Source organism: Photinus pyralis, unplaced genomic scaffold (genome assembly GCF_008802855.1).
Source record: "Photinus pyralis isolate 1611_PpyrPB1 unplaced genomic scaffold, Ppyr1.3 Ppyr1.4_LG5, whole genome shotgun sequence".
In the NCBI taxonomy this organism is placed as follows: domain Eukaryota; kingdom Metazoa; phylum Arthropoda; class Insecta; order Coleoptera; family Lampyridae; genus Photinus; species Photinus pyralis.
This window is the reverse complement of record NW_022170596.1, coordinates 49,089,411-49,161,499: the sequence shown is the minus strand read 5'-3', so window position 1 is coordinate 49,161,499 and position 72,089 is coordinate 49,089,411. Positions and strand designations below refer to the sequence as shown.

Sequence of the window (72,089 nt, the reverse complement as noted above, 5' to 3'; positions counted from 1 at the left end):
TAGCAAGTAATTTGTGGTAAGCAAAACCTGCAATCAGGTTTCGCCACAATTGTCATTTAGCCACGGACATATTTAGTTGGTAGAGGGCTGACGAAGTTACGCAAATAATCTGGATAAGCTACACCTTTTCTTCGAATGAAGAGAGAAATATTTCTTTATGCTTAACTTTCTACACTCGAATTGTGAACAGCACGAGTGCTTGAAAGTATAAACATAAACATGTCCAAGTAATTTGTTACACTAACAACGTCAAGGGCCCTTGGACAGCAACAACAATTTTAAATTTCAAATAAATAGGAGGTATCTGGTTAGGTCTTATTTTAATTGTCTTTTTAAACTTTGAAGGAAGCGGAATCATCTATAATTGAAATTGTAGATTATTTTATTTGGAGAAGTATTACGTTTCATAGCGCTAATAGAAGGCAAGCCATGAAAAGTAACTTCTCATCCAAATAAAGTATGCAGTTTGCACTTCCGCAAACTTACCCAAAACATTTATTTTAATGATAGGTTTTCAAGTGATATTAATAGCGTTCGTTAAATTAACGCCATTTTCAAGTAGGTAAGTTATTGTAGGTTCTAAAAATTGTACACCATTGAGCTGTTGGCAGTTGATAATATTTCATAGCACAAATTTTCCCGTATAAACCAAAAATTCCTTACCTTGTACTTACAAAACAATTGAAACGTTATACAAAGGAGTCGTCAAACATAAAAATTAGCTTTGAAACTCTGGTCGTAACGGCCTTTTGAGCTCTGAAGGGCGCTTTCCTGCCTTATCTGCAACAGATAACAACACAAAGCAAACAAACAAGAGGGACAGTGAAAAACGCGGCACATAAATATTGCGGTAGCAATATCTAACGTCTGACACTACGGTCAGTTGAATACTAAAACCGCAATTACTACTGAATACGAATCAATAATTCAATTTACGTAAACTAAACAAAAGCAAAATTTTGACTCGACAACGAATCGTCCGTACAAATCGGTAAAATAAAAGCATAAACGTAACGTTAATTTCAAGAAAACTACTATACGATGCACAAATAACTAAATTCCTATACAACAGCAATGTATTATTACAAAATGCAAATAAGATAGTATGAACAAATTCTTCGGTGTGACACAAATAACGTAACTAAAAATCGTAGGTATCTGTTTTGGAATAAGTCTCGGTAATTTTAAAAATTAATTTATAAAAAAAGCGATAACTAATATCTTCTTATGACAAACTAATCTGAAGGATACAGCGTAATCAAACCAGTATGAATGAATTATGTACGTAGATCACCAGATAACTTAGGTATAATCACGTGATTGATTTCAACCAACATGGCTGCTGAATTTTCGAATGTGTAGGTAGTCAAATTCACACTTATTTCATAACGGATGTTGTCATAAGTATTCAGATAGATAGTAACGAAACAGTAATCCAGAAGAGAACAGAAGAAACAATGAGAGAAGCTTGAGGAAAAACAAAGCTCTAAAAAAATAGGTATTAAAAATAATGCTGATTCATAATCTTCACATACCTTACAGTAATTACTTGCAAATATAAATCCGCTAAGCGTCTTCAATAGAGCAGCGACAACACATCAGGAATAGAGAGAAAGATTTCAAAGGAACATGGTGATGTTCAATACCAAGAGGCAGACAATATGTCAAAATAAAAGTATTGGCCTATCGAGATTGCGCTTAACCACTGTGAAGGCCATACGTTCTCTACGCGGAACAAGTACAACTGTACGCAAGCCGAAGTTAAAGAAGGGATAGAATTGTGCAGTAAGGTACAAAGCGTGAACTCTAGCGACAAGAGAATGAAGTACCTGAGGCTAATGAAAGCTATAACACTCGGATGGCCTCTAGCGGCGAAAATAAATAACTATTGAATATAAATTTAAAAAATGTGCAATTGCGTGCGTTTTTCCGTCCGTTCAAATCCACTTCTGCGGTTTTGAACAACAATTTTTAAGGGAAGTATCCTAGAATCGTGGAATTGTTCTATTGAAAAGACTCATCGAAACGAATTGGTTTCTACAAACCATCACCGATTCGTTTTTTAGATTAGAGAGTGACGGGGTGTGGGGGAGGGTGGTAGTAATTGGTTTTATCTTTGGTATTATTCTCGGCAAAAGGAATTGTTTTCTAACAACTTTCGCCCTTGTTTCTTACTCTTTATCAAAATAAGGGCGGAGGTGGGTGAACTGGTTTTATCCTCCATGGTACTCTAATTTATTAAATCTGAACGAAAGGGATTAATTTCTACTAACCATAGTCCTCCTCGTCGATCTATTATCGTGATCGATTTTAATTCCTTGTACCTCAAAAGCGGATTGCCGTAGGAGAGTACTTACAAAGGGCGAAACACGACGCACATCTACTGGAGAATTTCTCTATAAAGGCTTGATCCTTCTTGCATTTTAGAGCGTAGATTTTGAATGTAGGCCAGACGGTTTTTTAACTATAATGTATAATTTACAATTTTTGAGCTCTTTTTGGTATTTCTCCAGTTAAAGTTAAAAATGTCTTACTACCTTCACGGGAACTCGACAAAGTTCAGAAATTGGAAACAGAGGCATATATGGGCATGTTTGAGCGTACCAATGTTACCATCTTCAAATGTTTTATCCCCAAAACTTGAAAATATTTGCTTTTCTGATATTTTGAAAGCACCAATTGCCCAATTTGGGTCCTTTGTGCTTATTTTACGAGCAATATATTCGTTAATTTAAAGTTTTTATGTTGATTTTTAAACTTTGAATTTTGATGTGCGGTTTTTTTATGGAGCTTTCAAGCTATTAGATTACGAAAGTCGAAGGACGTGAAAAGTGAAAAGTATAAGAAATAGCAGCTCATTGCTCAAAAATAAAGTGGGAGATTTGGCGGAAAAAAGAGAAGTGAGGTCATTTCTACCCCTTCCTACTCAGTAGTTTAATAAAACACCTCAAACTATCTCCCATCAAGCCCCGTCACCTATGGCTTACTAAACAACACATGTTCCCATCTATGTCGACTAGGGGGTATCGCAAGTCGTACTCACAAATAGGAACTGTAGGGCCTAGACGAAACTTCCGATTTTCATGATCTTTGATTTGTTGGACTCATCTGCGACCCGAATAGCATAATAACTATTAAAATATCGAAAACAATACACACGAAAAATATAACGAAAATAATTATAAAATTAAATAAAAGAACTAATGACAACTACCCCCAAATCAAATGTTTTCAATCTCAGCAACCGTCAAAATAAAAACTATCAAATTAAAAAGATTTAGTGTACAAATTGTAGTTTTGCAACAAACCTTCAGCATATTCTGAAACGACATCTCTTAAGAAAGTCTTCAAAGGATTTAAAATGTGCACGGTGTAATTACACAACGAAGTACAAAGCAACATTAAATAGGCATCGGTTAACTCATAATACTTTCAAATATTTAAAATGTGCACAGTGTGATTTTGCAACACATCACCACCGCGTCCTGAAACGACATCTTTTAACTCAAAAAACCTTAGAGGATTTAAAATGTGCGTAATACAACATTTGTCGCGTCTGCCATTATCTATCAATAAAAATGAATATTTGTCTGGCTGTTTCTCTCTTATGCCTGTATAAAACCGTTTATCCGATTGCCATGAAATTAGGGGAATGGTTTAACGCATGCGAAAGTCTCTAAGTTAGTAAAACATTTTCCGAAATTCCCCCCTCCCCCCGAGAACCAGAAAATAAGATTTTATGTACCTATTACAGTTGGAAGAACACCTGACGTTTAGAACGTAATTCTTTGAAGGCGTTAAGCTGTACTCCGAAAGAACTTTCCGAAGATCCCACGGGAACGGAAACGGAGTATTGGAAAAAAGGCGATACTAAGTTCGCCGGGACTGATAGTTATTTATAAAAAAAAAAGGCACTTTAGACGTTACAGTGATCACTTAGGGACTTTGAGTAATGCAACCGATTCAACAGATCTTTAATTGCATCGTGACTTAGAATCACAAACATAAACAAAGTTCAGTTTTGTTGTAACGAAGGCCTGTTACAGTTGACAGTTTGGCATCACAAATACCGGATGTAACATTTAAGATACCGTTGTCATGTTGCTAAAATATTTCTGGTCGCCAGTTACGTGATGTATTCCAATGGATGCATCAAACTTGCTTTTTTTTTAGTGGAACACCATACGCCTCACATCGCCCAAATATCCCCTCTCGGATGCATATGGTAATTAGCAGACGCGTTATCCATTCGGAAAGCCCGGCGCCATTTTTGTACAAATTTGCTTTTTAAAAAAATTGAAGAAGAAAATCTCAAACCTAATGTGCAACTCCTATGAATTGGGATACGCATTTTTGTGACAAAAAATAATTTTTAAAAAATGTCATGGGAAGAATCGAACCCGAGCCGCCCGGTTGCAAACCGAATCTCCTTTCCAGACCATTATGGCACACATTCAATCGTGATTAAGCTGAGTTCGCATTCAGAAGTAGTTGTGGGGAAGGGTCAATTTTCGCACGCATGCGGACGCGTCTGCCGTTTACATCAAATATGTCTCCTGGATGGGACACATCAAGTGCGGTTAAATTTTGAATTAAGGCACAGACTAAACGACTTTCGCCAGGTGTCATATTTTTTCAAAATTCATTTCAAAAAATAGTATTTTAGTATTTTATGTTGTACAGTTGTTTTTACTTTCAGCTTAGTTTAAATTTGCTACTTTCTCAATATTGCGTAAAGTTCTTGAAATTCCAAACTTGTGTTTTTTCATAGGTGACAACATTGGAAGTTGCTTGTAGGGCGTTTTTGGTTAACAGTAAAAGACTTTTTCTGTCAATGTTTTGTAATAACTGAGACCAATGGTGGATATCGAAATATGGACGCATTGTATGTTTTCGATGGTACTTAATGAACAACTGATTTTGAAAGTGAAAACATTTTAACAATTACTAATTTAAAAATCTTTGTCCGTTTACACGGAAACACTGACGGTTTGTTAGAATTATAGGTGCTTATTTAATCTAGTGCCTACCATTAAAGCTAACTGAATGATCATTAACGCCTATGGAAATTTATATAATCAATGTACTTACTAATTACCTTGTCGATAGTAGTTCTAATGAGCTCTATTCAACATCATATGCGATGTATAGGTAGTTAGATAGAACCATAAACGTCTCATGGGAGTGGTGCGCCATTTTGTGCAAGCAATCAGACCTTCAATAATCTCACCACAAAGTAATTAAAAGAGCAGAAAAAATTAGCGTTAATTAAACTATTTCATTCCCTGAGCTGAGTACTTATTTATATGCACCTATACCGTCAGTAGACCTTGTTAGATTATTATATAACGCGTATATAAATTTCGCGATGGATTTTTAAAAAGAAATATCATTCCTTTCACTTTCATATCTAAACGTTTGCAATTATCGATGTCATAACAGAGACTGGCACTTTTTTCAACTCTAATTACAATACTAACCCTTGGGTAAGTGTTTAATAAAAATATATCGACTGGATCTTCGATAAGTCGCGCAATTACCGGCGTTAAAAAATGCACCGGCGCGGCGGTTTTTGTAATAAGATAAATACGATCCCTTATATAGGTTTTGTAACTTTCGATTTTAATTCAGGTTTCAATTATTGGTAGTCATTTGGACCAGCGGCGGCGTGTGCGATTTATGCATATTTAGTTGTGCACAATTGCCAAACGTCAAAAATTGCATCAGCTCGTGGACAAATTTCCGTTTTAGAAAGGAAATTATAGTAAAGGAACACCACCCGACCGGAAATTCTTACAAGACTAAATAAAGGTAAAACCCTATTTAATAAAACACTTTCTACTGAATTATATATGAAAGAAATTGAATTTTGGTCCACGGGGAGCCCGAGAGATGTACGCAATACTGAGAAAGTAGTTGAATTGTTCTTTTTTACGTAAATGTTAGAAAATGACAAGGTGCGGCGATTACAATCGTTAATTCGTCAAAAGTCTTCATCGCCTTCTCAGCGGTCGGTGAAATTATAAGAATCGCCGCATAATAATAGAAAGTTTATGTCATAATTGGGCCCTCATTAATAATCACACACGTCGATCGGTATTGATAGTTGAGTAATTTTTTGATACGCACTTCTTTAGGGATATCCGGCAACCGTACGCAGTATACCTACGATCCGGGTTAATTGCAGTTTCAGTCGTGACCATAGGCAAACAAAGATCGTGCATTATAAATATTCAATTTTGTTGAAATTATTTATGGCAATGAGGACCTTGACCACACAAACGCCAGCGAGAAGAAATTTAGAGCCTTCTACGATCACCAATCGCGATAAGAAACGGTTATGGATTGCCATGGTGCAATAATCGACTGTCATTATTAAATTACCATTATTATTATCGTTCATAATTCACTCCACCCATCCTCCCACGGGATATCCCACAAAAATTATTTAATTAATTTGGATACTGATTTAGTTTGTTTTTCGTGCGCATTCAACAGTACAGCAACTTACATAGGTTACTTAATAAGATGTTGCAACTTCTCAGGTATGCTGTTAGATTCGATGACCATTTATAGAGAAATTGCTAAAAATGTTAACATGAAGTAAATTCCAACTTTTGATTTATTGCCGACACTCGATCGGGTCCCCTCTTATTGAAGTTGAACAGAATTGAAAAAGTTTGGGTACATAACTTTTCTACCTCAATAAAATACGTCATAAATTTTCACTGCATGTAATTACATGTATGTAAACACTAACATTTGTGGTTACGCTTCACATATCTACATTTATTTATCTTTCACGGAATTATTTTTACTGACCGAGTATACCGCTGCACCGCATTCCTATTCGAATTGTTTAGCTCTCGTGTAAGATGTTTGTATTCCAACAATTTTTCAACAAATCAACGTCATTTCGTAATTTTTCCATAAAGAAAAGAGTTCTGTTTTATGCAATTAGCTGTCTTGAAAAGACATAAAAATAGTCCACCCAGCAGATATGACAAAATATTTGACCATCCGCTACATGTACATTGAATCTATTTAACATCTATTTCGGGTTCTGTTAAGGACATTAAAACGTTAAACAGGGATAGTAGTAGACACTACTGTAGATTATACCAGCGGTTCTCAACCTGTGGTAGATATTATTATTTGCGTTGGTACACAAAAACAGACTTAAAATGTCAAACAGATCTAAAATCAGCAGCACATAAAATAAAACAAACAAAACCAAGTATATATTGCACGCAACTCCACTTTCCCTTTATGGGTACCCTCTTCCGACACTTCGTTTTCAAGATATTGGCTTCGACTTCACCAATAGATATGTCTCGTCCAGACAAATCATTTTGCGTTAGTGAGTACTTCCGACAAACCGTTTTCGAGATATTCGCTCTTAAAGTTTTGACCAATAGATATATTTTTTTCAGGCGTCCCAATCGCCCTTAGTGAGTACGCTCCTCCGACAATCTGTTCTTGAGATATAAAGAATTATTTATATCCGATCACAATAAGGGGTTGGGGAGGAGGAGGACTGTGGTTGGTAGAAATTAATTCCTTTCGTCGAGACCTTTCATTAGAGTACCATGAAGGATAACCCCCCCCCCCCACCTCCTCCAAGGAGTCAGAAAGCAGGGCTGTAGAAAAAACAAGATAAAATTCATTTCTACCCCTTCTCCCCTCCTCTTACCACCGACTGATCTCGAAAAGGAGTCACGTAGGAAAGTTATAGTTTGTACAAACCAATCCATTTCGGTGAGACCTTTCCGTAGAATACTATGAAGGATAGAACGTGGTCAACCCCCTCTCTCCAACCAATTTTTAAAAATTTTACATGGCAATACTAAAGGCATGTAATAGTTATGCACGTTTGACTTAAATTTGATAACCATCTTCTTAACTTCGGTGCACTACCAATAGGGTTCAGCGCCACTCAATTACTATCTTAACTCTCCCCGTATAGAATTGAGAAGAAACGAGGGTAGTAATAACAGCACAATTAAATGTAGGTTGTAGTGTACTTAAGCCCCGGGTTCTGCGCTAACTTCACACTACAAGAACACGGCAATCAACTCAACCCGGCAACGTTTAAAAAAATGGCCACCCGAATGACTATTCCCTCCAAAACTAAAACAAGATCCCGCTTAAATTTGAAAAGTGGCACGTGATCAAACATCTAAGGCAGAGCCCTCTTACGTTAGTTGTAAACAACGCATTGACCTGAATACTACGAGTAAAAGTTCAAAGTTACTCGTAGCGTGTATAGTAGGGAAGGAACGCTAAAATAAAACACTGAAATTGTGACAAGTTTGTTTAATAATGATCGTGATTATTATGATTGTAAAAGCTCGAAAATTTAAGTCGAAATAAATTACATTGCAAAAATAAACTTTGAAAACGGTAGTTCACCGAATCAAAATAGAAATAGGCTGGCAAAAAAGAACTGACCAATAAAAAAACCATCCAGTCAAATTAATATCAAACTGTGTTGTAAAATTAATTGTTTGTAATGATGTGAATGCGTAACATAAAATTATAACATCACAAAAAGTAGCAGGTAAACTTCAAGAGGTAACATATAGGTTAAAAACAAGTTTTGGGAGTTATGGGTCAGGTAAGCAGGTGAAATACACAGGAAGTGACTCATCTTTGATGCAATAAAGTCCTTTTGTTAAAAGCAAGATGGAAAATTACACGACCTTGTAGGCAAACTTAACTAAAAACAAGATATGTGGAAATTATTGAATAGCCACTCATTTATCGCACATAAATTCTAACCTGAAGAGCTTTGATTTAGTGTAATCCCGCTCCTGCAAGATAGGTAACCCGCCCCTGGTTTCAGAGTTTCGAGCCTACAGTTGAAAGTCGAAGACAATCACGGAATTAGGTGTCGTAGCTCAATTTTGACTACAGTTTTTACCACCCCCGTGACTGCTTCATTCGCGGAGAAAATGGTTAGTAACAAACAACAAGTCAGTACATACATCAAACGAATCGGTAATTTCCACATAAATGATCAAAACTTATATGATGTTACTTCAGGGACAAGACCAAGTAATCAACATCAATAAACATAAATTAAGCAAGCTTTACACCAAAAACGTAAACAATTATAAACAAAAGGATAACGGTGCAAAAATTACTACCTGCATTAAATAACACAAAATAACAACAGTTCGTGCTTTTTAGATCGCACAGGCAGCTTTTTCCCACCTAAAAGTTGCATGGTTGCCAACTATCAAAAATGTATGTATCGTCGTACGTTGTATATACAGGGTGGAACCTTTCAAGGTACTAAAAGAAATAATGGTATATTCTCAAATATCATATCAAAAATGAAAATTGGATAGCGTATCGCACAAATACAAAATATTCTCCCAAATATTCGAAATCATAACTTACGTTACTCACCATTTTTAGTAACGTCACTGTGCAACTCAAATTCCCCCAATTTACCAATCAAGAATGATCGATTAAGGCCGATTCACATTACCGGTCACTGTCAGATCACGGTACGGTAAATTATTTTAGCCTTAAGGAAAACACGCTATAATAATATTGACCATACCGTTACCGGACCGTGATCTGATCGTGACGTGACCAATAATGTGAACTGGTCTTTAGCATCTAATTATTGAATCATTCAGTTTTCCACAATTAAATTGATGTTTCGGGTACAAATTAGTACTAGGTAAGCAGAAGTAAAACATATGGTAACTCTTACCTTGAAATAAAGTTAGACGTTGATGCCAAGAAGTGAGCTCAGTTCTCTCATCCAAAACCAGAAATCATTCAAAAGAAAACCACCCAAGCCGCAAGGTTTGGGATATATAATTAATTGAGTAATGCCTGAAGAGCCACGCTCTACTAGTAAACTGCTTCTATACCAGGTACGGTACTTAATTGGTCAACCCCTTCAGAAGGAAAGAACATACGCGTTTCAAACTCGATCCTACCAAGATGGCTAAGACACTGAGTAGCTACTGACGTTCACACTTACTTAAATGTAATCGCATATAACCCTGAAAGGGCAAAATAGTTATCAACTAAGACGCTAAAGAGTTACGGAAGTTGTCCCTTATGAGGATCGCTACCTGCTATTAAATCTCCTTTATGACCCGGTGGCCCGGAGAGCAAAATAGCCGCTTGTTATCAGCAGGTGGAAGGATAAGTCAAAGGCAACGTCACCCGCAGACGATGGTGAGCTTAATTCAAGGTTGCAAAACTTGTACATTGAGCCGAATCGTATGTAATGTCAGACGTGTTCGGAACTTAAAATTGACAGTAAACTGGTCCTTGGAACTACAACCCTAAAAGAAATCAAAGGTAACCCCCCTTCGTTGGTGACATAAAATTTACCTACTTCTTAAATAGGTGTGCTAATCGCAGATGAAGCAACAATTGTCGATGGAAATTGCACTACTACAAATTACAGTCGACATTTAAAGAATGTGCACTCTAAATTAACGAAAGGAAAATGTTGGTACTTACGATAAGAAAAGTAGAACGCAAATTTATATCCTCACTAGGAGCATTGAGAGGCAAATCTCGTCCAAAGTAATTGCTTCGGAATCCCCAAATTATAAGTCAAATCGCCAGAGATCCATATATACGAAAGATGGCAATTAAAATTCCATGCCTTCTACCTTACGCTTTCATCTGTTTTATTAAGCGACGTGTCCTTCGATACGGCGTATGAAGGAAAAAAAGGTGACAATCGACAACCACTGCGCAGTAAAATTAGACCTGGAGGAACCTACTCTATGAGTAACAGTAGGTGTCCTGACAGCCGATTGGACCAAATGGATCGTAGCAGCTCGTTTGGAACTGTTGCATCGTCTAAGATATGCAAATGCCGAAGGGACTGTTATAGCTTACAATTTTTGAATATGGTATGCGTTTGTGCTGTGTTATGTCCCAGCGACGGGTGTTTCCGAATACGACGCGTAACTTTCTCGCTCCGTATAAAGAGAGTTCAAAAATATAAGCATCACAATTTTTTTTAATTATTAAAATATTTTCTTTTTTGCCTAGAAAACTTTGTCTTAGATAGTGTACGTACGTAGTTTCTTGCGTTTTTACGAATTAATAGCGCTATTTATGATTAAAAGATAGTGATGTTTACATTTTTGAAATCAGAAAAAAATTCTCCATCAAATGACACAAAAAGTTAAAAATACTTCCATAAGAAAAAACAAAGTTGATGATGGTTGACTGAAGACGAAACGTCAAACTTAAAATTTATAAGTAGCATCTTGTAGAGGGAAAAAGTGGCCATGATAATGTATCATTTATTTCGAAATATCTTTTTCAATAACTTCAGTAAAAAATAAAAACGATTTATTTTGCAAAGTTTCGGCTTTTTCCGGATATCTCCGAAAGTAGTCGGAATTTTTTAAGTTTCAAAACTGCATTTTGTTAAGCATCAAATTACGCAACTTGGTCAAATTTAAACTACCTACCTATCTCCTACAGTTCCCGAAATCCCCATGGTGGCCCTCGAATTTGAATCACCCTGTGTATATATATACACATTATATCGTCCCATTTACTTTCAATAAGGAGCATCTGTGCCAGCGTACCTAACAGAGACAGAGATATATTTTGCACACGTACAATAGCATTTTAACACACGAGACTAGCAAGAATTTAAAATGTATAATAATAATAATAATAATAAAACACAACATACTGTAATATCTCCACCCTTAACTCAACCAACCACACAAACACAACTTCCTGAACAAACAAACGCAATAAATACAAGTAACGCAACACGCACTACAAAGACGCCCTCACCCAATAAAGTTACACGGCCTAGCACAGCTAAAAAACACAATACTCTTTCTTCTCAGAAACACACCACGTTATCACAACCCACTCGTACTCAACCCAAACGCAGCAACCTTAACAGCACTAGAGGCTCACAAAATACCGTAATGTCTCCACCAATAATCCAAGCAACAACACAAATACAACATCTAGAACAAAGAAACACCACAAATACAAGTAACGCAACTTGCACTACAAAGACAGGTCCACCCAATAAAGTTACACGTCCTAGCACAGTTAAAAAACGTAATACTCCTTCTTCTCAGAAACAACCCACTCGTATACAACCGAAGCGCAAAAACCTTAACAGCACCACAGGCTCACAAAATACTGCAATATCTCCATCAAAAACCCAAGCAACCTCACAAATACGACCTCAGGAACAAAGAAACACCATAAATACAATTAAAAAACACAAAACTCCTTCTTCACAGAAACACACCACGTTATCACAACCCACTCGTATTCAACCCCAACGCAAAGCCAAAGAAACACACAATAAACTCCATTTAATAAAATTACAGGAATTATTATAATGATTTTTTTGTTTGTTTTGTTTTCCTCTTTCCTGATAGCGTTGGCTATTGTGCCCATCAATAGCTATGTTGGTAAGTATGAAATACATACTATCTCTAGATTTCCAATGTGAGGGTGTGAATTTTTATTTTATTTATTTATTTCTTTTATTTTTTTTTAGGACCCTACATAACTTCACCAGACACAGACACTAATCGTTACTTGATTTTAATCCGTGCGATTAGTTAACCAGGCTAGACCTGAGTTCTCACAAGATACACCGACCATAATAATAATAATAATAAGTGACATTTATTAGATTACTGGAGTACAGAAGGAAATAAATATAAAATAAAACATTCAAATAGATAATAAACTAAATAATTAAGATTAAATGAAAAATGAAATTAATGTTCCGTAATCTAACGGGGCGAAGTTCAGTTCTATGGTGAGACACCCTAGAACTGCTCTACCACTTAACCCCATCCTAAACTAAGAAAATAAAACAATTAGTGGAATGAACTTAAAAATATGTATGTTGAAAGGGAGAGAGAGATAAATAAATAAGTCGTGGTTCTAAATAAAGAAAAAGAAAAGGAAAAGGGGAAGAAAAATAATCAATTGTTTTGCTCACGTAGAAGTAAATGAAAATAATTTCGTTTAAATGCGCCTTTTTCTTTTCTTTTTATATACGCGGGAATATTGTTATAGACACTTGCTATGTTGTATGAAAAAGATCGCTTAAACATTTGCGTTTTATGTAGTGGAGGGGTAATTAATTTGTAATGTCGACTACTAGAACTGAATTTAATGTTTTCATACAGGTAGGTAGGCATCTTAGTAGAGATGATTTTATGAAATAAGGATGCAGAATGTAATAATCTCCTTTTCGACATATTGAGCCAATCAATTTCTTTCAACTTTCAACTATCCAATGTGATTATGGAACGAATGATAAATCTAATTATAAAACACGTTTATTAACATACAAGATCACCAAGAATTTAAAGTGTGCCAAGTGCGCTTTCGTCCCCAAACATAAATCCAGTCTTAAAGCACATCCTAACGTCTAACATTTGTCAAGACATGGACCTTGCCTACCAAGGATTTAAAATGTGACTTTCTCAACATCAGCCATCCTCCATCTTTTGGCTTTGTATACCATTTTATGTTTCCCGGCCACCAAACCTGAATACCCAGGGGTCGGTGAGTGTGAGGCCGGGTGCGGCGGGGTATACCTACTTTTTTTTTCACAATTCTATTAAGCCCGTTCAGCCAAATTTGGCTATTTCAAGGCTTGTAGCACAGGTATTAATCTTTCACTGTTTTAAGCACTATGTATACCTACTTCTTTTGGTTGACGGAGCCCCTTAATTTCCGATCTACTTACGAGCGAACGCATAAATGGCAGTACTCGGAGCCGATTGGCCGCGGCATCGCGAACTAGTATTAAGATCGAAATGTCCTGCGGGCTGTCAGCCGCAGTAAACATTCCAAAAACCAAACTAAGCCAGTAGCACTTTCTTTCAAACTCTTCGAAGCGCATTCATGAAATGACAAAAGTGTCAATTATAGGAGAGGCAATCAAAAGTATCATTTCAGTCAAGTTTAATATAATTTACTAGCAGCTGGCGTAATTGGTAAACTTAATTCCAATTACAAATAATTAACGGCCTCACGCATAGCTTCGCAAGGGCTAAATTTTAATTGATCATAATTAAGTCTGTCTTCGGACCAGACCCCAGCGGCGGCATTTGCGCCCCCATTTCGAGGAAATTAAACCACTAAGTTTTTTTTAGTTATAAACAAAAGCTAGATTAAATTACGTTATTCAATTCAATTATTCAATATAAGTTTAAAGTTATTACCTTTGCAGTGTTCCTATGATGGATCTGGAACTGAATATAATTAATCAAATCCTTACAGTTCAGATTTCATCGATTGCCTACGTTTTAGTAAAGCTCTACGCCTTGAACGACCAAATTAAGTTGCACACTTTCACATTTTTTCTCTGTCGACGTGTATCTTTGACTACCCACCCGAACGCTTTCTTTACAAGTTGCTTTAGGCATTGCTTAAGAACAACATAAAACAATTAGGCATGCTGGAAGCGTAAATTTTTCGCTTCTATTGTTTTAGTCTTATAACCGAATTTTGTATATGCCCCACGTGATAAATAATTATAGTTTATGCGTTTAATTAAAACCGTAAGCGCTAACTATGCTTTGTAAAAAAACTAGTTTATACGGAAAAGGATATGTAGTAATAACGAGGGGAACTTTCCCCTACGAAAGTCCATTTTAAAGTTAGTTAGAGTTAAATATTCTTACTGCTTAATTATTAATTTACAAGTATCAAGCCCCAATAAAACAAAGGTAAGGCAAATGGTAGGGTTAAGATCAAAGATTTAAGTAAATCTGGAAGAACGTATAAAGAAAACGCAATCTAGATTATCTCCTATGATGAAAAATGTGTCTAAGAGCAAGGTTTTAAATGTCTCTTAGTTTTTTAATCGCCTAAACATATTTTTCACTACCTACAAATCAGCTTCGCTATTTCCTTTTTATTTTCTTAGTTGAACTCTAGGTTGACTCATTTTCAGTAAGGTAAAAAAGTGGAACGTGTTGTAAATTTTGTGGGAAAAAGAGTTTGCAATGAACTGGAAAACAGAAATAGTTATTTACATAACAGTCAGGAAAATTATACATTACTGGCGAGGAAAGTTTGAAGTACGAGGCCCCTTTGGGCCCGAGTACTTTAATTTCCGAGTCAGGTAATGTCATTTTACTGATGAGTATTGTATTAAATTTTACCCGAAATTGCCTTTTAATATAAAATTTCAATTTTCATGTAGAACTTTTGATTCATTCCAATCACTCAATGATGACAAGAGTCATTATACACATTTAGTTTGTCACAAATGGGGCCGGTAAACTGACGGTGCGGCCGGTAAAGTGACAGGTGCAGCCAGTAAAGTGACAAGCGGCAAGAAACGTAGTCTGTTCTGCCTCTGTCATCGAAACTAAAATTTATATATTTATATTTTGACATACAAGTTAGATGGCGCTTCTTGTACCTAAGAGTTGCCAAGTATAGGGTAATCCAAAAATGGTGTGCCGACCGGGGGAACCCTAAGAAATTGAAGAAAAAATCGACACGTTACGGTTTAGTGCTCCATCTGTGCTGGTCCTTGGTCATGGGATCTTGGTGTTGGAATAGATCGATATACATGATCGAATCAAATAATTTACGTTCTCCAGGATCATTTCTATCATTTAATTAAGAAATAGTGGAGAAAGATATCTAAGTAACCGAAACGTGAAGTGTTAAACTCAGCAGACTGTAAACTTGTCACAATAGAAAGTATAATTTCATGAGCAAAAGTGTGCAGCGCATGTTTAAAATAAAATTTTTAAATATTACTGGAAAGTTGTCTTTTTTTATAGAACGTGATACATTGAATCCGTTGTACGATATAATCACTCGATTATAAATTTAAATGCTCGTGCAGTACGAGTTCTTCGCATAATTAAAATTGCTAATTATACTAATTGATTTCTTGTAGTGTTCAAGTGGTACAAGTTCTGTTACCGTAGGTGCGCAAATGAAATTGTTAACTGAAATAGGATCAAGGGTTCTGACACTAAAATTGTATGTTAATCAAAAATGTTAAGTAACATATCTGTAATTAGGAACATTTGATAGCGTAATAAAGTTAATTGAGGTCCACACGTATGAAAGTACCTATAAGTGCAAGTTGCAAAAGCCAATCAAAACATTCGTAAGTGATTGCTTTAATAATATGTAAAGTGCGCGATGGCACAATTTGGCTTTACAACTAACTAACGGCTGAGTTGTAATTAAATTCTTCAGTACGTACTGAAATGAATTGGTAATGGCCTAGTGATTTACTGAAGTACAGCAGTGCTAGGTAATTTTTGTAGAATGCAAGGTAAGAATATCAGTGGCCACCTTCATTGGATTTCATTAAAGAACCTCAGCACGAAATTTATGTAATTTATTGGTTGATATTGGCAACAGATTAATTAATTAACTTCCCTATTAGTGTCACGTTCCATTTGCATATGAGGCGTGAATTTCTTCTGATCGTAAGGAATCTCTTTTTACGTGTTCTCGTTGGTTTCGTCTGAAGAAAATCTTTTCCAAATTTGAAGAGATTTTTGCATCTGGTTCTCTATTTTGCTAACACTCTCAAATACCTTTCGGATCGCGGACTAAATGAAGGTTATAAAATCTATGGTTATACTGAAATGACCCACTGCACTATTTCATATCGAAAGTATACATCAATTTGTACCTTTGCCTTTTAAACACTAGAACCAAATTTAAATTGTGGCAACCCCAAGGACAGGTTCATCTCACCCAAAGCGTGCTAATTTCTATACCATTACAAACACACGACTTCCGTTAGGTGTTTTAACATGCCGCATTAATAATATGTAGTAATTTGTAGGTACCTGCGTCTGTAATATAAATTTATTTTAGACTAGTTTTTTCTTCCCATGTTCGTTCTTGATTACGAAACATTTCCGAATAGTTCGGTTCTTGTTTTTCTGAAATTTCTAATGCAAAAAAGCTATTAACTTTTTACGTTAGTGTTTGGAACTTTAGATTTAGTTATACGTAATCAAATATTATGGATTTGCATTCATTGATAATTCTCAAGTAACTCTAAATGTGGTTTAAGTGATTCCTACTAATCTAGTAATGCAAATTGTAATAATTATATAATTATAATATATGATAATATAATATAAAATATTTCTAAATATAAGAAAATTTTACACAAAGACAGCCCTGCAAATTTCATCAACTTAAACCATCTTATCAAATTACATGAAAGCAAAAATTTCGCATTTTTTTGCGTAGAGAGAGAATTATCCCTAATCCCTGTCCAATATTATTTAAAATTCCCGCAGATTGCAATGTCAATGTGGACGTTGATGTTTAGTCCAGACGGCTGAATTAATGACAGGTCATTTTTATTAGTCTAATTTTCTTCTCAAATTATTTAATTATTCTTGTGTGGTCTTTACGTTTAAACACAAAATTATTATTCCGTATCTAGTTGTATCCAAGTGGTTTGTTTTTTTTTTAATAAATTAATTCCTATAATCGTTAAATGTGGGGTAATTTATCCTTTATCAATTTTGCTTTGGTAAATCATTTAAGTGACAGTTCTGTTTAAATCCATGGGAATTTTTTTACTTTTGTTAAAAAGATGATTTGAGTTATTGACGATTATTCAACGTCAACTTGACTAACAGCCGAATTGACGGTGACTTGATAGTAATGATCCAATTTGTTACGTTATTAAATGGACAAAATTTTACATTACTAATTTGTACCAGTTCCAAACAATCAACCAAAAGTGTACATGCAAATTCTCCAAAAGCGTAATCTTAGGTACGAGATGATTTCGACTAGTTATTAACAACGGGGTTAAGGTCTCAATTCGAAATGAACTAGAATCCTCAAGGTCTCGAATCGTCACCGGCAAGTTATAGGAACAAACAGAAAAACTCAGCTACAAATAAACATCACATGTAACATCGAAACAACCAAACAACGGTTCGGAATAATCCTTACCTTCAGGAAGAAGCGGATGACTAAAATTAAACTAGCTAAGCACGACTTTGTTGAAATCTTCGTAAGTAATAAAAAAAAATAACTCGTGTTTCGAATTACACCCAATGAAAAACGGCATCAAGACAATCCCCAATCTGTTTTCTGCAAACCAGCCAAACAACTCTTAAAAGTACCAACCAAATTACAAAATCGCTATTTCCTTCTACAGACAGATCCCGAATCGTGCAAATTCCGAAAACTCGCGAAGACAAACAAACGAATAATCATACTACGGGCAAACATCATACGTGACCAAAATCCCTACTACACTATAAATCACAGCTAACCATTATGAATCCGTTTCAACGCGCAAAAAATTTAGTGTAAAATTTGGATACGTGAGGTTGAGGAGGGACAAGAAACGGGTGCGTGCTTGATTTCGAGATATTTAAAAACATTTGCAGGCGACCGACCGACCGAACAGCCAAAGTGAATATATAAGCGCTACTTTTTTTAAAAAAAAAACGCGCTAAAAAGAAAGTGTAGTGCGGCAAGGCTGTAATGCATTTGTTCTCTGTCGCAAATTGTTGTTTTTTCTTGCATGTTTAGACAGACAACTGTAAGATTTCATTAATTTATTGTGTTACAATGAACGTTGTGTTAATTCATGTAAGTCGTGTGTTTATTCGAACCCTTTAATGATCCAGATAGATGTCTCATGCTAAATTCCACGACTAATTTGTTTCAGGTGTTTTCAAAATTTGTTTAAGTAGGTAATTCTTTTTGGAATTCAAGGGATTTGATCGAGGCCGTTATTTACCATACAATTTGGAATTTGATGTCGGGATTGGAATTTTTCATTGTGCCGGGATTCAGGTGTGTCCTGGAAAATTTTTAATAGAAGAGCTATAGCTAGGTTTAAAGTGTTTTGTGTGAATAATTTAAAAGAAGAATCCTTTTAATGTTTTTTCGTAACAACAGCACCCGCCCGCAGTTACTTTCACTTATAATTGCACAAGAGGTTTGTATTTTACCGAGTAAATTTGGGTTGTTTAGGTAATGAAAATCTGTTGCCTAGCAATTCGACGAAAAGAACTGTCAACTAATAAAAATGCGACACCGTACCTATGCCTTTTTACCGAAAACGTGTTCCGCCCCACCAGTGTGGACGGCGCAACGAACTCCGTCGGTTTTTCGGCTATGCATCGAAGGGAAGATAACGGAGCTTGCATACGCGACGTTGTTCAGTTCGACAAAAAAAAAGTGTGGTACGGTTCGAAACGCTGGTTCACCACGGGATAATGTGGGCATGCCTTAGTAAGGTTACATTAATTTATTTAAATTAAATATTTATATGTACTATAATTAAAACATTAATGAATCAATTTTGTGCTTGAAATTAAACTGAAGATAATAATTTGAGGTTTAAGATTATGGTAAAAAAATAATTATGTATTTATGGATAATAATTAACATTAAAAAAAAATTGCATCAAAATAATTTTAATTCGGCACTTGGTGGTGATATTGAAACATTATATTGTCACGACATAATTGAAACACTTTATTATTATCTCTGCTTAATAAAAGGGAATTAAATTTATGTCTAGTCATAATTATAAATCATTTATTGACGTATTCTTTCACGTTAATTTACTATTAATTTAATGACTGGACATAATTTTCGTGGATTAATTTTATACGTTCCCACAGTTTAATAATGTGTAAAGTAATTGGTAACATTGTGTCTTTAAATTACTAAATGGTGCTTTACATGGTTGGAAAGTAGATTAAACTCAAATAATACCACATTACGCACACCTGGCGCCAGAAAAAAACCTTTGGGCAAAAAAAAACTGGCATAGACACACAAATACAAGTAAATCAAAACTACGACAACAAAATAAAAGAGAAATATACCTCAAATCGTACAAAAAATCAGATATCAATCACAGTAAAACAAATTAATAAAACGAGATGCAAGTCCCATCAAAAATGTAATGGAAAACAAGATAAATCAATTTGATACAAAAACACATCAAACATACGGATACATTTACACAAAAGAACTGGTAAAATAATAAATTGATTAAATGTAAATCTGGTTGATTATTTACGGAATCAAAGAGTTGGTTTATTATATCTGAATTTGTATCTCAGTGTCGGTTTTTCCTTTAAGCATTGTTTCTGATTGCGTAATTCTTGTTTAAATTTAATCTCTTTTGTAAATTGTTTATTTAGGTTCGTCTATTTAATTGTAAAACGTGAAATTGCATGTTAAAATGCAGGGACCAGCAGTCTTATCAAGCGAAAACTAATTAACGCACGTGTTCTTAACGCTGTTTTACGATGTGCGCGTTAGTTCGACAGAAGTGAGAACGCGTTCCTTCGAACCTGGCGTTATCAAGTCTAATTGTGATTGGCGGTGTTCATGAAAATCCCGAAGAAAGACAATATTTTATAGTGGAAATGGTGTTCTCTTAAATACTGGAATCAACGTAATAGTATTTTACATTATTAGGCAGGTAAGTGAGTTTTTACTGGCGATAGGAGAAGTTGACTGGCGAGCCGTTAGGCGAGCCTGTCATCTCCTAGAGCCAGTAAAAACTATTATCTGGCGTATAATGTACAATATTTTATTTGTTACTTATTTATAAACAATAGTAAACGTACATAATTAGTTCTTCAATTGATCTCCAAAAAATGTCTAAAATTGTGTTATCCATGTAACAGAGACTTATTATTAATTCTGGCCAATGAAATTACTAGATTACTAACTTGTAAAATTTTTACAGGTCAGCTGTCAGTTTTACAAGTCAGTAGCGTTTAAACATGACGTTTACCCGTTTGCGTTTTGTCTTGTTAATCAACGCTTACAACTGAGTAACAAATAAAAGTTTTTTCGCGACGATAAAAAGAGCGTGTAAATTTGTTTACTATAAATCTCGGGCAATGAGTCCTGTTCGTTTTGTTGAGGACGCAGTTCATCGGTTTGGAATAAAGTGTGTAGAAAAAGTTAAGTAATTTTAATAAGAGATTGAAGTTATCGTCAAGTGTAGTAGTAAAAGTTTGTCCATATTCAAAAAAAGTTAGTTCGGGAGTGAGTAGACAAAGCAGTGATGTTTCCTGAACCTCTTAGCGAGTGTTTTTGTGTTTTTAATAAGTGCATCTGAATATCGGAAACTTTTCACGGCCAGATGATTTAGATTTTTAAAAAAATCTGTAAGTAATAAGATATTCTTTCTTGCAAGGATTTTATTTTATTTTTGTTTCATGTGTATCGAAATAATGTTTTGTCATTGTCAATCAATTAATTGTGTGTTTATTCGAACCCTTTGTGCGATGCGGACAGAGATTTCATCTCAGATTTTTTTCTATGCGTATTCATAGTGGAGTGAAATCGGGCTAAAAATGTGATAACATTTTTTTTTCGAGGTATAACAAGATCAGACCTAGTAGAGTATGTAGATATTGTAATTCTCCATCCGAAATGGTGTTTGACGACATTTTCCGGTGGTCATGACATTTTTTATAGTAAAAAAACCACTCAAAAGTGTCTTCATAAAAATTTATCTTGTTAGAGATTTACCCCGGAATATCTCCGCTCCCGTACGAGATATTATTATAATTGTTTCAGTTCTATTATGCCAAATAGTAAGCGCTTCTAACTATGCCTATTATATCGCAAACATGATATAACTACATTACCATAATTGCCATCAAAGTCGATAAATCGATTATTGAGCAGCGTAAACTTCACTCTGCGAGAAACTTTTTTATTATTTGAGGAATCTCTACACATGTATCGTACGAATTGTAGCTGATAGTGACCAAAAGTTTTTGGTGAAAGAATTTTAGTGATAGGTCTTACCGTTTTCGCCAAAAACTATAATGCCAAATTGTTATATATTGAGCCACTTCCAAGATATGGTCGGTATAGGAACGTAATATATCGGCTCATCACTTATGCCTGCTCGACTTTACGATGTAAGTTTATAATGTTACCTACTGAAAATAAAGTAATAAGTTTTGAGTGATTTTATTATTTATTGATTAATACATAAGTGCTTCCGAGACGTACAAACACAACACAAATGGAAAGCGCATCTGTTCTGCATATTATATTGAAAACATAATGTAACTACATTATCAGAAAAAAATACGAAAGTCGATAAATCAATTTATGTTTCCATAACTTCACTTCTCTACTTTAATTGAACTTGTATCTCAATTTGGACGACACTGGGTTCGTTGTAATTACAGATGTAAAATTGGCTCTTTAATGGTGAAAAAACTCCCTTTAACGAGTACTGGGAAAACCTTAAAGAAAGTCTTCAGATAAGCGACGCCTGCTCGATAAACACAGCGCTTCCACTAACTTCTTTGTAAAACATGAAACACGTTTCCGCTTAACTTTAAACAGGGACTTTACAACTCACAAGACTGACTGTCTTGCAATAAATACGATCAAATACGACTTTTAGCCATAACGTCAGCAAAGAGTTTGTTAATATTAATGGAAAGATGTATATTGTACCAGATAATTTGAGATAGATTATGTGAAAACAAAAAATACATTGGAAAATTGTACGTCAAAATCAAAGAGATGCTATTCCGGAAGCAGCAAAAAAGATGAAAGATAACCCTAAATTTGGCTTCCATATCACCTCACGTAGAATTACCAAGCTGGCTCTTGACAACTACCCTTATGTAATGCTAATAACTTAAAGTGTATAAGCGCATGCAAACTGCCAACTTGTGGAAACGTTCCACTGGTTTACTTCATGCATTAGTTACTAATTGTTGATTTTATCGGAAATGTAGATATGACAATATTGTAGCACACACAAAAGTTGTCATTTAAGAAAATGATGAAGTCGGACCAATAGTTCTAAAGATAGGTATAGTTGATTTTATAAAACTCAACATCCGCTATCTTGGATTGGCCGCCATTTCTATTAGCCATCACTTTAAGATGGCAATTATGGTTTTTTTACATCCTAATATATGTGTCTAACCGTGGTAAAAAGGAAAATTGGTACCCCCAAATTATGCCATTTCCTTAAATTTAGCCAGTTGGCCCATAGACTATAGATCTTTATATTAAGAGCTATTATTCTAGTTTTTTGTATGGAAACGAAAGTATCTCCCAAGTGTAAAATTTCCAGCTTAAAAGCATCTTTCCAGGAACTGATGGAGAACACGTTTTTTTTCTTTTTAAATTGGAAGCCATAGCCATCATTCCGTGTTAAGTATTAAGTACAACATTCGGTGGGTGTAACATCCTTACCGTGATGTAGTCTATGACCGTGAAGGTAAATTGCGATACACATTCATACATACAAAACCATGAAACTATTCAAGGTAAGACCCAAATTCATCGGTTCTATAACAATCGGGCTCTTTAATATGCAAAAGCATTTAATTTCCCACGTTGTTCATTTTACTAATTCGTTTCTGAGTCAATCAGTGGCTGTATTTACTCCAATAAAGGTCACCCATATGGATTTCGTAACAATACTTACTTCCTCTTACCTTTCATATTACTTATATTAACGGTACAAAAATCAAGACGCTTCCGACAGTTCGAATATTACAAAATCACATACCTAATCGCTAATTACGTGCGATTACGTTTAATGAAATTAATGGCCCTCTAAAACGGATGTGGGTAATCTTACCACTGGTTTAATGGTCCCAAGAATGTTTAATAGTAATAGAACAAGACATTTTGCGTTGAAGAGGAGAATTAGACAGATTTGTAAATAAATCTTGTGGTTAATTGTAAGGACGATAAAAGTTCACATTAGAAATAAATAAAGGCAGGTCTCTACCGCAATTAGAAGATAATCAAAAACAAGTACCGCATTTAAACGGACGTAACATTCCTGTACGACACTTTATGTTGTTTGACACTTGGTCTAATTACGATTTATCTCATTTTATATAAATTAGCTTTTTTTTACTGAACTTTCTCTATATAGGTAATTACGCGCTTATTTCAAGTACTGAACATGAGAAAACGTAGAGATTAATCAAATCTCCGTAGATTTTTTGTTAGAGCTTACAAAAGTAGTTTAGTCAAATTGAAAATAATAAGATGAAAGAAAGAAGTCTTCTCAGAACGCAAGTTCTTTGTAGCAAGTTATTTCTATTTTCCTTTTGTAGGTACTTTGTCGTACTGACGAAATCACTATTTCGGAAATAATTGCTATTCGCTTTCGTGTATTACACACATCCACATAGAGATGGACTGCGCGTGCCAATGCTAAGCGCGGATACTGCAGGTGAGAGAGAAGGGAAAACTAAGAGGCAAAGGCAAGCTATCTCTATCATACCAACACTGCAATAAACAGAAATGCGATAGAGAGAGCTAGCTTGCCTCTTAATTTTCCGTTCTCTCTCACCTGCCGTAGTGTTGTTCCAATAGAGTATACTCCATATACGCCGTATACTCTCAAACAGATTTTATACATACAGTGTGGTCCAGGTAAAACGCATCATAGGGTAATGGCTATGCATGAAATTAGCGTTCAACGTACTACTCCAATCTCTTCTAAGCACCAGGCAAGGACAGTGACGTATGTTGACCGCTAACTTCAAATACATATCGAAGGCCTCGTGGATCCTTCGCGAAAAAATACATTACACACACACAATATAGCATATACTCTCAATCAAAGCGTCACTGGATATGACAATTATACATCCAGAGAACGAAGGTCGTATTTTATCCGCAAACACGTTTTCAATATCAAATTTTTAAAAATTTGTCAGGGGATGATCCGAGAACTCCCCACCACCGTGTTACTGGAAACGCCACAACCATCCGCTCAACAGAGTAGACTCTCAAATAAATTGTTGGTGACGTCACTGATTGGCACGCGCAGCCCATCTCTAAATGTCGATGATTAGTTGATTACTATTGAAATAAAAGACTAACGAAGAAGGGTTGCATACATACAGGATCGCTGATAAGTCTGGAAACTGTCGACTATCGGGGAAAATATATTTTTTAAATGTAACACCCTGTATATTATTCGATATTTCAATTCTTCTCTCAGTTTTAATTGTAAGAAGCATAATGTACCCAAATCCAATCGTTTCCGAGTTATCGAGTTTTGAAAATAAAAGGTATTGCTTTAAAATGTATTGAATAAAGAACAATAATTAATGACATTGCGAATTTCTTTTGTAAATATAATGTGGTTCTGAAAAGAATCGTTTGTGAAGTTTGTCATCATTGTTCGCAATCATTAATTATCGTTTTTTTGATCAATTATTAATGCATTTTAAAATAATAGCGTTTATTTTCAAAGCTCTATAACCCGGAAACGATTTAATTTAGGTACATTATGTTTATTACAAATTTTGCTTAAAATGGAGAGGAGAATTGAAATATTGAAATATATACAGAGTATTCCATTAAAAAATGCAATTTTGGTGTGCCTCGCCTTTCTGAGCAGCCCTGGATAATTAGTAGACATTGAAAAACGCAGAAACGTTGGTATAAAACGTAAATACGAGTACTTGTACATTTTCTACCATTTCTAGACTTATCAGAGACCCTGTATAACGTACGCTTGTTGTGATCTAATTAGGCATTACAATATGGCCAACTTTGACAAACGGTTAAGTAAAACAAAATGACCAGCTGTAAATCGTGTAACGTATCGAAATAAAAATCTACAGAAGAAACGAAAATTACATTTCATAGGTGGTAACCATCTTATATTTCCTAAAATGGTTTTCTATTATGATACTTAATTTCATTCATTTTATAGGTTGTTGTATAGATCCATTGCCATAGCGACAGTATATAACACAACATTTTGAGATACATCTATTTCTCAGATTTCCTATAGAAATTTAGACAGTGAATGGCGAAATAAATGGATTTCGTTTATAAGAAGTGATGAATCTGTCGATAGTAAAATATATGTAATTTCAGTATTACACACAAAAAAATCAATATGTTAAATGTACCTATGTACGCCACTGCGCGTGTATAAACCAGGGACCCGGACCGGACCGACAAAGAACCGAAAATCGGACCGTAACCGGGATTTTTTTCAGGATCGAAAACCGAACCGAAATCGTTATTCCTTCATAAATTGAAACTTATTGAAAACCGGAACCCATATGATTTTTTTCGGTTTTTTACGGTTCTTAACAGGTTATTGGAAGTTGAAGGAAGGGAGTAAGGGTGGCGGTAATTTAGCCACCACTGTAAATGTAAATAATCAAAGTAGAAGACAATTTTTTGAAAAATAAAAATAAAAAATTATATTCCATACATAATTTTTTAGATAAGTTTTTGTGTACTTTTTCTGTTTTTTTATTAATAAATTAAGGTTAAATACATATTTCCCTCTTCCTCCTTTATTCCCCTTGTCGTAAATTAGCTACACTGACGATACGTCTCGTTTTTATTTCTGTTTCACACCTATTCATTAACAAATCACGTTGTTGTAATGCATTTTTTGAATGCCATACTTTCTAAAAGACTAGAACCAAGAAGAACCGTTATGAACCGAAAAAAAATAGCAGAACCGAACCGTTATTTTTTTAGAACCGAAACCGAACCGGAACCGTTAGAAATATTTTCGCTTAAATATAAACTGACCCGAAACCGATATTTAATTTGGGTCCGGGTCTCTGGTATGAACGTCCGCCATATTGAGAAGCCTAATATGATCCTAGCCTAGCTAATAATATGTACATAAGCTCATTCCTTAGTCTTTTAGTTTAATTATGATTACATACCACACACTTCATTTTTCAATCAAATCCCGATTGCGCCAGCCACCGCACGCAGGCTGTCGAAGACAGTGGCGTAACACGCGCGCTTGTTTATGTCGTATAATTTGCGGGACCGCGATTCAAAGCGTCAGCCAAGAAAGTACACTGATAGCGACGTCGATCTAAAGTCAAAACCTACGTCGCAAACGATGGAGCCAACCGCCATCGCAATTAGGAATGAGCAACTGATTTTCGTGGAAAAAATGAACTCTTAAAGGTCTATCGATGCTACTTGACGGTGATTATTAGTAAGCCTTGTTCCATCGAAGATGTTCTCTTGAAACCTGAATCTTCCGCCACCCCCACTCGGAAAGCGATGCCCACTAATAAACCAGCCAAGATTCGACCAAAATGCGAATGTTACCATTATTTTGGCCATACAAAACTCGGCTGGCGAAAGCTCAACGAATACTCACAAACTGAACTGCTTTGGATGTGGTAATCCCGGCTGTGTTCGGAGCAACTGCCCCACATGCAGTACTAGCGGCCAAGCGTCATCTTCATCGTCTATAATGACTTTTCATATGGTGAAGGTTTCTTCCTTGTTTCTACCGAGGCATTCGGCGACCAGCTGTACAAACTTTTACGTCCCTTGTAAAACATTTTTCGGAACGATTCGAGGCCACCCTATATGCTTAGCATGCTATTAAACTAACGGATGAGGCGCCGATTGCTGTACCACCTTACTGATTGTCACCTGGAAAATTGGAAAAAGAGCTTGAACGCATGCTAGTAGCGGACATCATCAAACCATGCGAATCTCCTTTCGCTGCGCCCGTAGTTTTGGTTCCTTGAAAAACGGTTCTTATAGAGTGTGCGTTTGTTACCGGAAAATTAACGCAGTTACAATCCCGGATCGCTATCCGTTACCGCGCATCAAAGAATACCGTGATAAGACGGCTATCACGTCACCTTTCGGAAATGCCAAAAGCGAATGCCGTTTGGGTTGAGAAACTCGCCTTCAAACATTAAAAAATATTCTCGTCATACCTGGCGAAGGACTATATTATTGTTTTATCGTGGACAATTAAGGAACGACTAGAGAACCTCCGTGTTGTCTTCGTGCCTCTACGCTTCTTCAAACTTAAGGCAAATCGTGCAAACTACATATTCGTACGTTCTACGATTACGTAACTATTTAGGCCACATACTTATACGACTCAGGGAATACAAATTATTTGATTATTTCGCGTTTGCCCCGCGAGCGATCGCTAGAATCGCGTATCAGAATTCGCAAACGATTAATATAATATGCCACTTGAAAATAATCTTGTCTTGTATATAAATATGAAACCTAATCTGCAAGTTGGTCGAATTTTATGTTGGGGTAGAACAAACTTTGCTTCTTCAATGTAATCAAAAGTATTACTTACTTTCTTGCATCCGTGGAATAATGTACCTGCATTCCCTGGTTTCCGCAGCTGTCCATATATGATGAAATTCGCCTATTCTTTCTCTTTCTAAGTAGATAAATACGCTAAGAATGATAAATAAATAAACACATTCTTCTCCAGCATCTCCATCCAGAAGAAGATCGTTCTAAACTCGCCGCGTGCGTGCAAGAGACATACCCCTGGTCCAATTTACCCGATCGGAGACAAAGTGCTTGTAAAAACGCATACACTCAGTAACGCGTACACCACAAAGTTGCTCCCAGAACGAGTATCCACTTCCACGTTCCCAATAGCATCAATCAAGACACCCTGTATACCATTGGGCACGTATCACACCTCAGCAATAACTCCTTTCGTCGAGGACACCAACCACTCCGCTACGATACCGATTCAATCCCTTGGCAAGCGCGGTCGCTCAAAGAAACTACAAGGATGTCGCCTAGGACTAGGACGGTTGGTCCATCTTAGGGAGAAGGGGGGGCCAAGGTGTTAGAAAATAAATATTATTAAAAACGCATTGGTTATAAAAGGCATTATAAACGCGATCACCTATATAATAGCGCCAAGTTCGCTACATCGAGGGATCAAGACATCCTCTGTTCCGAGGTTATTTTTTGGCAGAATAACAGCGGGAAGGATGGAGTCACCTTTTTGATAATGGTAGTTGCGTAACGCAACGCTTATCTTAATGTAACTTAGATGTCATCCACAGAAGTGAGTTCAGTTCCCGGATCTATCAACCTGCAAACAAAAGAAAACTTGCAAGTAGCAGAGCTCGGAATGCAACGAACTTAACAACGCCTGAAAGGCCTCGCCTTACTCGTTGGCCAAGATAATAAATAGGAAATGAAGGTAACAAATTAATGGAATGCGATAGTTTATAACCCTTTATTATTATTATTATTATTACTCTTAAAAGTTACAGAAGTTGTTTCATGGTTAACAATCGACTCCGTGGTGTCAGATGACCGGACGGCTTCTTTACAGCAGATGTGTCAGAAGATGTAGACAGCCGACAGATTGGTAGGTAAAAGTGTCTTCCAACTGAAGCTGGTCCGTCCAACTGGTAACAATTAAAACTAGATTTAAACTGGAACTTTGAACTTGAATCCAAAATTAGAACTAGACTTGAAATGAAAACTAGAAATTAAAACCCTTTAAGAAAATCAAAGGTAACCCTCTTCGTTGAGAACCTTAAAATGTACATACCTCTTCAAATAAGAGGGCTAATTGATGAGAATTGTATAGCAAATATCAGCCAACATAAAGGAAGATACACGTCAAGTAGATTAATGCAAATGGAGAGCACTTACGATAAGCCAGAAAAAAACGCAAGAATCCTCACTATATCGGAATTAATCGGAAAAATCCTTCCAGCATAATTTTGAAGATTCCCCAAATTAAATTAATTTAATCGCCAAAAATTAATAACATAAGGATGGCGGCAATTAAAATCCCACGCGTGCAATCTTGCAATCGAAAGAGGAAAATGAATGTTAACCATCGATAACGACTAATTGCAGCGCAGCTAAAATTGCGCGTTTAAAATTCCAAGGATACAACTGTTACTGGGATCATTCAACAGGCTACTTTGTACTGAAGAAAATAAACCGTTACAAGTCTACGCACGACCGCTACGTGAACATCTCCAAATAGTGTGTGTGGAGGCTGAACGGTATGGTGTATTGTGAAAAGTAGTTTGCACCACTTCGTAGCAAGCCGATACGCCGTTGAATAATTGGCTATAGTGAGCCAATAAAATGCTTCCAATGGTCACCAAACTCCTCCTCAGCTTACTATAGGGGTACGTGAAATTTCATATGGGGCTGATATCCCCTTAATGCCCTAAATTACACATCTTCTAGTCAGAAATGTGATCTAGCACCATGCTGTCCTGAACCGATAAGGTTATTTCTTTTTGATCTCAGAATGGTGCTTTAATTGTTGAGCTTTGTTCCAGTTGTTGCAAGAGTGTATAACGAAATCAAGAAATCGAGTGAATGTGTGAGCTACAACTCGTTCTTGCATCCAATATAAAAAGCGGGCAGCTACCAATTTCTTGCGTCCTTGTCGATTATTCATGGTAGGCAATAACTTCGTCGATTCATGAAACGAACACAGTTTGTAGCCTCCCCACATTGATTCGTTACCTCTCACATATCCTTTGTAGGCAACGTGAGCATAAAAATGTACCAGATTTATTGCGACTTGTCCGATTTAGTCTAAAAAATTCGAGTAAGCAAGTAGAACGAGATTGATAATTATGTGTACAAACGTACAAATAAATCACGGTACATTATCTCATTTCGTGACTAAAGTGAAATTAATCACTCACGAAGGAAATGCCACTTGGCCAGGATATAAATCATTATTGTTATGGGCATTAGCTATGCAAATAATTTAAATCTCATATAACGCGAACAGGATTTTATAAGACATTTCCACCCAGTTTCCTTTTAGCAGCCCTTATTTATTTATTTATTTATTTATTGTCCCTCTTGTTCTAGGCCCTTCTTATGACCAAACAAAGATTTCAATTGTTTTCGCCACACTTGTACTGAAAATATTTGGTGGTTACTAAACAATTATAGCGTGAGTAACTTAGCCTCGAGTGTTAAATTATACTTTTTGCCGATTGTTTTTTTTTGCTATTTATTGTTCGTACTTACAACGTGCCAGCGTGTAAACTAATTATGTAAATATAGAGCACTTGCCATACGCAACCTTGTCAAGGTCCTTACAATTTGTAGTGTGTACCTTTCAATTTCGAAATTCATTTGTCCCTGAAAGAAAATGGGAATACGGAGTGATTGGACTTAAGTAAGTATACTTTTATGCGCTGTGAAATTTAAATAATTTAAAATCCTGTTTATGTAATAATTATTCTTTACTCATTCATTTATGCAGTAAGGGGAAACTGATTTTAATAATCATATTCGCGTATTGTATAATCAGACCAGTTTTCGCACTTGACTTTTATTCCGAAATTCTTTCTATTTTCATGGCTAGTTAGCATAATGTTCTCGCGGGCAAATCCGAAATGATGGACCGATTCAAAACGGGCCTTGATATTTACTCCGAAAAAAACTAACTAACTAAAATAAGCATCCATTCACTGTTAGTGCCAATCCAATTTCCTTTAATTGGGGTTAATTGAGACCCGAGCCAGGAAGCGTCGTGGAATATTGCGGTTTTTGTCATTTCACTTCACAATCTCGCCCAAAGAAAGTTAATAGATTTTACGGATCATTAGTGGAATTTAATTTGCAAATAATACGCGAAATAATTATCGAAAATTAGGCCGACGCGGACCAAGGTTTTTGACTCGCCCATTTGAATTTTGAGGAATTCTATTCGATTGTAAATCAATAAATAATAAGTTTTAATTGGCAGTGGAGTAGTAATTTATTACGTTCATTAAACTAATAGAAACAAAAAAATTTCCGGTAACCTTGCCCGGTTTGGTCATAACCTAAATGCCAGTATTATTATAATTTGAAAAAAGTAAATAAATAAGTTTATTACTTAATTAATTTCAAAATTCTTCTTTTTCTGTTTTGGAAAAGACTGTTCTTGCTGCTGTTACTGGAGTATTCATTTCGACCAACTTGGATTAGAAGAACTCAGTACCTTTAAATTACTTAATTTATGAATTAGCACTGAAGTGCATTCATTTTAAATGCCTCAAACGTATCACTATATCAGTTTGAAAGGTATAGGTAAATGTTATACAAAACTCTGTCACTGTATTGAAATTAAAGTAACTTTAAATGAAAAGTAGTTATAACAATTCCAATGTCAACAAGTAAAATACATGCAATACCAACGGCTTAAAATTGTCCAGAGATGATATCTTTAAGAACATTCAATTTGAAATTTTATTTGAGACTTTATTCACTTCACTCAACCCTTAATTTTTCCTAAATAAAATAACGGTACCTCATATAAAGAAATGTCCTGGTTGATACAATGATTCGTGAAATGATCCGGATTGGAAAGTGGATCTTCCCGTCGGATACCTTTTCTTCTACGAAATGGTCGTCCTTTGAATGAAGTTTTTTCGGACGTTAACTTCCAATATTTATCGATTGGATGCAAGTAAAATTCTCAACTACCACAAGAGTGTAATGTTGTTCTGGACCGATAGCACTTGTCCTTATATACAGAGTAGCCCAAAGAGAAGTATACAGAGGGCTTTTAGGGTATTAAATTTAGAAATTTCGAAAAATCCTCGAACACGTCAATTTTGTATTCGAGGGGGACAACTTTTGGAATACAAATCACGAACCCAAGTCTTCGCCCCTCTACGTAGTGAGCTTTACCCCTAAAATTTTAAATGGAATCCTATGGCAAATGGCACATTATTTGAAAGCCAATTTAATCGTGATTACTAATCTCCTTTGTTTTTTAAATTCTATTGATTCGTTTCGGAGATATTCGCATTTGAAATGGTTTTTTCCCCTGATTTAAGTCCTTTAAATTACTTCTTGTGGGGATATTTAAAGAATAAAGTTTATGCTACTCCGCCCGGAACATTACAAGGGTTGCGAGCACGTGTAACCATAGTGTAAGAATAGAATACACTATGGTATAACTCAACAATTTCGAGCGATTACGCCTGAAATCTTGCAACATGTACGGCAGCGTTTTGCAAATCTTTATTATTGCATGGAATCAGGCGGAAGGCAATTCGAGCATTTATTGAAATAAATGTTGTGTGTTTAAAGTTATTTGTTATTTTTTGCACAATTTAAACCTTGTATTAAAAATGTTAATACAAGGTGACTTAGATCGCATTAGTTTTGGTTTTTTTAGAAACCATTTCAAATGCGAATATCTCCGAAACGAATCATTAGAATTTAAAAAGCAAAGGAGATTAGTAATCACGATTAAATTGGCTTTCAAATAATGTGCCATTTGCCATAGGATTCCATTTAAAATTTTAGGGGTAAAGCTCCCTACGTAGAGAGGTGAAGACTTGGGTTCGTGATTTGTATTCCAAAAGTTGTCCCCCTCGAATACAAAATTGACGTGTTCGAGGATTTTTCGAAATTTCTAAATTAAATACCCCAAAAGCCCTCTGTATACTTCTCGTTGGGTCACTCTGTATTTTCACAACTAAGCACGGAAATTCAATTCAAAATTCTCTCTTTTTTTATTTAGCACAAATAATTTCTAGATAACGCTTTTAATGTCTTGCCGACGGAAAATATTCGTTGGGCTAAATTTGGACTTTTGCGTCGTAATGTTTTCACTTTTTTTTAATTGTAAAATTTTCGGAAAACTCGCGAGAAATTAACGTTCTAAATCATTGCCCGAAAAATTAGGAACCGTCGCTCTGGTAGAATTTTTTGCGGCAACGGAACGTAGTTCCCTTTTGATAGTCTTAGACCGAATACCTTCAAAAACTTCTCCGACTAATCCCTCCCTATTTTTTAATTAAATATTTGACGCCTTTTTTCATAGTTTCTAGTAATTAAATCAATCATTTTCTTAAAAAACCCAGACTTCAAGCAAAATTAGCCTGTGTCCTTAACAAAACCCACACACGGGAATTGTGCTGAATTGTATTTCTATAATGCGTACTGGTAATCCCCGAGCTGCTATTTTTTGAAACAAAAACCCTACTGAGATAAGATTACCTCCTAAATCTCCGACTCGCTGTAGCTTAAGGACTGCTACAGACAGACGTTTTTGTACGCGCTCATGTACATGCATTCAAAAACGCACATACAAAAAGTGTACTATCACTGCCTCCAGACCCACCTACAATTTGGCAGTATTTTGAGCGATGTCTAATGAATTGGTTGATTTGCCATTGGCAACAGTGGCGTGCACAAAAAAGAAATAAGCAACTTCAAATTAATATAACAAAAGAACACTGCAGCTTACCTGATCATATGCGACGCTGCTGATGTGCGACGCACAATTTGCATCAACACGTTGAAAACTATTTGTACGCACGCACAAAACTTCTGTCGTCATTCTTGCGCATTCAAAAAAGTGACGTTTTTTGCATACACATTCACGTTTTTGGATGCGCGTCCGTCTGTAGGGCCCTTTAGACTTTCTAAATATGAGAACAATTATAGAATTTAAATAAGCAGAACAAAAGATCGCCAATTCCATCAGTTCCTTTCGGACTTTTACAATTCCACCAGTCTAATTTTAACACCTTGTAGACTTTCTATGATATGTAATGCCTAAACCCTCTAACCTTCAAATTTACTATAAGAAATTCGAAAATTCCATATTGAAAGCTACCTGTGTTCAGATCTAGAAAGCACAAGACAAGAACGAGTGAAAAAATTTAAGGTAAGACATAAATACTGGTTCTGAGACAACCAGAGAGTACAAGATTAAATTGGAGGACTATTTTTGATAAGCATACGATCAATTTTTCGAAAATTGTAGGTTGGATAATTATGTTTCCACCTAAGACGATCTGAGAATGGTCTCGACGTAACTGCAATAACAACGGTAAGTCAGGTAAGAAAAATTACACCAACGTAGGGCAAAAGATAAGTTGAGCAAGCTACCGCTGCCCTGCGAAAAGAGGAGATTGGTTACACTATTTGCTTTTATTGTTAATGGACCCAAATATTGAGGAGTTTATGTTTGCTTTAAGAAATTGGGTTATTGGTCGATATTCATGAATCATGTGTCAAACATTGCAAATGGAAGTGATGCTCGGGTTTGCCCCTAAAACAATCCAACCCAAATATTTACTCAAAAGCATTTGCCGTCAGCCATTTCCTGTCTTCAAAAATCAGGAATTTATTCTTTTAACGGACTGGCGGTTACTGATAAAGACTTTACTATCGGATCAACCTTGGATAACGAAAATGTTTGGACAACAGAGATAAATAGCCAGAAAAAAAACAATTCCAATATCAATAAGTTCTCCAATAATAAAATACATGCAATACAAACGACTTTAATTTGCCCAGAGATGGTTGTCTTTAAGAACATACGGGGTCTGATAAAAGTATCGGGAGCGATTTTTTTCCTGACGTGATTCGTCGCATCACGCTAGAAGCGCTCTTAATTGGTTTGAATTTTATGATCAATTACAGATTTGTAGGATGTCATCAGGCCGCACAATTAATTAAAAAAGTTTTAATTTGTAGTACCGAATTAATTTTTGATACTTTCCGTAAAGTTATTTTGCAGTCATGCAAATTCTACCGCTCCGTTTAATTGCAAGGTAAGCTTTTTACTACTTTCTGTGTCATTAATAATTAGAAAGGTTTCCTGCATTTGCTTTCCCGTAGACATCGCTAATTAATTTGTGTTTTGTTGCTTTCATTCCCGCTAGTAACCCGTACAGTAAAAGTCAGATATCGAGTCAAATGCGGTTAAACAAACTAATAAAAACAAGATACAAGTGACACAATGAGTAGAAAAACACATTAAACCCATCTACGGTTTAATTTAGACAAAACAACAAATTCCTTGTATCTAAAAAACATCAAAATGGCATGGCTCTGCTCAGGCATTGGCTACCATGAATTAAACAGGTGAAAATGCAAGCAGTATTCCAGGTAAAGTCAGAACAAAATTTAATTGAAGGTCCCTCCTCGTAATGCTTACACATCTGCTAGCACAAATCAAATTAAAATTGAAGCTTAGAATTCTATAATCTCTCCTGGTACCCATCCGGCATCTGCTATAATAAAAAATCCTGATACTGACCTAAAACTTCTCACTTGGAGAGACTCAGCGGCCTCGATCAACTTCAGATAATTCCAAAGAATTTATTACACAAATTTTGACTCACACCTGAAATAATTCCTGGGCATGGATAGAAAAATCTGATATGAAAACTCTATTTGGGTCGCACAAATGATTCGAATAAACACCCGATTAACGGATTGACTATTTATTCGGATACGTTCGCGATATTCAGGCGTCAAAGACACAAATGACCGCCTCAAAAAACGTGACTTATTCTTCAATAAATTGAACTTAATGATTCGAATTGCCTTGATAAACAAGATGAAAAGAATTTCGGTGACTGCTCGGACAACGCAGAACCCACGCACAATTGTTCCATCTCTTCTAACAGCGATAGAAACACACGCGTTGATTAAATCTCTTCCGATAACAAAACCTCTTATCGTAAACGACCAGATGTGCCTAGATTTTAATATGCAATTTCACGTTCTAGAATTAAACAAACAAATCTAAATAAACAATCTACGAAACGATAAAATTTAAACAAAAAAATAATACGCAATTATGAACAATTCTAAAAGGAAAAATAGACACTAAAATAACAAATTCAAGCACAATAAACCAGATTTATTCTTATTCATAAATAATCCACAAGATGTACACTTAATAAATTGAAATATTTTCATATACAGGGTGTCTCATGATTACTTTTGGTGTTGAGACAGAAATATCGTCTACATGACGTTGTTTACACAACAATGCATATGACGTATTTTAAAATAAAACAAAATCAAAGAAACGTCGTCCTCGACACGTAGCTGTTAAGACACCAGTTACAGTAACTGAGTAACTTGTTCTGAATGTGTCATTTAATACCTATTACGTAATAATAGGTAATGAATTTATGTTCAGATCATCTTTTGGTTCGACAGTAATTATGCCCCTCACCAATAATGATCAATCGCAAGAACGGAAGTGTACATGCTCGAATAAATTTACTAACATCGTCTCGTATTTCACAATTACAACATCTACACGTAACTGACCATGAATTATTTCATGTTTAAATAGACGTATTTGAAGCAATGAAGCAGTTTCCTTTTCGGAGTCGAGATTTCTCATGCCCATTAAAAACTTTATGGGGATTTTGCCGAGGCATCTTCTCTAATTTATTGCCGTATAATATTGCTTATGTTCCATCACTAATTGCGGTACTCGCTCGTAACAAAAATGTTTTAATTATGGTTTTAATCATCGCTATTTACTCTTCAGTTTTACGATATAGGCACAGGTGGTCTTTATACATCACTACTCTCACTTCGGTTTTTTTCCTCTTTATATTTACGAGCGTAGATTGTATATTACAAACCTCGAGAGGCAGTGAACGCTAATTGAAAGGCGTTCCATCCACTTTTTGTTATGGTTACAAGGTAATTTGCACTTGAAGTGCAAAACGGGCGCAAGCTTTAATCCCTTCATTTATTTCTATCGTGGTGCGGCGTTCGAGAAACAAAATGTGCCTAACGAAGAAATGCAAGATTGAGTGAGTGTACCTAATGTAATGATATAAAGAGCATAAGATTACACAACGTTACTTTCCTGTCCATGATATAATATTTCTGGTGTTCATAAGATTTTTCCGCTTTAATCTTTAATGTATCTATCATCTTTTCTATATTATATCACGCTTATGGCTCTTCATGATGTCGCGTGGCGTCTTTGCTTCAGTGTAAAGACGCCTTTAATCTTTCGCAATTCAAATTAACACTAGAACCACTAATCTCCCTTCTCCCTAATCCTATCCTATCTGAAACGTATTTGATGCTGTCTTGAATTAGCTTGAACATGCAATTAACTTAATTTCCTAATTACAAATAAAGATCACAATTTCTCATTCAATTTCTAGCGTTCTCAATTGTACAACTCGCTGACATTCCCTTATGTCGATTATGCTTTACAACAGCCTCACTATTCGTGGGATAACTACAATGACCACAAAATTGTTCTTTTCACTCACGACTTAATCGGACGTTGTTTTTTGCAACTCATTAAATTAGCTACTGCTACTACTCACTTGAATGTGCGAAATTTATAAATTCATACTTCAAACTATAACTCCCATTGTCCCTTGGAATTTCTCGCAGATCTGCAAAAGGTCTCTTTATCAAACTGATACCGGCGTAAGCCTGCATGGCCTTGCAGTTTAAATGCTCGTTTTAAATTAACAAAGCAAACCAAAATCGTCTAATAATTACGTAACCGGACTGAAATTCTAAACTATTGATTTGCTTTCGTTGTCTTCTAAATGACAAAAGCTTTCGGACGCAACAAACCTAATTAAAATATTTTGACGGGAACGGTTGCAAACGGTGAATTAATTACGGCTTTTGTTTACGGTAACGGCGGCTGAAACAAAACTTTAGGAAAATCTTTAACTTCTTTCTTCAACTCCTAGAACCAACAAAAATCACTGTCCTCAAAACTTTACGCCTCCAGCTACCGGGTGTTCACGTACCGGGTGCTCATGAAAGTATGTAATCTTTAAGGTGGAAAATAGGTGCTTCGTTACAAAGTATGCTACTGTTTGCAGTTTGCCCACCAGTACCATTTTTGCGACTTTGTGCTACTTTTAGGGTAATTCGCATGGAATCCGGAATTATACCTACGAATATTCTCCTTTTAACTGGCAATACAATTTCAAAAAAAAAAAAAAAATTTCTTCTAAATATGTTCAAACATAATTATTTAATACTGTAACGGAAACGCTCCAGACATGACGTCGCCTTTGGCGCTCTGGAATTTTCTACGCGCGCGATAGTGGGATTTGTATAGAAATATTCCAGACTTATCCGGAAAATTACGCGAGTGTCTTGACTTACATTGCTTGCGTGTATAAATGGTTGCGGACCGAACATCGCGGCAGTCTACTACCGAACGAGTACGGACGAAACATCGAGCGCGGAAATATAAATTGCGAAGTGTGTGTGATATAAATAATCGATATAAATTGTACGGTTTTTATAGTGTTTTAGTTTTGTTTAATAAATATTGATATAAATCGAACCCGAATTTATAAATCACGTTACAATACGATACGATTTTTCTCCATTCAACCAATTTATAAAAATCGAATCCTTCTGATTCTTAAAGAGAGTCGATCGTTATTTGAACACAAATCAAAATGATTACGTTACCTTAATTAGAGCGTTTTGTAGAATCGATGGTTTCCTTATGGTACTCTCTGAAAAGATGGTTCTTTAGAACGGAAATTGGACTTCTGGAAGGAATACTGCCGAGGTTTTTTGACTACCTCTTTGTATGCAAACGAGCATGCAATTAACTTTCTATTTATGTGGTCTGCTATCAAACATCTTTCCGCTTTCTGAATTATTATCAGCGCACTAAAAAGGTCAAATAAGTTCAATGTTATACGGCGAAACCGATCTAATTTGTCTTGTAAAACTTTCGCTTCTAAATTGAAATTTTTAATTGACTAAAGCGTCACTCTAAACTCTAATTTTATGCACCGGTTAAGTGCGCTCGTACCTTTATAATTTTTTTGATAGTTCTGAATACAAATTGGCAAGTACACTTATTTTACGAAGCAAGTTTGTGATATTGAATTTTTTACGATAATCTCTTCTGTACTAGGTCGCAGAAGAACCCAATAATTTACCTGCACACAAAACTGTGTTCGGTATCGAAATTCAGTAAACGCACCAAATTGTACGTTTTTACGTTTGAAGTTAAGCTACGAAACCTTACGGGTACGCGATCAAAATTTTCACGAACGAACTAGCACATCATTGCTATCGAAGTCAAACTGTGAATGCTGGCTTTTTGTTGCGTTGACTATTTCTGTTTTGCCGGCTGGAAAATCTGAAACGACACGCTCGTGAAGTCGTCGAGTTCTCTTGTTTTCCTACATAAACCTCTATACATTCTCAAGACCCTTTACCTCTCCGTCGCAACACTGTCGCTCTTATCTCCAGACATACTTTCGTTCACTTGCACTATAAAGCGGTATAAGTATGTGTAAATTTTCCTATGTTAAACAAAATTGAATAAAATAATTTTTAAAACTGCAAAGCAAGCGCAAAGTTGGCAGTTTTTTTCACAAGCTGTGTAGCTTCTTTATCAACGACCGGATATAATTCAGCGGTACCATACACTAACAAAAGAAATGAAGTACTTATCTTGAGTTGTAACAAGCTGTAAATTATCCTAGGCGCGTCTTTTTTTCACACACAATAAGAAAGAACCAACCACATCCCTCTATATCTCGGTCGGGGAGTTCTTAATATAGTACAGTTTAAGGTAATATTGAAGTATCACGATATAAATCTTAAATGAAGTTTGCGGAGCTGAGATGAAATTCCCTTGAAACTGTAATAATCATAGCCGGCACTGAAAACGTTGACTTACCCTAGACTTACCGTTGGCAACTCTGGGAAAAAACTACGAGCAGAGCCATCTACCTTTCAAGTCGAAACGATGGAATTTGGATGGCAGTCGGCTCCATACGGGTGGCACGACTGATTTCCTACGTTGTGTAATCGGTTCTTGTAAGTGTTGGGACGTGAGACATAATCGGGAAGGGAATTAAATAAAAGACAGAACTTTTGTGCGTAAGAAATGACAAGAACAAATAAATATATTACGCACATAAGAAGACCATACCAGGGAAACCTGCTATGGGACAAAAACCCCACCATATGTTTTATTATTTCGATCGAACAGCCGGACCTGAAGAGTCTTAGCAAAGAGTAAACGTAGTTTTATTTATTTAAATCGCTCCGGAGTAATACAGTCGATAGATCGGATCGGGTCGACTAGTCTAACATAACACCGTATGTGTTTTGAAAAAATGCCATTTGTAAACATATGAAAGAAACAGTCGAAAGTCATTTGTTCCGCGTGATAACTTTAGTACTGTAAATTTTCTGTTCATTCTGGTCATGTATTAATTTTGTAATCTTGTTTCAGAGAGCAATACCTCTTCACCATCTTTGAGGCGATCATTTCGACGCTGGAATCCAAACTGCAAAGGATCGAAAACTTAGATAAGGCCGTTGAGCACCTGATGCGAAGGGTTGAAGGCTTGGATTCGCGCGTGACGGATAACATTGACAAAACCGAATCTGTTATATCCAAGTTGAGGTATTTAGACTCGAAATTATTTAACAGCGCACACCCGAGATCCTTCGATGGGCAAATGCTCATTCGAGAAGCCGAGACGAACGACGTGAGTAAGCGGCTCTCGTCCCTGGATGATAAAGTAAGTGATATCGATAGTAAGTTGAGCACGTTAAAGAATCAGTTGGATAACAATGTGCCGCTTGAAGACATCAATGCGGAGGCGAGCGAGAAAAGGACGGTCAGTATGAACGTTGTGGAGATGACGAAGGCTTTAAATAGCGAGGTTATGGGCCACGTTAGCAAAGAACTGGATCAGCTTAGGTCAGCAACTACTACTGTGGATCGAAAACTTCAGTACCACTTTAACTCAGTCACAGATAACCTAAGCAAACTATTGCGGATGATATCGGAAGTACACGAAGCGATCGTAGAGCCTGAAGATCTTCCGATCAGGTCACGCAATCGCACGACAACAACCCCCAGTCCGCCTATTGCAAGAAGTAGCAAGCTCGACTCGCTCGTCAAGCAAATGAAGCCTATCATTAACGTATCCGAAAAGATGGACGAAGTTTGGGACGTCGTTGTTGGTACGAAAAGCTCAGTGGATGACCTGGTTCCCAAATCCGACGAGCTTCTGACGCACACCCAACGACAAGAGAGGGCAATCGGCGAAATCCATAACGATTTGAGGACGAAAGCGAATAAAATCATCGAAAACCTGGATATGGTCGAAAGGAGGCTGAAAAAGCAGGAAGATGACGTGGCCACCCTCGCACAACGACCAGTTCCGGCGGAGCTCCTACTTGATCCGACAATCGACCGGCTAGTGGAATACAATCAAAACCGATACAGCGTCGAAGACTATCCAGCGCAGACGGACACGACGCTTCCACTGACCTACACCACCTTTCAGCCAATCACGATCACGCAATCCTCCACCATTACTCAGAGCATGCCACCGCAGACGTCCACGCTCGCGTCTGGCTCCGGCATGGAAAAGCGTGGCGACAAACGAAAGGGCGGCATCATCTTCCCCAGTGTAAAAAATAAGCCGGCTCCGGGAAATACGACGTTCGCGACCGATTCCGTCGTGAATTTTAAGGACGTCAAGGTAAGTCAAAAGTATAATTTTGGGGAAAGTTGTAAGGATGTAAATGGTTACGTGTTACACGTGTAATTCAGATAACAATCGCATCGGCTTTATTTATTCGCATGGTAAACCTGCTACCTCGAATGTGTCACAAATTATAAACTTGTTAATTGATTGAATATTTCAAGGAAATATTGCACTAATGCTAGTGATAGGAGATATAGTTATTGAGTAACTTAAACTGTGCTTTATGAATATTTATTTGCTGTCGGTTTAGTTGCATTCAATTTAAATAATTTATACGGTGCATATTAAAGGAATCATGAATGAACTCTTGTAAATGACGCCTACTTCGCTGCGATACCTTACGGGCGTGTTTAAATTTGAACCTGTTGTCCCATTTTTGTCAACCGGATAAAATTTATGCAATCACAGTTTTTAGGACAAAATTAGTAGGTAGTGTGAAGTTATTCGTCGCCTTAATCAACACTTCGCAATCAGTATTTAGAAAAATGCTAACTTAAATTAACTGGCAGAAACATTTCGAAATGCTCTTGCATATTTGGAGAGTTTATGAAACTTGCATAGTGGCGTAGTAATAACTGTTATTAAAATCGCAAAAGATTATCTCAAACAGAATACATTTATTATGAGTAAAAACGAAAATCAAACAAATTCCAACAGACACTCAAAAAATACAACTCCCTAATTTCTAAACTGAACTAAAAATATTCCTGCTGACCAGATAATTTGACCTATCCTAGTAAACAATGTAACCATTAATTCAATATAAACAAACTCAAATCATTGATTGAAAAAATTCCGTAATATGCACGAAACTTTAATCGATTCGGTTTATTCCCTCGAATTTGCAAAAGTCCATACCTACCTCGTTGCGAATTGCGATGAAACCAACGACTGCAGATATGGATTCGATGTACTTCTTTAAATAGAATTTCTCACGTAAGTTTGATGACCCACCAAATGCTTAGATTCTCGTAGCGATTATCCTCAATCACAAACAAGACGCTAGTTTTCCAAATAAACAAACCGCAAACAAATACAGTGAACAATGCGCTGCTTTTTGTTGGCCACATTTAATAAATAGAAGGTGTTTGATTTATCGTGCAATTAATTTAGTAATTCACGTAAATAGTTGAACTGCTATGCGCGCGATTTGCCTTTTCTCCGTATTTCTTTACAATTTTTCACTCGTATTGAGAACGCGTAGGATAACTTATTCGCGCACTGCCCTTGTAACTTTAATTAACATTTATTATATAAGAGCAACTCGCCTTATCTACGAATTTGACTTAATTTTGCCCTTAAACAAAATTGATCAGCATAGATTTTCTTTGACCAAATCCAAAACGTAACGTTAAACCCCGCCAGCCATAACACCTCTTTCGAGCGAAAACCCGTATTTCCTCGCGCACCGCTGTTAAGTTACATTTTTCACTTCCCCACCGCCTTTCTTCTACATATTCGCGCACACACACGCCTTATCTCTACAGTCCATGTTAAAGATAAATTTGCTAACGATACAACAGGAATTTTTATAATTTACAAAAAAATCGTCAACATTCGGAAATCACTTAAAATTGACAAAACGTAGCATGTTACAGGGAGGTTGATAGGATCACCTTCTCAGGGGTTAAAGAGCATTTAAGATCAACTTTTTCCTTCAATAAATATTTGGCTAGTCTGTGCAGCCCTTCGATTAATGTAAGCAATGCTTTAGAGTCTTTCAATGTATAAGATCCTTGACAATATGTAAGAGCTGAACCTTTTTAAGAGTCTTTAAAAGTTGCCAATAAATAATAATTTTAAAATCAAAAAATGGAAACTGACATTTTCTAATTTTCCCATCTGCGTTATTTGTGACTTGGAAGTATATTGCAACGGGTGCTGCAAATTAAGGGGTTGGATATCTCTCACTTGTCTTAAATTGACATCATTTTCCTGATACTAAAGTAATTTTTTTCTTTTTGCAAAGAAATTAGTTATCCACGACTAGCTCTAGCATAAAGTTTTTCCTTTTCCCTTTTTACCTGAAGCTAAAAGCTTGCTTGCTTTTCTGAATGGTTAGCTTGCAGATAATAAATACGGAATTATCATAAAATTTAAATATATTGGCAAGATAAAAATAGGTCCAATCTAAATTTTTCGCATTTTTTATTGAACAAAGTCAACTTTGAATGAAAAAGGTAATCTAATCCTATTTAAATGAGTTCAAACCTTCACTTTGGACGACGCACTTGACGCAATGATGGCCTCAGACTAATGCTCTCAAAACTATCCTCTGGATTAATCTCTACCTACATTTTTGACTTACACAACACCACAAAATGGCACAAAGCGATTATATTAGCCATCGCCTGGTTGCAGATAAATACGAATATCTCGTATATTAAGTGAAATTGCTTAATCAAAAAATCTGCTCCTTTTACAACCTTCTACATTCAAAATGAAATGATAAATTTAAAGAGACAAATATCGGAACTAAAGCTGCTTTTTTTTCGTGGCCACTAATCTTCTTTGAACCTAATTTACTATCCCACAGATTAAGAAAAAAATAAGGGTGATTATGACCCTTACAAAAATTCACTTGAACCTTAAAATCTATATTTTCAACTCAGTTAGAAATAATAATTCCAAACATTTATCTTATATGTAGCTTAGTAGACGAAAGGACTTTTTGTTTTTCGGCGCGCAGCTGAAGTAACAACTTTTCTCTTATTTTGGGGGTCTCGTAACGAGGTATATGAGTTTTTTATGAAAAATGTGCCCTCTCCACAGGTGTAGTAGTCGACGCCTTTGTTGTAAGTTTTTCGTCCCCGGAATGCGTTCGAAAATGAAGGAGTAATGATTTATGAATTGCGACGGAAAAAATCATTTAAATCGCCACGTTTTTTATCCTTTGGTTCTTCCTGTGTCCGCGAAACTTTCTCACGTCTGGATACAGGGATTGTTTTCCGCGCGATTGATCGCGGTTTGCGTCTAATTGTTTTAAGGCTCCACACGCGACTTTCTTTCGAGTTGCAGTTGACCCTCTGGTGGTCCCAAACTGAAGTCTCTTCCGCTATCTGTCTAAGACGCGTTCCTACTCCTCTTTTATTTTTTCAGTACGCCCCAAAATGGCGCTAATTAGTTAAATCGACCATTAGCCCAACGATTTATGTTCGCGTTAAGGCTATTAATCAAAACCCATGACCGCTTTAAAACTATAACCTAGTTCCTAGTCCTGATTTAGTTGTGTTGGCTTTAAACATATTATGATCACGTTAAAGGATTATCGGCTGCAAATTCTTAAAGATAGCCGACCAATACTTTATACAATTCAAACAAAATTAAAGTAACTTGCAGATATTCTGCAGGTTACAAATGGTACGGTTCTCCCTTGAAGAAAAGGTTCCCTCCAAGGAAAAATGAGAATGAGTCGCTTTAAGACGATACGATAGAGCCCCTGAGACCCACTGACTCTGGTACAAAATTGCTAAAATAATGAAACTTGTATGTATCTCGACCGCATTCAGAACTTGCGCACCTTAAATTTTTCGCTTATTATTTGAGTGCCACTTTAAATGCGATTTGAACGTCTCCAATTTTCAACGAGTTTGTTAATGCCACCATTGGGAATGAGGTCACTAAATGTTCGTTTAATTTGCCTTTTTGTTTATTTACTTTATCCGTTAGTTTAAAAATTAGCTTTCCCCGTGTAGTGAATTAATATCACTTGCAATGGAACAGTTGAATATGTTTACGAGCTGCACTAAAGCGAATGATCTCTATCGGAATTTCGATACATTACGTATTTTATCTCCGACGAATTATACTAGGCCCTACTCCAATTCAGACCCACAGACGCCTTATATTTGCTTCGTGATGCACTAAAATTTACACTGCCGATTTTATATTCTCCAGTTCTCTTCATTGCAGCTATCTCCTCTAAAGACGTGCGATTAAACTTATGCGATCGTAAAATTGAACGGAGAACTCCCACGCTATTGCGATTGAAGTTAAGCTGGAACTCTCTCCTTCTGTATATCATTTTCTATATTATTCTAAGATCCAACTCAACTCATCTGTTTACGAAGTGAAATACATTTTTTAACAATCTTAATATGCTACCAGACACATTGCAAATGGGTTGCCTAAAAAAATCAAGTCAAGACTACCCTTAATTAAAATTGATGTATGCGCACTCTCTCTGACATCGATCCGTACACCACAAGCAGCTGTTAAGCTGTGCCCTTCTCTTTCATGCGGAACAGTACGGTTCTCGCATTTTTAACTCCCGAGAGTACGTCCCCCCTTGTTGATTCTTTATCTCGATTTATAATCCGAAACTCAAAAACCTGAATCTTTGGTTTCCGACTTCCGAAAATTCCTTTCAAAAACAAATTTACACTGGATGCTAAACAACATTTAACCCACACAAAAGAATGGTATTCATGAACAATTAATGAGAAAAACTGTACCTATATCTTTGTTTTGAGTACTAACATTGGTTTACGGAATAAATTCCCGTAAATCGACCTCTTCAGGAACGTTAGAATGACTTTAAGTGGACATTTTTTATACAAATTCCCCAAAAACGGTGGATCCTGTTTTTACACAAAGCAAAAAGTTCAAATCACTTTCATTTATCGATACGTAGAAAGATTCTCCCATGGAAAGCTGATTTTCTCCTTTGGAAGGTTAGCAGCAATTTGGAAAATAGGATGGCTTTTATTTAGTTACTCGTTGAAAGTGAATTTCGAAAGATGGTTGACGAATTTGAAATTGGCACAACCCCGTGCTTCAGGTTCTTCATCAAAGTATTAATGTCCACAGTATGGATATGTCCAAAATTACCCTTATTACTTAGGGCTACAGCAAAAGAGAACACAAATTAACTGTCTTCGACCTTTTTACCGGTTACTGTTTTATTTATAATTTTATTAGCATCTCGTATAAACAAATGAGGTGTTCATCTTTGATTAATAAACTGATTTTTAAACGTTACTTGGCAATGGCGCAAGGAAATGTTTGCACCTTGGACCCTACGCTTTCGTGGTTACAATTTTAAACACACTTTTTCCATGACATCTACAATACACAAAAATTAACAATCCTACGAAGTAACTCCACTCCTTTCCCATTTGTAAAAAATACCATTCCAAGGTCTCCTGTATCAAGTACATGAAATACATTGGTAATTGCTTGGATCTTCTCCAGTCCAGAAGGTGTCTAAGGTCCTGGATACAATAACCTTAGACTAAAGTTGTATTTTCATATGAATGCCGCTACGTATTTTATCATTCCGGAATTTACCTCTGCACAGACGAAACAGTTAAAGACATTCCAAAAAGGCAGATTCGTACACAAAGAATTGAAGTCCCTAATCAATCTCAATGAGTTTAAACATCGAAGGAACACTAACCACTGGCCAATTTTAAACAAATCAAAATTTAAAGTGAAACAAGCAAATATCGAAAAAATTCAAAGCCACAAATAACTAAACCCTAACTGAACGCAGAAAGCAGAAATAACGCTACCTGCATGAACTGAACAAAATGCAAAATCAGTAAAGCTAAATCAAGACGTTGTTTCAAAATTGATGATATGAACATTGTGACACTGTTGTAAAATCACAGCCATTGTATTTTAAAGGTTAATGTATCTCAATCGGTGTCTCTTCATACGCCAACAGTATTTTATAAGCAGAGATCTCAAGTTCCTAAAAGATAAATTACCGGCACAAATTCGAACTCATAGAGCACTGAAATGTGGCACACGATTTCAGATTTGTAATCCCAAATGAAGTTGGCTCGCCATCTAACATTTTGAGTATTTCGGTTATTTTAATGGTCGTTGAAAAATGATTTATGGCACATCGTTGCACAAAAAAGGTGCAAAACTTGTGTGACCAGAACCTCACTTGTTGCTAACTAACTGCGCAGACCTAAATGCGGTTTCCTGGACCATACTGTGGCAAGAAGTTAGTCAGTCTACATTTAAATAAAGCACAAATTGTATAACGCCCCTCTTTCTGGGTATAAACATCCAGTTGTTCCAACAAAGGTTCTGCTTTCACTGTTAGGTGCATATTTTTAGACAGAAACGAAAGAAATTCTGATACTTCCTGAATTCTTGCACAACTCATACTAAATATGTTCTTGTGGAACTAAAGACATAACAGTATTAGTTAAACATTTTTCTTAGTTGTAGAACAGCAATTAAAAATGTACCTACCCACCTAGGTATATTATTAATTGTTACAAACTTTTAATTTCGTATTGATTTATTTATTATTAAATATACAAAGGTGGGTAGCTAATAGAACCTGTCGTAATTCTACGCCAAAATTTTTATGTTGTACTCATACGATCGGTCGCGTTGCATAATAAAACAAGTTCCAATGTAGTTTAAGAGAATAAATCGAACTTAATTAGAACATACTATATACGCGTTTGTTGTATACATTTATTAGCTTTACGTAACGCTAAAAATAAATTGAAAAGCGAGTAAAAAGAAATAGAGGACGCAATGGGTGGTCAACTGCGTTCGTTCCAGATATGTAATAATTTAGGTAATTCTTTTATTAACTGAAGGCACACTATTCATAAAATTGGAGTGAAAGTGTTTAAAATGATCGTAGCCATCTTGTGGTAACCGTTAAAAGGGCAAGGATATTTATTGTTGTGCACTTGTAGTTTATTAAAGCGTGGCTGCAACGTTACACTTAACAATACAAATGGTAGGAAATAATGTGCGATTAGTTTATGGTACCCACTTGCTGATATATGGGCCAAGTCGCCCGAAATTTTTTAAACGCAATTCTTCAATCTTCTCCGTAAAAGTCAACAATTATTTATTGATGACACCAGTTTACCTTTTCGCTGGCAGAGACAGACCTACAGAAAGGTGACATTTTTATACGAATTTACTAGCATCTTTATATACAGAGTATTACATATGACTATGTAAAAACATGTGCCGATAGAAGGGATCAAAATAAGCACTTTTTCTAAATCAACTGAGGGTCCAATGCGTTTCGTTTGAAAACCATAGAAGTGGTGAATTTCTTCTTTAATGAGAGAGAGAGAGAAGAGTTACAAATACTGGTGGCACGTCTTTGAATATTACTCAGCAACACTCGAACATGCTACTCTTAGCAGTTGGTTTAACGAGACCAGGGGATCTTGTCTCGTGCAGATCTCCATATGCGACCCCCATGAAGGGGGACTTATGACGAAAACGCCCGTTATTTTCAACATTGGCTTAGGTAAATACCTATAGCATAGACCTTATCTAATATGTAAAAAGTTTAAAAAAGTTACACAATACTCAAAAATTCTAAACAAGGTTTGAAACAGGGGCGGTTTTGGGGGGGGGGGGCGATCGCCCCCCCCTAAACATACTGCTCAATTGTTTTTTTAGTACATTAGGTTTACATAATAATCGAATTACATAGACCTAACCACAAACCACCTGACGGAAGAGTAAAATTGAATAAAATAGGTACACAAAATAATGCCGGCGGGGGCGGAATCGTGTAGGTATTGTCCAGACTGCGACTCACGACTGTACTTTAGCACTATCATTATCGTCTCTCGTATTTTGTCTGTCTTTGTCAGTATTCGGAAATTAATGCGGCAATAGATAGTTTAACAAAAAAAACAGCTGAAATTGGGTCAAAGCTACTCAAAAAAAAATCCCGCGCACATCTGCATCTGCAATTCTGTAGCTTTTTTATTTCCGCCCCCCCCCCCTGAGAGGATGTATAAAACCGCCCCTGTGTTGAAAATGGAAACCTCCCTTTGTGTGCGCCAATTCTACACTGAAAAATAAAAATAGTTTGCGTAAATTAAATAAAATGCAGAGTTTTGTGCGTAAGAAAAGACAAGAACAAATAAATATATTACACACACAACAATCGAATACCAAGGAAACCTACTACGGGACAAAAACCCCGGCATAGCCCACATGAAATAAATCAGCGGCAACAAAATGCAAATGAGAACATGGAGCATGAAAACAATTCATAAAAACACAAAAAATGAGACATCATAAATGCAAGTGGAAAACGTGATCAATCAATTTATTACAAAAGCACATTACAACGCATATACGATCAAGTGAGATAAAACTCGTAAAGCGATCAATTGCATGCACATAGGAAAACATCAAAATAGCGTGGCTCTACTTCAGTCTCAGGTAACATAAATTAATTTAACACGAAAAGTATATGTGAGAATGCCAATAGCAAGTATTCATATTAAATTATATTATCGCCCAAGCAAAATATATTTTAATTAGAGAAAATGTTAATTAGAGGGCCCTTTAATTCTCGTATTGCTAAGATGCTGAGAGCTGCAATCCGCATGACACGAGCAGTCAACAGATACGACGAAGAATCGGACTGCATTAGCTACCTACTCCACGGAGACAGTTGAAGCACTCACACAGAAAAACATGACATTAGATGGATCCCCCCTTTCTCGCATTGCTAGACGCCAGTTCTGCAGCCGACACGAGATGAAAAAAGAAACATATACGACGACAAACCGGACTGCATGCTGTTACTTTTCCCACGGAGATAAATTGTTTGATCAAGCATCCCGGGCAATATCATACTGATAATCCACTTATACGCTATTCATTTTAAGGAAGCATAGGGACAGTTTGACCTTCACTGTGATTAGTTAAAACAAGTCAGTATTACCCTGAAAAATAAAACGAGTGACGAATTCTGTCTGTTAAAAGCTTCAATTACGAACTAATCTGTCGAACTGTCATTAGCTGTCAATTTCAAAGATCCAAGCGTGATATCGTTTGATTTATATTTATATTTTTCAAATCTTGTGCCGTTTTATATTTTTCCTGTGTGTATCGATCTTCAAATACAGCGCCATCTACTACCTTATTATAATGAATGCAGTATAGATGTGAATACATCAAAAATACCTAATAAAACAAAGTAATGGCATAGTCACCTGTACAGGATGTCCCATTAATAAAAGGTCACAAGCCATATATATGGAACCCTTAATTGCACAGCTTCGGGAATAGTATATTGAAAGACAAGTGTTACAATGCGACCTATTGTAATACGACTATCTTGTGGCACGAGTGGCGTAGCGAAGCGGAGCCACGAGTGTCCACAAGATAGGAGTATTACAATAAAGCATTGTAACACGTGTTTTTCATACTATTTTTTTCTATTTCGGGGCTTTAATTTAATTAAAAAGTAATTATGAAAAACTACAGGAAAGTTTAGAAGTAATATGTCTTAAGTTGGCAACACCATTTACGTTGACAAATTTTAAGTTGGCAGCGTAGATAAACACAACACTGACATTTGGAAACTTTAAATTCCATGAATGTGTAATTTTTTATTCGTAGATAAATTTATTTATGGTGGATGTCAGGATGTGTAAACTGCTGATTTGGAATGTATTAAGTTCTTCGTGTACCAAAAATCAAGGAAAACACATAAATTTTACATAATTTGATTTCACATCTGATGGTTTGACGTTGACATCTTGGCGAACTGCCAACTTAGGGATGAAAAGTTACCAAAAACAATGTTACAATGGAACTCATTGAAACACTGTTTTTGCCGAAAACAGTTGCACAAAATTCTCATTGTAACACCGAAATAGAAAAAAAGATTTTGTTAAGAAAAGAGGTCGAAAGAAATCGCTGGAAATTATTTTCAAGTTTCTATGTTTGATTCTAGAGAGCGTACGCTTCATGGACAAGTAGAAAAATGACTTTTTTCCTAAAATATACCCAACGAACATGTGTCAAAAATATACGCATCGCAATTGTGTATGAATTTTGCATCATTTTGACGCAGCATATATTGTTGTAGCTCATAAAATATTAGGAGTGGGGGAAGGGGAACATCTCTTTGAGGGATTGAATGTAACTTCGGTTTACATTAACCGATTTTCACATAACAAATGATTGTTAGAAATAGAAGGAGCTCTCTTCATGATATCATATTTTATAGGAATATTTTATAGTCCTTTTAGTAAAAGTGATGAGTGGTAGATGGCGCGATGTGACATTAACATAGACTTTACAGGTTTTTTTGAAAATTTTAAATATAACGATATAATTATTATATAATATTATCAAATAAGATGAAAAATTGGAAATATCAGTGACAACCACATGTCTATTTCCTAGGCAGAGAATAGAGACATGGCGAAGATACGCACATTCACAAATTCCAATCTTGATCTTGATCCAAGATGGATGTGAAACAAATCAACACATAGCAAGCGATAATTATGTCAAAGTGAATGATGGCAAAATTAACACAAGAAACAATAATTACAATTTTACAGTTTTTTACGTGGTGCTGTATTTTTTCTGCTCTTCGCAGAGTTCAAATCAACATCTTTTTCTCTTTTACTAGTCATCTCTCAGAATCTTTCTTTCTTGTTTCAATTTTTCCCATACTTCCCCAACATTTTTCTGTACTCTCTACTGATGTTGGGCTCTCCTTCTCGTCCATGCAAATTTTCTTCTCGCAACACCATTCCATAAACCTCCTAAAAGTAGCTTCGTCTGTTATTTCCTCTATCGGAACGCTTGGGATTGAGAAATTATCACTTTTGCTTTTGTCGTTGAAATGGCAGGAGCTGATTTTTGCGGAAAATGTTAATATCTGAATTGGAAAATTCCATATTCATCACGATAAAATTGCTTAAATTAATAAAATTGTCTAAGCGTCTTTACCTGAATAGGGAAGGGCTGTATCCTCTTCAGGTAAATTTATGTTCGTAGGATTCCTTCCTTCTTTGTTAACACGTTTTTTTAGGTTATACCACATGTTTTAATTTAATTACCTATCCTTGTTTTACCTATATAGGAATCCGAAACCCATTTATTAATGGGGACGTAAGTTTTTGGATGTACCTTTCGTGTAACGAGCGTTAACCACTCCTGTGGTGACGAATTGCATCACACTTGATTACATGCAATATAGAAGTTGCTAATATCCCATCACTGTACATTGCCTTTTAATTTATCTTTTGTCTTTGTCTTTAGTGTTAACGCGAGGTAATTCAGTTAGTTAAATTATTTATCTTCCTGTCTGTAAATGACATTAAATTAAGTTATCTATAGCAAACTGCAGCTGTGCTGAAATTTTGCATTTAGTTAAGTGTTGTAACCTTGCACAGAACTGCTATTTATTTACTGTTTTATGTCATTAAAGATCTTTTGTTTATACCCACTAGTGCCCGAGGATTCACAAAGCTTGTATTCTTATTTTATTTTTACCATCCGCGCGTTAGTAAGGGAGGTATTCCATTGGGTTAATAAATGACCCACTTTTTTTTTACGGAAATACATGTTTCGCATCGGGCATGCACAAGTGTGTCAAATTCTCATTTCCGGCAAAAGGGCTGAACCGATTGGAACAAAATTTGGTACCTACACATATTTTTAGACATAAAAGAGAGGACAAAAAAGTTTTTGGGCTGATCGCGCATACGCAGGTGTGCGGGTGGTATCTGTGCTAGCCAAAGCAAACTTTTAGTTTATATTTTGGTTTACTTTTTGGCGTGACTTGCGCACACCTGGCGCCCAAAAATTATATGAGATTTGTCAAACTTTCCCCTCAACGTTTTCCCTGGCTAGTCGTGGCCAATTCCCTTTTCCTTTTCGAGGTTTACGCAATGGCTATTGTTGATGTCCTTACACCCCTTTTCAAACGTCACCTGCGTACCTTTGTTCGCAACCACACAACCACATTATCCCTGTTTGGTGGCTTTTTCCCGCCCCAATCTGAAATCTCGACATATAGCACACTTCTGCATATTATTACCTATATGTTAAGTGAGATATAGTGTACACACTATAAAGGAAGTGACAACAATTTCCTCAAAACCATTCCCCGCGTATCTAAAAAATTGTACTTAGTTTCGACGTAAAAATCATCATCTGGTGCTACAAAATTGTTATGAGTAACAGTAAGATAAAATTTATAGTCTAACGTAAGTAATAATACTCGTATATTTATAGTATGAATATATACCTTATTTATGGGATATATTTATTTATTTATGTATTTATTTATTTATTTTGCTTTTATTTGTGAGTGGGCGGGGTTTCAGCCAAGGTTACAATAATATTGTCGCAATCGTTTCCCGCAAAGCGCCTTCCTCCCCTTGGGTTCGAGATTAATTTCTACCAATCTGGTGTATCTGGAGAAAACATCCCAACTTCCAATACTACACAAACGCGATTTCTTTTTTCGCACAAATTTTGCACTCGTAGCATCTGACACCATCTAAAACCCTCAGTCCAATACCTTTCCTTGCGAACGCAGGTTCATTTTCAAACTCGGGACATGCAACACATTATGTATTTCCATCTGGATAAATATCCTCGATATTATATGATTAAATTACGACTTTACCAATCCCAGCTGCCATAATTGTTGATCCGTCGGTAATTTTTACTGCTCTCGATTCACCTAGGTTGTCGTACATGTTTTACATCTTTCGATCATTACACATAAGCTCATATGCCCCACTGTCCAGATACCATTCAGTATCTAACTCCGACGAACGTCACACCTCCCTCACCACTACCACTGCCCTCCTCCTTTGTTTTCTGTTACAGAAGATACAATCCATATTTTTAAACCGTCTACCACTTCTGCATTCGTCCTTTTTATGCCCGGATTTACCACACGAGAAACACTTGAATGAATGTGATCTGCGATTTTTGTCTTGCGGTTACTGCAACTGTCTCCTCGCCCGAACCCAAACGTTTTGCTTCTATCAGTAACCTTGCACTTAAATTTATTAGATTTCGTTTGTCTTCACTTCCACATCCTCCAGTTATTTTCGTTTAGTTTTATAAACTTGGTCATTACCTATTGCTCCATTGAGTGTAATTTATTAAAGCAAACGAAAAAATTGTTCTCAACAGTATTTTTCTTCTCACTTCTCATTCCAGCAGATCCTCGCACAAGCACACGCCCTTACGAGTAATCTGCTGTTACTAACGAAAACATTTTAATGACCCCATTTCGAATACCATCGCATACCATGTTGTATAACATCCATTAGATTAAAAAACAATAGATTGTACGTAGGTACCCCAAGGCTCATGATCCAGTTGGCTAAGAACATTGATGGTACTTGTACGATGTCCATGGATTTGATCTTCGGTAACAAAAAGGTGTATGATGGTGCGCCCAGTAGCAATGAACTTCAATGTCGAAATGAAGGTGAAAGTTAAGTGCGACAACTTCTTCATTTCGGCTTGATTAATTCGTGCAGAAAGATCATTTCGTCAACTAAACAAATATCTTGTATCGCACTGACCTACAATTATGCAATCGATACTAGAAATGAGAATAGGCGTTACTATTACCATACTTTCAACTTAGCTACACCCTATATTGTTGAAGCATATACAAAGTAATCGCGATCAAAAAATCTAATCAAGTTCCTTTAATGAAATTGTGAGATTAGATAATACCAAAAGTGGCGTGCCTCGCTGAACTTGTTCACGTTACCCAATTTCCAGATTATGCTAATACCAAATAAGGACTTTTATAGTCTTATTGGACGGAAAAAAGGACGAATGCAACCGGTCCTTGCTCAGGAAGTGAAAATAATGGATTTATAAATAGGGGCAACCGCATAACGGCGTTTGTTGATAGAAAGATAGCGTTTTGAGTGCACGCGGTAGGGATTTACATTTATCTGTTAAACACTTTTACCACTATCGCGTAATTATTATTCTTTGGAGCTTTCACTTTATTGTTGACAGACGATTATGCCGGTGCAGAGGTAATATATCAAGAAGCGGCATGCTTTGTACATTTATCTTGTGTGGGTAAGTCTCTCACTTGATCATCAAAAATCATTTTTAACGCTTTGTGAATCGTAAGTAGTTGTACTTATGCATCAATTTAGTGCTTCTTGTTGAGTTAACATTCAAATAAGAGGTATGTTGACGTAATAACAGGCTAAAAGGAAAAACAAAAGATCTACATTCCTTATTTACGTTTTTGGAATCTCAATTATCTGCTTGAAATTGTTATAATAACCATTTAGTAAGGCAGTAGGGCGAGTTCCCTCAAGCTCAAACCCATTTGTTAACAAGAAGAATAATTGTTCGCAAGAACAATGTGTATGTATACGCAAATTTGCCATGTGAGTAGGTTTATATGTTCGCATTGTTTTGGGGAAGATTTTATTTGGCAAATGTTTATTTAAACACCTAGCATAACCCCGGGTCTGGATTCTGGATTACGAGAGGAGGGTGTGGACAGGGTCCGCGCGTACCTAGGCCTCAAATTTGGGCCTTTTGTACTACCTCCCTGACTAGAGTCGTTCGACTTCTCAACGTCACTGAAGCCATCCTACACTACACCTGATATAAACCTACCCAATAATCACAAGGACGTTTATTAAACGTTATAGTTTTACACGTTAAAAATGTATAATTTGTGCTAGTATAACATACCAAGCCCATGTCGCGCTATTAAACATATATTTAAACGTATATTATACGTTAAAAGTATATTATTTTTTTATGTAATTGGCACCGAATTCGCTACGTACATTTTAAGTTTAATGTGTAGTATTTGAAATTTATTATAAACGCGTAAAATTGGAATGCAATATAGTTATATTATACTAGTATATTTAAATCTGTGATTATACGTATAAAATTTTTAAAAATATACATATTCTGTTATGAGCCCGTATATAGGTACAAGGTTTCAATACATGTTTTTTGAAATGCAAAATCAATACTATACCATACGTTTAAAATCGCCGTATTAAACATATTTTTATATACAGGGTGTTACACGACCGTTCGAAAAAAAAATCGGGTTGTAGAGGGCATCAAAACAAGCACTTTTTCCAAATAAACCGAGGGTCCAACGTGTTTCGTTTGGGAGCCACCCCCCAAAGAGTGTTGAAATCTGCATTTCTTCTTTAATTTTTTTCTCAGCAACCATAAGAGTTACAAAGTCGGGTGGCATGTCTTTGAATAGGTTTTTGGGTATGCTCTTTCCGATTTTGCAATTTTTTTTTCAAAATTCCTACCCCTAAAGGGCGCACCCCTAAACTAGGGTGCAAAAAAAAATTCTGATTTCGACGAAATTTGGTATCTGGGGTTTTTTTAACATGAAAATCATGAATCTGAAATTAGTTTTTGAAAATTCGAAAAAAGAAGTTCCACTGCAATTCTTGGCGGGACAACGAAAATAGAGATAATTCCACGAAATTTGTTGTGTACATACTAAACGAGTTAAGGAACAAAACTGTCGAACAGTTTTTTAAAATAACTTTTCAAACAAAAGTTATACTCATTTGAATGTTGGTCCTTCGGGTCGCGAAGTGTCCCAAGCCTACTAGTAAGCCATAATTTCGCATGTGTTGGTTGACAATGTCGCAAAAACAAAAGATTAACGGTTTGAGTCGATATTTTGTTATTTGGAATTAATTCGGTCATTAAATGATTAAAAAATTCGATGTATCGATTAAAACACATACCAAGGTATCTTAAAGCGCTGATCGATTATTTATTATCTAAATAAGGTAGGGGAAAAAGTCAAATCACTTTCCGTATGATACTTTTTCACTATGATCGAAAATTTTTGATCATAGTGAAAAAGTTAATCTTTTGTTTTTGCGACATTGTCAACCAACACATGCGAAATTATGGCTTACTAGTAGGCTTGGGACACTTCGCGACCCGAAGGACCAACATTCAAATGAGTATAACTTTTCTTTGAAAAGTTATTTTAAAAAACTGTTCGACAGTTTTGTTCCTTAACTCGTTTAGTATGTACACAACAAATTTCGTGGAATTATCTCTATTTTCGTTTTCCCGCCAAGAATTGCAGTGGAACTTTTTTTTTCGAATTTTCAAAAACTAATTTCAGATTCGTGATTTTCATGTTAAAAAACCCCCAGATACCAAATTTCGTCGAAATCAGAAATTTTTTTTGCACCCTAGTTTAGGGGTGCGCCCTTTAGGGGTAGGAATTTTGAAAAAAAAATTGCAAAATCGGAAAGAGCATACCCAAAACCCTATTCAAAGACATGCCACCCGACTTTGTAACTCTTATGGTTGCTGAGAAAAAAATTAAAGAAGAAATGCAGATTTCAACACTCTTTGGGGGGTGGCTCCCAAATGAAACACGTTGGACCCTCGGTTTATTTGGAAAAAGTGCTTGTTTTGATGCCCTCTACAACCCGATTTTTTTTTCGAACGGTCGTGTAACACCCTGTATAAATCGATTGTACTTATGGAACAAATTTATTGACGCACGATTACTTCGGGACAAGAATAAATATTTTAAGTATCTACTTCTAAAATTTAAATCAAAGTATGCTTTCTAAATCGACCAATCGCTAGAGTAAGGTTAGCGATTATTTAGTAGGTATATTATAAAGTAAACGAAAAGATTAATGATGTTCTTCCAAAAGGCCGTCTTTTTAGCTCACCAAAAGGTTTCCACGTTCCGTTAGATTAAATACTGTGATAAACGTCTTTTAAGCTTATAATAAACTAAAATGCGTGAATTAGTTTATTCAAGCAAAATCTATTCAATTTGCATCCCCTAATTGCTCGAAATACTCGCACTACCTACGCATAAAAACACTAAATATGTTGTTACCGTAGGTGGTAAAAAGAAAGTGTATTTTTTTTATATAGGTAGGTACGTAACTTAATAGTGATCTCCTTAGCGAGGCATTTCCGTTTGATTAGTTTTGAAAAGGTACATCAACCTCCTATCTTAGAATATACACATCACTACTTGGATTTTTATAGATTTGAACCTCCTTTATACATATGAGCAGAATTTATCTAATTTTTTTGCAGATTTCGTGATCAAACTAATAACCACATGAAACAATTAGACGATATTACATTTAATACAGAAAATGAATCTCTCTAAACGGATTTGTAGCATTTTGCGGTGGTCGTTCTGAAAATGATAATTTTATTACTTTACATATTTGTACTACGTAATGCTTATGAAGTACAAAAAAATGCCCGTTTCCGAAGAGCAATATTGAATATGTAATTAGAATGTTCCGATTATGCAAGGGCAACGTTAACTCCATGAAACAAACGTGTCGTAGCAACTGTAGATTGGTAGCAATTTTTTTATAATTTTGGATACCAAAAAGCTTCATTTAAAAAAATGTTGTTTTGAAGATGTATTCAGTGTTCCAAACAAAATTTAGAAAAACGAATAATACGATTTTAAGAACTGCGTGGATCTTACCAACGCGAGTATTATAAGTGAAAGAATGCTAAACATGATGAATGGAAAAGATCAGAAGAGATTAAACAAATTCAAAGAGCCGACGAATCCGAACAAATCAAAGAACAAAAAATCGAAAGAATCTGAGAAAATCAAAAGGAGCGGATGGATATTGTTCTGTAAAAAACGTATTCTAAACGTTATTTCAGTCTAAATACCAAAAATAATGATGAGACATCGTGTATATGTGAATATTTCAATTTATTCAGTAAATGTGGGGGATTATTTACGAAATAAGCACAGAGTTGGTTTGTTTTATTTGAATTTGTGTTTCCGTATTTGTTTTTCCTTTTAGAAATTTGTTAGATACGTAATTTTAATTTAGGTTTTATTTATTCGTTTACGATAAGAAGTGTTTATCAAACAAAAGCTAATTAATGTTGAGGAAATGCACATCTTGTGTTGATAACCAAGACCAAGTGATTGACGATTTATTTGAAAATTCATAAAGGAGTTTATATTATGGTGGTATTTCCTTAAATACTGGAAACAACGAGAAAACGAGGCTGATAGTATCGCGACGGTTGAAGAGCATGTGCATTTTTTCTCGGCCGGTTAGCCCTATTTGTTTAGTTGAAGACGCGGTTCGTTTTTTTTTTATAATAAGTCTGTGCAGAAGCAAGTTAACTAAAGTGGCGTAAATCAGTTGGCACGATCAGAGAAAGAAATCGGTAATGGATGGGTAAAATCAGACGTGCACGTCGTGTAAAATATCAACTTGACTTGGATATTCGTCCGTCTCCCTGCTTTCTGATCGAGCAAACACGAGGTGTGTGTCGTCCGAAGCCGACAGTGGTTTGAATTCAATTCAGCACAATGGTGAATTTGCGGCAAATGAGCGAAGCTAGTTTTGTTTATCATCTAATCCTGCGTCATAAAGTAAAGTGAAATTCAGAAGCTGTCAGCGTTTGTGTGTGAGTTAAGTGCGCCTAGTATCGCAAACCTTGTACCACCAGATTATTTGGATTATTAAGAAAAAATTGCGAGTAATTTAAGATTTCTTATTTTATTGGTTCACCGCCTGCGTGAGGGGTAATATGTCCAAACAAGCTTTGTAGGCTTTTCTTTTTTCAGGGATCTTGTATTATTTCTTTCATGTGTTGCGGAATAAATTTTCGTCATTGTGTTTATTCGATCAATCCCACCCAGATCGTTAACTAAGGTAATAGGATGTAATGGAACCGTATTGATGGATCCAGTATGCTCGTTATTCCACGCATGGGAACTGCTGAGACCAAGGGTTCTAGCAAACTCGAGGTGCCTTACAAACTGCTTTTCTCGATATGGCCTTGGTGAAATAAATGAATTCTATTGGTAGAATAGATAGAAGCCATAGTTGGGTGGGGATTAGGCCTTGGAGGGAGCCGAAGGCCCTTACACATTAGACCGTAAGTGCGTCGCGTCAAGTAGGAATTAGACTTCAAGCCGCGAAAATACACGCTGTAAAACGACAAAGCACGTGTCGTGGACAATCAATAGAGAAAAAAAAATCCATTATCCATGAGTGTTTTGCGGGGAACATCGGAATGCAATTAACTTAAATTTAAGCAGTTAAAAAAATTTTAATTTGAGACCCAAAAAGGCGTCGTAGTAGAAACCAAGAAAAAATTGATTTTTCCTTTTTCGGTAATTTTTTGGTTAAAAGACAGCTCTTATTTGAGTCGCATATCCGGAGATTTCGCTGTCGGTAATTACTGTAAAAATAATCACATTTTTCTCGTATTTGTATGTTCAACTCATTACCATGCCTTTAAGGGCATGGTGCCACGCGATATCGCGCTCGCTCGCCATCCGTTGTAAATTGAAAAACCTCCCAATCAATGGGTCTTATAAAACCGCCACGCAAGTAGAAGTCGTCAGCCTTACCTTGTTCTCTAGCAGGTCAAGACCCAGTAGCGCTCTTTAGACTACGCCTCTAGTGATTTATTAGCCTGAAGAATTTACCACTTCAGCATTTAGATCACCTGAAGTTAAGTAGCGTTTTCTTAACCTACGCCGCCAGCGTGGGGTAATTTTTACTCTTCAACGCTCCTCAACCTGAGAACCAAATCCGCGACCGAGCGTCGGCACATGTTTGAAAAACATTATCGCAATCTGGTACCTAAATAATGAATTATCGACTGGTTCAAAAATATACTCCCTGATTTCAGTATATTAAAACTAACTGCAAAAATAATTTAGGGGTTGCTTCTTTTAGAAGTTAACTTGCTTGTTGGGTACAATAAATTAAGAAATTCTCCGTTATACTTAAACTAGATATTAATTTCAGTTCTTCTAAATCAGAAAGCATATGTTTCAGTGCCTTCTTAATTTAATTAAATTCCGTAATTGTTTATAATTGACTACATCTCTTCAAATTACTGTTTTCCGGCCACAAAATTTATTCAACCCCGGTTCGCGCTATTCGGACAAAAATTAATCACACGTCGCTAAGATTTGCTCTCTGGACTCTGCAAAAATCTCATTGCGAATCCTCTCCGAGAACAACCATTTTCCCACTACTCCACGTTTCTGAATCGGCGCCTATTTTTGACGCAAATCTTTTTCCACCAATCAAATAACTTCACCTGTCCAATCAAAGTCATTCATAGTTATCAATTTATCATTTATCCGTCTACTCAGCGGAATCTCACAGGGCGCAAAAAACGGAAACAGATAAACAAAAAAATTTTCCTGTAACCCTAGACAATCGCACCATATCCTACGACACTTACAGCGCAGTTAAAAAATGAAGACTGTAAAAAGGCCACTTGTCCACTATAAGAAAATCTCAAAAATTTGGTACCCTTCTGTAAAGTACCGTTACATGGCTAAGTTTATGCGTAATACCTATACCAATCTTATCGAGTCTGTTAGAACTAGTTTGCAAATGAACATTATTTTTACTTTGGTTCTTATTTATATCTCTTACTCTGGGGGCAGATATCTTTACAATTAAAAGCCAAACTAAAGCCTTTATAATTGCAAATGCCTTGTGTCTATATTATTTTACGGAGAATCAACAGTGTCGCCCATTGCCAATGAAAAACTAAAAAGAAAAGGAAAAAATATGTGCTTTTCATTTCGTACAAAAGGACGTAGGTGTAAAACAATAAACACAGACAAAATATATAGTGTCAAGTGGAAAGCTGGACAAACTCGACGGTTCGCGTTCAGTTTTTACGTTTGAGCCCAATTTTCAAACGTATAATTTTAACATTCAGCTGCAGCTTCTTATTAGAAAGAACAAATTGGTAAAAGAGTGCTTGTTAAGAAAGTGTTGATGGTTATGAATAGTTGTGGGGTCAATGGTCGCCCTACAGCGAATCGATTGAAGTTTCAAATGACATTTTTTATCTTGTAATGAAATGTCATCAGTTAGAAAGCCATTCAACTTTATCGACTTCAAGCGGTGTCTTGTTTAATATTACATTTTTTTATTGTTGTGTTGAAAACTACGATTTTACCACTTTATTTTAAAAAACAACGCTGTTCATGAATACTTTAATACAAATGATGCATGCTAGTATATAAGTCAATGTACTGAATCGGCACATTTTCGTTTGTGTCGTTTGTGATCAGAAAACAAATTCAGTACAGACTGGGAGAACGGTGGCACGTATCTAGTTAGTAGGTAGCACTCGAGACGCTCACTCGAACTGGGGGTAAAACTGAGTAAAACAAAAAGGACGATAGAGAATGGAAAAATGTTGGTTTCAACAGGATGGTGCACCCGCACACAACTCCCTAATCGTGCGAGAATGGATATTCCATTTCCCAGGAAATTTGTGCGACAGGTATTCTCGCACGATCCTGTTGAGATCAACAAGGTTTCAAACTTTTCTTTTTTTGTGTCGTACATCGTTGTATTCTGCTACTTAATACAGTATGTACTTTTTTTACAGGCCATATGCGTTGTATTGAAAATCTCTCAACACTATCTTGTAGAGCTGAAATAGTGGCAATGAGAAAGTTCTACCCTTCATGGTATTCTAATGAAAGGTGTCATCGAGATAAATTGATTTGTACGGTGGAGTGGGGGGGGGGGTGAGTGGAATATTGGTAAGGTATATTCCCTTATACCTCAAGAACGGATTGTCGGAAGAGGGTACTCACAAAGGGCGATTGAGACGTCTGCAAGAAATATATCCATTGGTGCTGTCAAAACAAAAGCTATTTCGGTTAAAAAATGCGCTTTATGTACACAAGAGTTGTGCACAATTTATACTTGTTTTATTATTACTTAGTCTTTTTTTAGTGCCCTGTTTTTTTATTACTTTTACTGTACTTTTTGCAAAAGTGTTTGAATAAATTACTTAAATTTGAATTGATGCATTTTTGCTGCCCATTTGTTTATATATCTAATAGAAATAGGCTATTTTGTCTGTACATTGATACTGGATACTTGATACTTTGGCATATGCCTGGCATAGCCGCCTCTCCCAGAGTGCGAAAAATTTTTTAGGGTCGCGAAGGCTTTTGCAACTTAAATTAGGGTCACGTTCAAAAAAGTTTGAGAACCTCTGGATTAGGGCTTGAACACAGTGTTTATTTGCTGTAAATCTACTGCTCTTGCTATATTCACAACCTTTGCACGTATTGTCTGTTTTGATCAAAATTAATTTTTCAATTTCATTCGTTAAGCTTTAAATCAGAAACAATGAAAATGCGAGGAAAATTGGAAACGCCTTCCTTATGTAACCGAAGTGCGTTCTTCCGTTCTGATTATGATTGGCAAATTGAATATACTATTGCTTCGATTTTTGCTTTTAATAGAATCATCAAATACCCTCTTGTTTAGCTTCTCATATTTCCAATCTGATTCCAATCATGGTAAGGTTCCCAATTATCGCGCTTGGAAGTATATATTTATACCTGTTTTTATTGGGAAAAACGTGTTCAGTTTCGCGTTACCTCATGCATTAATAACCGAATCTCAACGTTTCGAATTCCTACTTTTTTAATTTTATAAGACACTGTATAAGATGATAAAGTTGCCGATATATCTTTCTTTCCGCACAATTTTTTATTTGTAGAGTTTATTTGTTATGGATAGCTGTATTAAATCGATAAGGAGAAAAACAAAGGGAAGATAAGGAAGTTAATAGACAACATGATTCCGATTACCAATAGTAAAAAGAGCGAGAATTTTTAGGGAGGAAGATCATACTATCAATTTGATGGCGTCTCGAGAATGTTCTAGAAGAATCGCTACAATATTCAGTTGTATGTCCATATCATTGAATAATAATATTATTCAATGTCCATATCGAAAGCCAGGTATTAAATGCTTTTACGGTAAATCTTTTATCATTTTTGTTATTTGTATACACCATAAGTACGGTGAATCTAACATAGCGCACAAAAGGGTTACGTTTCCTATTTCTGTTTATCTAATATTTTTGAATGTTATGAAGTTGCTATTAGTTTTCGGATAAAATTGCTACAAAATCTGTGCTCTTGTGAGAAAGGTGATTAAGTTACACTAATCTTAATCGGAAAGCGGTAACGAAGCGTCCTTTTGTTCGGGTTTGTAAATATTATAAAATTTTGGCAACTTGGAGCCGCAAAGTCATATTATAAAACTGTACGTTAATTGAAGTGGCTTGTTATCGATCCCGTGCGTTGCTTTTGAGAGGAGTCTTTTAATTATTTTTTTAATTAAATATTGGCGTTCTGGGAAGCGAAGAATAATTAGTATCAAATACCTTTGATTATAAATTCTGGAGAGGAGAACTGAAGAACACAACTCGTTAAGTCTGTTTGGCACTTAATTAATTATCTCGGCTCTTAAGCGGCAATCTCTTTCTATGGAGGAATATGGCTAATTAGTAAAATAAAGTTTATCAAATGTCAGGTTTATGTCTAAAAGCATGACTCAACACATAACTGCCACGATACTGCCACACCACAAGGATGGCTACGCAAAATTTTAACTAAATCGATAGTCCGCGTACAGAAGGTACCTATTAATACATGGAGATGGTTAACTGCAGTTATACACTGAATTTGACCTCACGACTTTTGATCTGTTTTCGAAAGGGAACACAATATAGTAGTGGTAGTTCACCTCGCCATGTTCCTTCTTGATCCACATAGTCCAGAAAGCCCTTGCGTTCCGCTCCTTACCGAAGCCTTCCACGCTGCTTCTAGCTAATAATGAAAAGTTCAAATTGCCGATTGTCCTATACGCCGATGCCACTAAAAGTGCCATGACTCACCAAGTCCGATCCAGAATCTCTCCCCATTCGGTGCTGTAATCTTGACTTACGCTATACTTACAGTAGGCAACTCCGGAGAAAAATAACAAGCAGAGCCATCTAGCTTTTAAGTCGAAATGTCGGTTGTTTGGCGGCACTTTCAAATCTCGGCTCGGACAAGATGGTACGAATAGGTTCCTACGTTGTGTATAATACTGTGGCGGTTTTTATGTATTAGGAGGTGAGGCACAGTTGGAATGGGAATTGACCGACTTTGTGGTTCAATGGTAGAGCGTTAGGTTATAAAGCCGGAGGGCGGGTGTTCGAACCTGGACTGATGCATTCTGCCGGCTGCTCCAAATTAGGTTTTCCTGCAATTTTCCTAATTCGTAAGGTAAATACCGGAGTAGTATAGAATAACTTAAGACCTTCTGCAGAGGTACCTCAAAAAGCATTATGCGGGTCACTGTATTTGGGCACAAACCTGTTGAGAGTCCAGAACAACGGAAAAAATAATAAATAAATAAATAAACAAATAAATAAATAAAACGCGGAGCTTTGTGCGTAAGAAAAGACAAGAAAAATGAAATATATTACGCACACAAAAGGGCCAGGCATAAACCTAGCATAACACACACAAATACAAGAAACAAGAGAAATCATCTCAAATCCTACATTAAAAATCAGATATTAATAAAAACACAACTGAGATCCTAAAGCACATGAAAAACAATATAAACCAAATTAGTACAAAAACACATCTACGATCCATTTAGACAAAAGTAATTTAGTAAAATAATAAATAGTGCCTACATACATAAAAACAACTTCAAAAGTAACATAGCTCTAATCCAGCATCAGCCACATTAATTGAACACGAAACGTATACGTCGAAATGCCAGCAGTATTCTTGTTAAAGTCACAAACAGAGTCACATAGAACAGAAGAGGAGTTAATTAGAGGACCTCCCTTTCTGGTATTGCTTACGCACCGTCCGGTAGTGGGCACGAGAAGTTCAGAATTTTATGGGGTACTCCCTCTACGGAATAAACGATTAATCAAACATACAATGCAACTACACACTTATAATATACTCCCACGTGAATACATAAATGAATAGTTAATTAAATAATGTAAAAGCATAACTACCTGTACAGTACAACAAACAATCATGATTCAGTAACGGTACACAAAACAAATGCTTGGAGTACGCTATTCTTCACTAACTTCATCACTAATACAAAATGTAAATAATAACAAACTGTGACATGAAGTTTAAATATTAATTTTTATTGCGAGAAAAAATTAAATGATTACTACCTGTAAATACAACAAGCGAAACAAAAAACTAACAAAATAAACATTGAGAAAATCCGGTACGCTAGCTGGCTTCCTGACAAGCTTCGTCGCGAATATCCCTGTTTCTCGGCATTGCGCAGAATGGTCGAAGTCAATTGTTGTATAGAACGGTTCGTATTTTTCCCATAGTGCAATTCATTCTGATGTAAAGTGTGTTGCCTAATCGTAGGTACGTCACCGCAACCTCTGTATAAGTACATCAATACCATTGACCTCCACTGTACAGGCCGAGAAACCTCTATTCATGGAGATTAAGATCAGGCCACTAGATCATACGCCACGTTCTATAACAAGGGCCTCTGTTTCACTCGCCTATTGTCTTGTATCTTGGACCCGGCGGCATCCTCACTCCAACGTCTCTGATTGTAGGAGCTTTTGAGTAAATACCTGGTACTAGATCAGTGTTCACAATGCGGTGAATCTCAAAAGATATAAATGTAGTTGTTGCTTTTAAAACCTTAAAATAATTGTTGTTCCAACATTAATTACTAAATTTCCAAAACAAGAAGGGGGTACTGTAAAGGGAAACGCTAACGGAAAATACAGTTTAGTAAATAAGAATGAGAAGCGAAGGGTTGACGTCACAGTCCCATCATTCATCCATAAATTCGATTGAAGTGTTAATTACATTTATCTAAAATTAAACCAAAATCAATGAAATGTCACCTTAAGACCGTAAAACCAAACCATTTGTAAAATTGACCTATGAAAAAAATCGAAAACGCTACTAAACAAAAACATCCAAAATCAAGCTGATTTGAAACAATGTGTACAATGGACATAGTTAAAATGAATAAATAAAAAAGGAACCTTACCAGAAAAGATCTTTTTCATCATCAATTTAAAAATGGCCAAAAATTTATATTATTTTCACGGGAAAAAACTGTAATAAAAATACAACAACAAAACCAATAACACTTTCATATAATTAATGCGAGTTAAGAGCACAACTGCCATCAACTCATACCTTTTTTTTTAATTTCTTGGTTTTTTATTTCAATTTCTGTTGCTTCAACAGCCACAAGGGTTTCATTGTTGCAGTATTTTCATGATGTATTAACTGTTTAACAGTTGAAAAATGAAAAGGAAAACTGCTCACAATCTACTTGTATTAGAAAAAAACATCTACATAGGGTAGTATATTCTTAGAATCTCTGAAAATATTCATAGAAACTTGAGAAAAGACTTCAGAGACGCTTAAAGAGAAACTAGTGGAGGTTTGAGTAGAACTGGAAGGAACTTGAAAACTTGACGGGTACTTGAAGGCAACTTGAAGGGTAGATGGAGAGAATTGGAGAATAATTTAAAGAGAAGGAAGCGAGCGAAAATTAAACCAAACTCAAAAATCTAAAAGAAGCTTTAGAAGAGCAGGAAGCGAATTTGAGGCGAACTCGAGATAAAGACTTTAAAAGAACTTGAGAACAACTTGAAGGAGACTAGACGAATGACTTTTATGGGAGCCTGAGATGACAATTACAGGAAAAAAAGAATGTATTAAAAAATGAACAGCTAAGGAAAGTGAGAAGAATTTGTAGGGAACTTCGAAAAAGTTTAATAGCTTAAGAGATCTTTCCAGGAAATTTAGATAGAGATCGAAAGAAACATGAAGGAAATTTGAGAGAGAGAAAACTTCTGAAGAAATTGTGAGCAACTGGAGAGGAGAACTTGAAATCGATAGGAAAGGGTTAAGAATTACTTGCGGAGAACTGTAGAGCAATTTAATGTGACGAGCTAGTCTTTCTTAACTATGGAAAGTGATATTCGTAATAATCTACCCATCAATGTAACAGTAAAAAAATGGTACACAAAAACACATTGTGCTATTGTTTGCGACCTTTCTTTTTGAAACCGCGACAAACTTACATTTTATACGCTTCGGAGCATTTAATCGGATTAGTCCACAAACTGTTCTTATCATTTTATTGTGATGAACTTCTTACAGGCAATAAAAGCCTACCTTTGTGGCTCACGTTAACGTCGCATTTACTGCCAACTTGGTAATTTATCTAAATTAATTCTTTCTGTTCTAGATCCCTACGAAGCTTATAAAACATCGCATCTATTAGAAGACCTGCAGCTGCAACGACTGAAACAACACTTAGTAGACATCCTTTTGCATCCAGATCAAGGGGTACCATTAATTTACGTTGAGGAATATCCGACCGGCGAACAAGACACGGAAAGCGACGCGTATTATAATCAGTTCCCCGAACTTCAGAAGGACCCGAAGAAGGAATTAACGGAAGTTCCATTTAAAAGATCGAGGTATTACCGCAAATATCCGTGGAAACGGCAAAATTCTAGAGAAGCGTAAGTTGGTTTTCCAAAACTTCGGTTATAATTTTTCGTGGTCGTCTCGCTAGATGGAAAATTCGGGGAAGTACATAGATTCAAAACAAACAAACTTTGTATTCAATTTGAGAGACAACGTACAGAAAAACAATAACAATCGATCGACCGCCTACGATTTCATCCTCTTACTTTTCCGAGTACAATAACTGTATACAGACAAAATTTTTCTTTGGGAAATTTTCTTCTGCGAACGCATTTCTGATATCCTAATGTTAATGTTTTGCAGATACGACGCCGAAAACCGCTACATGTGTCAACCAAGCAAAGACGACGTCTTCCGTTTACTTGTGGCGCTCCACGACGCACGACAAGGCAATAGTCGCACGGTCAATTTTTGTAATCGCAGAAGAGCGGCGACCGCAGTTTTCACGAACATTCGATTTTTGGGCCGAAAGAAATAAATTCGTCGTTTCTATCATTCTGCAAATTAAATATTATAAACTATGATGTGTGACTGAAAAATGTAGTTACTTTTAAAAATTTAGAATTTCAATGTTACGATGTATAGGTGTTAAATAAATGAATCAGTATTATTTATGTAATCAGCAATTCAAATGTTGCAAATGTCTAGAGAAATAATGTGCATCGGAAGATTCTATTAAACTTTTTATTACCTATTCCTTCTTCTGTTTTATTTCGTCGAACCAACTATCTGAATTTTATTTTGGATTCTTCGTTAGTTACCGGCAAATGAGCACCGCATGGTTACGAGAGAATATAGGAAGAGCAGGTAAGTTCTATATTCTGAAGGTAGGAATAGTACATTATATATCAAGGTAGAGAAGTACAGTATTATTGCCTGAGCATCAAGGTGCAACGGAAAAAACTCGAGACAAAAAGTGTGATAAAATCGCGACAGTTTTAACTGGTGCTATTTTATTAATATTATGCTTTTGATCGAGAGTTTTTTCCAGGAGGCCACCAAATTTGAGTGAATTAAAAATTAAATTATCCTGACTTAAAACCAAGGTCGAGTGTATTTTAGAGAGTTTAATAAAAGACAGTAAATTTTACAACCACTACATATTTTACGCATTCCTACACGCATTTTTATCGCTGTTAAAAAGCTACCTAACGGTTAATCAGATAAAAAATCAACTGATTGGTTAGAATTTGAAACAATCACCAAGCTGATTGGTCGTATATTAATGGAGTGTATTAATCATATAAAATACATATGCCTTATGGATATTATTTGCACCATAAAAATTAGTTAGCTATGGAAATTACACATAAGTATATAAGAACTGCTTCTTTGTTTTTTAGCAGAATTAGGTAACAAATATGCTGATTGATTTAACGACTTTATATAGGATATGAGTAGGTACGTTCGTTGAAATTTTCAAATTTTGCACTGCGCTGTGTTCTAAACGATTTACCTCGCAATATTGTGGTAGTGAAATAAATACTGTGACTTACAAAAAGAATTGTTTAGTGAGTAGAGCACAAAAAGAAAAAATGTTCCAAAACCCACTCGTGGGTATTGCCGCGTAACACAAAGTATTGAAACGATGCATCGTCATCGAAAGCACACAAAATGTCGAATCTGCATATTGAAGCACGTCCACGTCCAGAGAAAGAGAGGAGTTAAATAAGTAAAATAAAGTTTCAAAGAAATATTACCATACATAAGAAAGTTGGCTATGAGCAGTCTGTGCAGTCACTGCGCATGCCCACATAATTTTTACTATGTGCGAAATGTTTACCTTTGCTAGTAGCGCTGGTGGTTAAAATTTCAAAGCAATATCTCTATAAATAAGAAATTTGGCGTTGCGCAGAATGCCCACACATCACTGCGCATGCCCACACATAATTTTTACTATGCGCGAAATGTTTGCCTTTACTAGAAGCATCTGTGGTTAAAATTTCAAAGAAATATCTCCATAAATATGAAAGTTGGCATTGCGCAGTCTGCGCAAAATGTGGAGTTCAATGAAACTGATCGAAATGGGCAAATATAGACCATAACAGCTATCAATTAGCGAAAACCTGAAGTCTCTAGGTGGCCCAGGGGCCGAGGTCTCGATGGAACGGACGGACGGACGGACGGACGGACAGACGGAAACACGAGCACATAGGCTTTACCTCAACTTCGTTGTGTTACGCTAAAAATTTCACAGGAAACCGTAATATGGAAATTTTAATATTAAAAATTCATAAATGATAAATCCCTTCCATGGGGACCGTAGTCCCCCCCATTACACTGACTGGCCGCATTACCTGCACGTTGTATGGCAATACTTAAATTTGTCGTAAATGGTAGCTCGGGGTTCCCCAGTAATATTGGTAATGCGTTTTCCCGGGTATTCCACAAAATTTTCGAGCTTCTCTACACCAAGGTCCCAATGTCTCTACTGCGAAATGTATAAGAATATGGTTCTGTTCTATAATTGAGCTGTATTTCCTTATTTTTATACTTGCCGCAGATTCAGTTACTTGCACCATTCGTTTTACTCGAAAATTAATCCAAAATATTTCAGTGACGCCAAGTCATAAAGCTAGGAAAAACTGTCCCAGACTACTTGGGTGTGGCGCCAACTCTTAAGATTTGGACTCTGGGAGATATGTCAGCAAAACACAAAATAGCAAAATTGTACACGAATGGTGGGGATTGGGTGCCAGCTATAAAATTAGTGGCGCTAGCTGGCGCTAGATCCGATGAACACAGCGCTTGCTTTTGGAAATGATCGGAGGCAATGGTGGTGTTAGCGTTAACATAGCACCCCCCGAAAGTCAAGGGCTTTTTCGCAAAATCTATAATGGCACGAGCTGAACTCCCACAGAGTACAGCAGACAATAAAAAACACATTATTTTGATAAGTGTCTGAAAATTCTTGCTAGTGC

At 36.1% G+C, this 72,089-nt stretch overlaps 2 protein-coding genes across 2 annotated transcripts; both read left to right on the top strand.

Annotated features, from left to right (window-relative positions):
* Positions 1–37,311: 37,311 nt before the first annotated feature.
* Positions 37,312–42,202, top strand: LOC116170787. The gene is made up of 3 exons (XM_031487290.1): positions 37,312–37,355; positions 40,799–42,062; positions 42,134–42,202. Exons 1-3 carry the CDS (start codon positions 37,327–37,329, stop codon positions 42,200–42,202), a joined length of 1,362 nt encoding a protein of 453 aa, XP_031343150.1. The 5' UTR covers positions 37,312–37,326.
* A 26,438-nt stretch (positions 42,203–68,640) lies between these two features.
* LOC116170786 lies at positions 68,641–69,778 on the top strand. Its single transcript, XM_031487289.1, has 3 exons — positions 68,641–68,656; positions 68,924–69,203; positions 69,472–69,778. The coding sequence occupies exons 1-3, from the start codon at positions 68,641–68,643 to the stop codon at positions 69,644–69,646; spliced, it is 471 nt and encodes a 156-aa protein (XP_031343149.1). The 3' UTR covers positions 69,647–69,778.
* The last annotated feature ends 2,311 nt before the right edge of the window (positions 69,779–72,089 follow it).

What these genes read in the sequence shown, in the direction of transcription:
- LOC116170787 (XM_031487290.1), top strand. Translation starts at nt 37,327, where the DNA reads ATGTGCCTAACGAAGAAATGCAAGATTGA. An exon ending in ACGAAGAAATGCAAGATTGA is followed by an intron (nt 37,356 to 40,798) that starts GTGAGTGTACCT and finishes ATCTTGTTTCAG; the next exon opens with AGAGCAATACCTCTTCACCA. An exon ending in TGAATTTTAAGGACGTCAAG is followed by an intron (nt 42,063 to 42,133) that starts GTAAGTCAAAAG and finishes CGTGTAATTCAG; the next exon opens with ATAACAATCGCATCGGCTTT.
- LOC116170786 (XM_031487289.1), top strand. An exon ending in CGGCAAAATTCTAGAGAAGC is followed by an intron (nt 69,204 to 69,471) that starts GTAAGTTGGTTT and finishes AATGTTTTGCAG; the next exon opens with ATACGACGCCGAAAACCGCT.